Source organism: Mustela nivalis, assembly GCF_964662115.1.
Source record: "Mustela nivalis genome assembly, chromosome: 8".
NCBI lineage: Eukaryota > Metazoa > Chordata > Mammalia > Carnivora > Mustelidae > Mustela > Mustela nivalis.
The window spans coordinates 54,121,146-54,180,949 of NC_139027.1; the positions used below are offsets into that span (position 1 = coordinate 54,121,146).

The 59,804-nt window shown below is 41.8% G+C and overlaps 1 protein-coding gene and 1 long non-coding RNA gene across 3 annotated transcripts; one reads left to right on the forward strand and one right to left on the reverse strand.

Annotated features, from left to right (window-relative positions):
- Positions 1 to 12,265: 12,265 nt before the first annotated feature.
- On the reverse strand, positions 12,266 to 38,552 carry PLEK (pleckstrin). Of its 2 annotated transcripts, none has more exons than XM_082743247.1 (9): positions 38,339 to 38,552; positions 28,368 to 28,523; positions 27,939 to 28,120; positions 26,214 to 26,305; positions 23,023 to 23,207; positions 21,295 to 21,399; positions 16,182 to 16,265; positions 15,259 to 15,328; positions 12,266 to 13,954 (listed from the first exon to the last, which is right to left on the reverse strand). In XM_082743247.1, exons 1-9 carry the CDS (start codon positions 38,378 to 38,380, stop codon positions 13,818 to 13,820), a joined length of 1,053 nt encoding a protein of 350 aa, XP_082599373.1. In that variant the 5' UTR covers positions 38,381 to 38,552; the 3' UTR covers positions 12,266 to 13,817. The 2 variants fall into 2 exon arrangements, with proteins under 2 accessions (XP_082599373.1, XP_082599372.1); XM_082743246.1 differs by having other exon boundaries at positions 12,266 to 13,957; positions 38,339 to 38,536.
- LOC309870797 lies at positions 23,216 to 44,889 on the forward strand. Its single transcript, XR_014314823.1, has 3 exons — positions 23,216 to 23,902; positions 31,551 to 31,648; positions 44,767 to 44,889. It is a non-coding gene; the product is annotated as an uncharacterized lncRNA (long non-coding RNA).
- The last annotated feature ends 14,915 nt before the right edge of the window (positions 44,890 to 59,804 follow it).

A 59,804-nucleotide genomic window follows, 5' to 3' on the forward strand; every position in this document is an offset into this window, starting at 1 on the left:
TTTCACTCCTAATGCTGTCTCAGTGTCTGTTTTCCAGAGAACCCAGCTGACGTGTTCTTCCTTCAGAGGAGTGGTTTTCAGAGGAACAAAGGAGGAAGAACTGTATGCATGTGTGTTTTATATATATATATATGTGTGTGTGTGTGTATATATATGTGTGTATATATAAAAGAACCCTATGTATATATGTATATATATGAAAGAGTTTCATCTATATATATGATATATATATAAAAGAGTGAACAGAAACTGCTTCATGTCAGGGATGGGCAATGACAACTAAGATAGGTGGAAGAATTTAGAATGAGAAGGGAGGAAAGAATGTACGTCTTCTCCTCACCCTTCAGAAGTTTTGGAAAAATTGGTAAGGTGGTCAGATTTCCCAGGTGTACAGGTAGACAGGAATGGAGTCATCTTGTTTGGATGCTAAAAGAAAAGAAAACCGCAGAAGGCTGGAGAATTCTGCTACAGTCTGTGCTAAATGTAGCAATGGATTCAAATGACACCCAGAGGAAGAGCATGAGGAACAGAAGAGAAAACATAACATTGATTAAAATTGCAAAATCAGGGTTTGAATCCCATCTCCAGTGCTCTAGTCATGTAAGCTTGGCTAATTTATTTCACCCTTCTGAGCCTCAATGCCCTCATCTATAAAATGGGGATAATGAAAGGAACTATAGCAGAGGGTTAAGGTGAGGTTGAAAGAAAGCAATGTTTGCTTAGCACAGCATCTGGCCCAGGCTACCAATTCTGTAAATGGTTATTCTTTGATTAAATTCGAGGAAGCACCAATATCACATGTGTCACCCCTCAAGGAATAAATGATAGTGTGCATTTTTCCCCAGAAGAATTGCAAACATATGGCTGAAACTGTGCTACCCAAATTGCACCATCTTTGCCCTTGCAAACAAACCTACTGTTCGTAAAACAACTTGAGTCTCCCACTCATTCCCCAGGAAAGAGAAAAGATGTTAAAGAAGCAAGATTAGGGTTCTTCATGACTCCCTCACACGTAGATACTCAAGCAGAACTTGTAGTTAGAGGAACTTTCGAAAAGAGGGACATACCCAAGACATTAGAAAGTATGTACTCCTTCAACCCTGTACGTGCCACATGGCAAGTTATACATCCCACATACCCCCCCACACACACACATCATTATGCCGAACACTATCATAGCGTCTCATCAGAGCCTATTTAATTATGAGGACAAGTCACAATGAGAAAGTGGAAGGAGCCCCAGGAGAAACATGTATTCCATCCCAGGACCAGGATTTCTGCTCTGATGTTTCTAATTCCCTACATCAGAACCTTCATATCTTGTCCTCCTTTGCACAGACCTGGGTTTCCATTCCCTGACCATTCGCCTCAGACTGGGAGTGTATCTCATCTCCTCAGTCCTGCAGGGTTCTTCTCCTGAACTGTCACACTGGTAAGGATCCTCAAAACTGCAGTGTCTACCTGAAGTGGCCCAAAGACCGCCAAGCAGGAGAACTTTTATATTATATGCATTGAAAGTTGTTTTGCTTCGTGATTTCTCACCCTAGTACAATCTTAATATATAATAATAATCTCTTAAGCTTTTATTATGTGCCAGGAACTGTCCTCAGGTATTTACATGATTTTGAATTTAATCCTCATATTAACCCTACCTAGTAGTATTTTCATACCCATTTTGCTGATAAAGAAACAGAGGCTAAGTTAAGTAACTGGCTGAAGGGCATCTAACCAGGAAGTAAAATGCTCTGCTGCTGGATCATTCCCTGGAGGAAACTGAACTCCAGGAGAGCCTCCTGGACCTTCCTTATTATACTCTTATGGGAGTCCGTTCAGTTCCTTCTATTATTGAAACAGACCCTGAGAATCTGGCTGAACATTAACCTCTTCGAACATGCCTGTATTTCCACTTCTGAAACAAGTGTATATGCATTTTTAAAATTGGGAAAACATAAAAATATATAAAAAGTAAAATGTAGTAAATTTATCAATAAGAAAGATCCTCAGATCTCTGGCAGAACTGCACCATTCTTATTTTTAGAAGTATATAACCTTTGAAAGCCTCATTCTTTAGAACAGCTCATTACAAATTTTAACATACATAGGACATCACCCAGGGATATAGTTAAATTTCACTGTCTGACTTGGGAATCAGCATTGGAACCTTGGCTTTCTGGAACAGACTCCCAGGGGCTACTGACCCTGTGGTCTGGGGACCCCACTTTCAGTTGCACTTCCATACTTTTATGCTGCTACACACACACACAGCCTTCCACCCACACCAGGAACCTAACCACTTAGCCCCACTCAGGACACTGGTGTCCTTCTGTATCCCACGTGTGCCCTGTTCCTACTGCTGGAGCCACTACCCCAGCCTGACTTATTCCCTTCAGGTCCTTTGTCCTCACTTTACGGTCCCTATGGACTCTGACAGATGTCAAGGGCTTTTCTTACTCCTTGCACTACATTGAGACTGTTGTTCTCTACTCTCAACTGAACCTCCAAAATTTCTACTCCAAACCTCCTCTGTCCTCAGGCTCCAACTGTTCCTCTCACTCAAATCCCCCTGTGTGACCTCATCACTCGCTTGAGAGAGAGATGTCAGAAGGTATGCAACCTAAGCTGTCTTCTCTCTCCCATCAACCTCTAAAGGACTCTGTAGCTATATGTGCCTGTATGTCCTTTTCTGCATCTGTGGTGTCCCTCCTGCATTCTATGGCAACCCTCTGTCTGGCCCCATGATCTAAACCATCCCCACCCTCTCTAAAACCCTCCTTCCTCATTTTTCTCCTCTCTTCTCTCTAGCATATTCCTGTCCTCAATCTATGACTTACAAACATACAGTCCTTCGGTAGGAGAAAAATCTTGCCCTTGGTTCTAACCACTCCTCTAAACCCCACCTCCACCTGGATGGCTCTAAACTCATCACATATGAGCACAACAAAACCCCTGACTCCCACCCCGCACCCCACATCTGCACCTCCTCTAACCTTCCCATAACAGCAAGTGGTTTTACTGGTTATGCAGTCACTCAGGCCAAATACCTAGGAGACATCCTGTTGTGATTCTACCACCAACACACGCCCCAAATCTGACCCCTTCTCTCCATTTTCAGGCTTACCAGTCCAGTCTAAGCCATGCTTACCCCTTCCCTAACTTATTCAGCTTCTTCTCCTGTGTCCATGCTTGAACTCTTGCTTTCTTCTGCAGTCCATTCTTCCCAAAGTTGTAAATCTGATCGTGTCGCTTCCTTGTATAAAATCCACAATGGTGTCTGTCTTCTTGCATGTAGAATAAAATCCAAAGTCCTTCCCTATATCTCTTGGATGTCTCCTATCACTTTCCCTGTAACTCATCAAGCACCAAACACATTGTCTTTTTTGTTCCTTGAATATTCACTCAATCTTGCTTCAGGATATATGAACATTTTCTTTCCAAAGATGGGAAAGTGTTTATTTCATGCCTTGTTTTATTTTCATCAACAGCACTTTGAAGATCTGAAGTTGTCTTCATTGCTTAAAGACTGTCCCCTCCACACTAGAAAGCAAGCTCCAGAATACCAGTGATCATGCCCGCCTTATTCACTTAGCAGTGAACAAGCAGGTAGTGGGCTCTAATAAATATGGTCCTGTTGAACAAATAAATGAATGAGTTACCTATTATTCCTGGAAGCTACAAACTGGTTCTTTACTCTATAATTCACTATAATAAACTTCTAGAATGAACAGTGTGCAACTACTGCTTCTCCCTTTCACACCCTTCCTCCCCATTGTCTCTGTGCTGTGACTTTTCCCCTTGACCTCCTTCTGAAACTGTTCCCTTGAAGGTCACCATGGTGCTTTAATCACCAAACCCAACTGCCTTTTTGAGGCCTCAGCCTCCTTAAGCTCTACACATTTGACACTTTTGACCACTTCCTTTTTCTTGTAGAATCACCCTTCTCCCTAGGCTTCTGACAGTCGTCATCTAAAAAGATTGTTCCCAATCTCCACCATGAGATAAGGCTGTATTGTCTTAATTCTACATATTTGCCTTTGGTGAACGTATCTCCTTAGACCTCAGCTCTTACTTCTTTGCTCAGGAGTCTAAGCAGATCCCTGCATCTCACTCCTTTATCTTCAAACTCATGTCCCAAACCTGCCCTTACTATATGACTTTCCTTTTTCTGTTAAGCAACTCCTGTCCTTAGAGGATCAAGACTCTACAGTCCTCCCTGAGTATACATAATGCTCACCATCTTATTCGGTGGGTACAATATGTGGATTCTTCTTTTAAATAACTGTGCTCACCTTATCTCTACTACCTACACAGTATTACCTCTCATACAGATAAACTATAATAGTCCCCAACTGATTACCCTGTCCCTTGAGTCACTGTCCTATAAGCTCCCTCTGTCCTGGCCCCCTTTAATAAATGCCTCCCATTGCCTACAAGGAAAAAGAGAAAGCTTAAATTATTTAGCTTTTTGGCACAAATAGTGCCTCAAGTCAGATTTCTAGACTTTCCTCAACGTTTCCACTTTCTCACTTTTTAAGAGATTTTCTACAAATGGAAGTATAATCTCATCACAGTGATCATCTATGTGGTTCATGGGCATTAATCTTTATAAACAGATGTTAAGTCCCAGGGGCATGATCAAGTCTTGGCTTTTCTGTGCCTGCATAACCCCCGAGGGTATGGTCAATTAAAGTTGGTCCAATCAACTTCTTTTGAAGATTCATTGCTTGCAGTGCAGAAGAATCAGATAACAGGTGGGAGAAGTGAAAGGTTACATTAATAAATATGATTGAAATTTCTGCTAATTTTATTAATATTAACAGCTATGTGTACAATCAACTGAAATTTTTGTTATAGTTCTCTCATTGATGAAAAGCTTTTTTTTCAAACGTAGGTAAGATCCAGCTAAATTTTCCATTCTAGGAAGTCTCATCCTTAAAATGTTCTCTTGGTTTTCTATTCTGTCTAATTATAAGCTATTGATCACTTCCCCTGAACAATCAAGTTTCTTAAAAGAAAAGTACACTCCTGCTCTTTCCAAAAGTATACATCTGTGCAGATTGATCTCACATTTCTTTATTTACCACATTGTGGGGCTTTCAGTAGATACTGAATGTGTGAGTGAATGAATGGATGGACTCTTTCTCCCCTTGGGCATTCTCATCTATTATTACTGTTTCAAATACCCCCAGACAAGCTCTTGACTCTGAAATCTAAAAGCTTTGACCTTTCTTCTTTGCTCCAGTCCTGTAGGTCCCTAAGAACCAGCCAGCAATCACTCCCAGATTCCTAACTAGAACTTTGTTATATATATATACACAATGGAATACTATTTTTGTTTTTTATCTAAGTGCATCCTTTTTTCCCACTAACTAGGCTGTTCTTCTTTTATTCCTTACACTTGTCAATGAAGTGACCATCTTCTCAGTGCTAAGTCATAAACTTGGAATCATCTGAGATTCCTTCTTCTTGTTGACTCTTCTCCTTAAGTATCTTTCAAATCTTTCTCCTACCCTCTTTGCCGGGTAAATCCTATTTGTCCTTCAATATTTCACTCAAAACAAAACAAAACAAACAAACAAAAACGAACCTTTGCTCAGTTGTCAGCATTTCTAGGAAGGCTTCGCGGCACAGGCCATTTCCCCTTCTTTGTGCATCGCAGCACTCAGCAGTCACAGCATGTTGAAGACATCACCCTAAGAGTTCTTTGAGGGCAGAGAGGAAGGCTTAGCCACTTCTTATTCTGGCACAGTTTCTGACATATGATGTACCTTCTGTAAATATTTGTTCGACGGGTGATTGAAATGGACTCTTATCAGCCTCATCCTCACTGGTGTGACTCCGTCGTGTCTTCCCTGCATTTTGACGACAGGCTTGACTGCTGTTGTTCTCCCGCAGATATCTAGCTCTGCATACTCTTCAACACCGTCCCCAGAATGTGCTTGTAAAACCCTAACGTGAACACTTTGTAGAGAGGCCCAGGGAGCAAGAGAAACAGGAAGGGAGGCTTACCTGAGTGGGCTGTTTATTCAAGGGTCACTGTGACAGGAAGCAAATGATCAAACTGGGGCATGAATCTTCTGGCCGTAGGTTAGCCTCATCTGCAAAGACAAGACAACCAGAAAGTTATCTTCCTTGGGTGTCAAGACGTGGACAAAAAAAGAAAAATCCACAGTGATATCTGATTTGTCTTTCTTCTTCTGAATTACTACTAGACCAGAGTCCCTTTAAAAGGATAAGGAAAATCCTAAAAGATTCTGCTATTTCTGGTTATTGGTCATAGAGATGAGGAGTCTAAAGGGGAGGAATAGACATTCATGGAGATTTCAGAGGATAGACTATTCAGAAGGTTCTCTTCTGCTGCCTTTCTTTTTCCACACTGACCCAGTCAGGATAGTGAGGGCATTAATACTGCTACAGTAAACAACCCCAGACCCCAGTGCCTTAAACTGCAAATGTGTATTTCTTGCTCACATTGTACATCCATCATGAATTAACTGTAGGATCTGCTCCATGTTTTTGACATCTTCACTTTAGGAATAATCCAGACTGATAGAAGAACTACTCTCTGGAACAACATTACCCAATAAAAATATAACGTAAGCCACAAATGTGAGCCACATGTATGATTTTAAACTTTCTAGGAGCCATATTTTAAACAGTAGAAAGGAAATAAAGAAATTACTTTAAATAATATCTTTTGCTCTACACTTTTTAAAAAATAGTATCTTTTCAACAAGCAATACATTAAAAAATATATTAATATTTTATCTTAACATCATTATCTTAATTATATTAAGTACTTACAAGCATTTTGGTTTTTGGTATGAAGCCTTTGAAATCCAGTATGTCTTCTCGACTAAAGGCAAATCTCAGTTTGGACTAACCATTTTTAAGCGCTCAGGGACCACAGCGTCGCTGCGGAGAGGATGTTGTGGACATTGACAGAGAAAAGAGAGCTCAGGAGGGTTGTAAAGCTACAGTGAGATGCTCAGCATGGAACCGGTCACAGGGCGACACCCAACCCCACGGGCTGGGAAGTGCAATCCAGCCAGGTTCCTGGGAGCGAGCTGGGACTGTGCCGTGAGCAGCCCCCAGAACTGTCACATAAGCGTCCATGAATAATATCTCTGTTGTAACCATAGCTACTTTAACCCTTGTGCTGAAAAGCCAGCCTTCTAGAAGGCAATCAGAATAAGCCTTAATCCATTCAAATCTGTTCTCAGGATCTAGGTCTTTCCCATGCTGGGATGGGCCCTCAGACAGGTCCCATCATACTTTCCAGTCTCTCTGAGGTAAAAAAAAAAAAAAAAAAAAAAAAAAGTCCTCAGTCATTTCAAATCAACTATCTCAACTGACTAATTAAAATGTAGCATTCCATGCAATACTCTGACCACAGTTAGAGTTAGGGAGTCTGTTTCTCATAGATCAGGCCTGAGAGGCTGGAGACATCTGTAGAGGGAAAGGGCACCCACACGGTAAGAACCTCTCCATTTCCTTGCCCTGTGCCTCTGGCTCCACTTCCTTCAGCTATTCCAGAAGTCGAGTGAGGAGTGGGGAGCCAAGGGGACAAGAAAGTTTTCACTTTACTGGTACCTCGTTGGTCTCCTCTCACCTTGCCCAAGTTCAAAGCTGCCTCTTCAGGGAGGTTCTCGAGGGTTTTCAGAGACACCCTCCCCCCAACAACATTAGGACGCCCTTCCCATGGTGCTGCTGCCTACAATTTCCCCTTTAGCCTCTAGGAATCTGATGGTCCACGTTTGTCAAGCTCATATACCCCCTGTTCAGGCAATCCTTATGGCAGGATTTCTTAAAGCCTACTTGGCCCTCTCCCCTTGGGGCCCTACTGGGAAATACTCAGGCATCCTTTGTCCTGGCAATCTAGGAGCACAGGCCATTTCCAGTGAAGCCCCTTCTCCTTGCCTCTGCCACAAGGGCACCCATGAACCACAGTCTCTGGGTTTTAGGCTTTTTTCCAGCCATGATCTACCACCAGCCTCTGGGTTACACAGATTCCATTAGGTACAGGTCAAGGTCAAAACCTTCTTTGAAGCCCTTCCTACTGTGTTTCGGATGAAGGGAAGTACCCACACCTCGCCCATGGAGTGGAAAGGAAAATTCCATTGCATGGCAACTGCTTTCCCCAAAGAAACAATCTCCCCGATTTCCAACAGATCTCTTCAACTCTTAGACCTTCCAGATGACAGAAGAGTGAAGGGCTGCAGAACTGGCTTTTGGCCACTCCTTTGCAAGTGTTTTTTCCTGTGCATGCATCCAGTGCTACCTATAAAGTTAGGTTTTCTTTCTTTCTTTTTTTTTTTTTTAAGATTTTATTCATTTTATTTGACAGACAGATCACAAGTAGGCAGAGAGGCAGGCAGAGAGAGAGAGGAGGAAGCAGGTTCCCCGCCGAACAGAGAGCCCGATGCGGGGCTTGATCCCAGAACCCTGGGACCATGACTCGAGCCGAAGGCCGAGGTTTTAACCCACTGAGCCACCCAGGTGCCCCGCTTTTTTAAAAAAGATTTATTTATTTATTTTAGAGAGAGACAGATGTGCAGAGAGGAGGAACAGAGGGAAAGGGAGAAATGTAAGCAGATTTCACACTGAGCTTGGAGCCCAATACGGGGCTCAATCTCACAACCCCAGCCAAAGCCAAGAGTCAGACACTTAACCAACTTTGCCGCCCAGGAACCCCAAGGTTTTGAAAGTTATAAGTGCACAAGTGTATATCCGTGTTCATATATACACACATACATATATACATATATATGTGTCAGAGCATAAAATCTTCAGAAAGCTTGAAACCAACGTCAGCAGGGCAGAGATATTTCTATCCCTGTATCTGACCATGGAGGTTTTCCTTTAAACAAAGAAAAGCCTAGAGCCCAGTGCTGTGGCTGTGGCTGTGGCCTGCCCTGACAGGAAATGTGAGTGCGGCTGACAGAGCAGGAGTGGTGGGTGCTGTCAACAGGCTATTCCTGTCTCGATCACACAGGGAGCCAAACAGGGGCAAGAACCAAATAATATCCTCGGTAACAGAGCAAAGCGCTTTAGCACAGGAATTGGGAAGCCATTTGGATCTGGACTTGAATCTTAATTGGCTCCTGGCCCCAGGGTCCTGGGCAATTTGATCAAACTTGTTTTCTTCCTTTGCAAAATGGGGGTGAAGCTGCCTTGCATCATTGTACAGTTAAGTACAATATTGTTGTACAAATTAAGGGAGGAAAATTGTGTGTATGTAGCGAAGTTCCTGGCACTCAGAGTCAGCACTAATTAATTAAAATTAAACTAATTAAGCAAAAGGGAAGTTTACGAGCTTGAACTCTGGGGCCAGCCGAACCGGGCCAGACCATTCCTAGCTGTGTGACCCGGGACAAGTCACTTCACCTCTCTGCGCCACGATTTCTTCTTCCATTAAATGGGAATAATATGGCACACATCTCCTAGGGCTGCGTTAGCTCAGTTCCTATCTGCAAAGTACTTAGAATGGTGGGTGATAGCAGACAGGTGGGAAGAGTTTGTTGTCACAGCTGCAGTGAGGGCTCGAGTCAGCATACAGGAGGCTTCTGACTGTGACTAGCCATAACTTCATCTACGAACCAGCTATTTATAAAGCACCTGTCAGCACGAGCACTGAATGAGATGTCAAGGAGACACTGAAAAAACAAACTCTTTTCTGCCCTCAAAGACCACAAACCCTAAGACAGGAAGAATGGCTAATAATATCAACGAACATGGTATGTGACTAGATGGTACAAATAGATGGGCGAGAAATTCTGAGACACAGGGGCTTCCTGGTAGTGGAGGGAAGTTTAAAGAGAGGCAATAGCAAAAACATTAAGTTGGAGCTTGCTGGAAGAGTAAGACATCGAACAGAATGCCGTAAGCCTTGGACGGGTGCCAACAAAAGGCAGTTACTGCGGTGTGATGGCCACCCCAAGGACCAGGGATAGGACCGTGTGTCTGGAAAGGAAGGCAAAGGAATAATCTGGTATGGGGTAGGTGGGGGCCGGTTTGTGAAGGGCTTCACCCTGGGCTCGTAGCCTCAGTGTCTAAACTGAAGGCAGCAGGGATTCAAATAGCTTTCTGGTAGTTTTAAACCTCAATGTTGACAAAAATTACACATCTACTTAAAAAAAAAGTCGAAGCGCAAACATTGAGCCCATCTGCACACACATGAAGTCAGAAGCCCTGATGCTGAGGCTCAGGCAGTGGAAAAAGCCACCGCCCATCGTGACATTGACCAAAGGCTGAAACTCTCCGCTGCAAAGCCCTCCAAACCTGGACGACCGCAAACAGCTCCCATGGCAGAGGCTTCCGAGGAAATGAGGATTTGGTGAGTGCCCACACATGCCAGGGCACTCACAGCTGTGATTTCAGTTAGTCCCAGCAACAACCCTATGAGAAGGACATCATTATTCTTACCGTAGGCCTAAAAAAGCCGATAACTCAGACATGTTGCAAATGCAGAATGTCCCAGACTGGGCATGCAAACACGGGTCCCAGGCTCCACTACCTTTCCTACCGTATCACACAACCCTCCCAGTAACCACCCGGGTGCATTTTCCCCTGGACACTCCTCGTAAACACTCCCCCCATCCTCATTTCTCTCCTCCAGTGGTGTCTAAATTTTACCTTCCCTGTGTCCTGAAACTGAGTTTGTGTCTTAAAGCAGGCTTCTCCTACCTTTCTCCTCCTCCCAACCTTTTCTCTCCGATGTCCCCTCATCCACCCTACGGAGTTTTGATATTCTTCATTTTCAGAGTAAAACATGAAGTGGAACGTGAAATCTTAAATAATTCCGTTTGTGGTTTTCTTTTACCTTAAAGCTGATGTCGGGTGACAAAGAAGTGGGGAGGAGGGTTGTCCACGATAGATTTCACACAAAATCCAAAGGAAAGGATGTTGATGCTCTCTTTAGCCTTTTCTTTTCCTTGTTTTGTTTTGCTTAAGATTTTATTTATTTATTTAAAGGGGGGAGGGGCAGAGGGAGAGGAAGAGAGAAAATCCCAAGCAGACTGCACCGAGCCCGATGCAAGGCTCAATTTCATGACTCTGAAATCATGACCTGAGCTGAAATCAGGAGTTGGACACTTAACCAAATGAGCCATCCAGGCGCCCCTTAGTTTTTTCTAATGTCTACTATTAGACATTAGAGCACTGGGAAACTGTTCATTATTTTAATCTAAGCAAGTTTCTCATTTGGAAAGCAAGCTTCTGCTGGCAGAACTTTAGCCACTGTGTGTGTATGTGTCTGTGTGTGGCTACAAGAGACACTTCACATCTTAAGTCAGTACTGTATTCTCCTCCTGCATGTAAGATTCTCACCTTACAAAGCATCTTCCTATTTTTTTCCCAAACGGGTGTTGGATTTTTCAGATCCAATGCTTTATTTTTCTGACTTGCTGCTGGTCACATGATGCAAGGAGACATTTCCTTCCCTCCATATATACTTTCTTAACTCTTCTACAATTGATTATGTTACAATTTATATTTCTCCCACTCTAAATTGGAATCCTGGGTAAATGCTGAGCAGCCTTTCTTTCCAGCTTTAAATATTCTTCAAATGGAATTGACAGTTTGTGCGTTCCTTCATCCACATCACTGAGGGAAACGTCCATCAGTCTGGGGCTCAGTCTCATGAGGATTTTCCTATTACTATGCTTGAAAGGACCTGAGCATGATTTCTTAACCAAATAGGGTCAGACATAGCATCTATGCCTAAACTCTAAATATCCACTTTGCCAAGTGACACTTCCATTTCACCAGGAACAATCAATTACCCATGTTAGGAAGCCATAATGACACTTAGAATTCTCTACATACCACTGGGTACACATTTGCAAATGGTATAAAGCAAATCCAAGGAGTGACAGTCACCTAAACTGCAGTGTGAATAGTGCCTTCTGGTGTTGAGCAGTGCACATTCCACTCAACCATACATAGCAGCCCTTCAGTAGGAAACTTATTTTCCCCTAATGTGAATAGTTTTCTGTATCCTTAATAGTTATAGACACTTTTGGTTTATAGACAACTTTGCTTGCCTGAACATTATAATCAAGGTCTTGTGAACTAAAAATTAGTGATACTTATTTTTTATTGTCCCCATATTTGCATTATTCCCTGGAATAAACTGATTTTGTTTTTTAAAAAATGTTCTAAAGTCATTGAGATGACTTGAGAGACAAAAGGTGGTATTATCCTCAGGAAATGAAAATGGGTTGTAGAAAAAGAGTCATCTTTGGCAAGTAAAACGTCACACCAAAAAAACGCTAAACATGGTCATGTTTATTTCAAAACATAAAGTTGACTCCATATTAATAAATACTTGTAACACTGAATGTAGAAAAAACTAATGTGCATGCTCTAAGAAGACAGCTTACAAAATAATTAGAGAAAAGGTAATATTTTGCCCCTAGGCCACTGAGAAAACAATCTGGGTGTAGGAATAGCTTCAAGGATATTGTGTGCAATTGGGGGAGGGAAAGAGAGAAGGTGACAAAATCAGGAAGAATTTTCTGCTCTCCTTTACTCATTGGAGCCTGAAAGTCAGAAATCTGAAATTGGAAAATGTACCTTGACAGGCATACCTGAGGTTTTTCTCAATTTGGGGTTAGAACCACTAGTTGGTGGACAGGGTCAGAAGTTGAAAACAGGCACCCAATTTGAATGTAGCTCATATCACTCTGATTGGTAAGGGGTTCACAGGGCCCTGCAGAGGCCAAGCAGGAACAGCTACCTACAGCTTATGCCTAGAGCTCAAGGACAACCAGAGTACCGTTGACTGGGGAACTGAAGGCGCAGCAGTGTGGATGGCCACCTCCGTGAGTTCCGTCTAGACCTAAGGCATCTCAGTGCTTTGTCTAAGCCCATCAACCAGTCTGCCAACCTTCAGCTCAGCCCCTGCAGCCTCTGGAACTGGGGGTTATACATCAACCTGCCAGTCCCCTGGGCCCTTCATCCATGGAGGGAACCCATCTGACCACTTTTTCCTGCAAACATTCAATCGAAACAGAAGCTCAAAGATTTGGAGTTCCCCCTCCTAATTATAATCAATGGTAGAGAAATGCTCCGGAAAGGGGCAAAGATACGAGCATCTCAGATCAGCCCCAAAGGGGATTGAAAAATGCCTGCTATGGGTAGCTTCAGGGCACGGAGAAGACCCTCGGCTACACCTGGCTTCCTTGGGTCATTTTCCCAGAAGATAGAACTTTCCAGGCTGTAGAAAGTGATGGAAGGTTTCAATCCAAAAGCTGCCACTGGGGCACTCACTTTCCGGAAGTTTCTGGTCCGAGTGAGGAAGAAAGAAGAAAGCTCTCCTTCATGATACATGATCTAATGGCCAAGAGCAAGAGAAGGTGGCAAACAAAAACAAGAGGTTTACACCTAGACCCCTTAGGTGTAAAGACTGGGAACAGATTTAAAGGGAAGAATGCGTCGGGCTCCGAAGGCCAAGATGGAGCCCAGCGATGACACCTACTACTTACTGGGTGACTAGAGACATTTTTACTTCCACCGGTATTAGAATCACAGGGCTTTGGGTTCTGAAGCTCAGGCCTGGAGAGATTAAGCAGAGAAGCCAGGCCACACAGCTTGTTACATCGGCTTGGGGGGAAACAGAGAGGCTTCAGTGAGCAGTGTGGTCGGTGCAGGTGAACAGGACGCAGCATGTGGTTAGTTACATTCAGAACCTCTGCAGACGAAAACTTCCCAACCCTGGGCCCTTTCTCATTGACATGTCACCAGAAGTGGACAGGTCCTGGACCGAGCTTCTCTGTGGGGTTCCCTTCGGAGAGTGACAACAAGTGGCAGAAATGTTTTTACTTCCCAGTCCGGGAGGCCACCTGGATGGCTTTGATCCACTCAGTGCGCTCCTTAGGGGTGGCCGCTTGCAAAAAATAGTGAACTTCATCAGCAGTGATGATCTCAAAGAGGTTCTCTTCTTCACTCTTCCTGACTGCTGAAAAAGAAAGTGAATGACAGCGCGTGTGCTCCGGAAAGGCCACCCGATTCGCCTTCCTTTTGCAAGGAGGGTAATTTTAAGTTTTTTAGTGTTCTAAGAAAATTGAATATGTGGTTTTCAAACTTACCATCATTGTATGATCATATATATTTATTGTATAATTATATATATAGTATTTATATCGATAAGTACATATATGATTCTGTGCATGTGTTTGAGTGTGTATGCTTAAGAAAGAAGCAAAATACTCAGGCACAAACGTTTTCTTTTATAGTTTACAAGCAAACTAGATTTCTCACTTTTGCACACCAATTATGCCTAATGAGTACCTCTAATAGTGCTTACTGAGTACTTTTTCTCTGCTCATAATATGAACCAAGAGCTGCCTCTAATATATTAAAATGAAAAACAAAACCAAAAACCCAAACCTACTTCCATTATCACCACTATAGCCTGGACTTGTTTTTGCACAGGCTAAGTTACAGTCTCTGCCGAAAGAGCAAAAAATAGTAAACTGGCCAATAGTGAGACTTAAAACATTGACATCAAATAAAAAATCATCATTCTATGAGGAGAGGAGGGTGAGCAGATCAAGGAGTAGTAAAAACCTAGTTTTTGCAGCTGTAGCTTTTCCCCATCAGCCTCTATAATCTATAAACTCAAAATGATATGGCAAATCCAGGGCTGGGCTGTCTAAACCACCTCTCCCCTGGGAGCCCTCATTCCGGCACCTGTGAAGTTGGCATACACCTGTATGGTCATTCCATGCAACACATCATCGACTTGTGACCTAGGACACAGAGGTCACTGGTGTGACCCCTCATTCCAGACGAGGCGCTAAGGCCCAACTTCATTAGGTGATTCACCCAAGACTAGCACAGACGTGACTATCAGCCAGGAGCATTTTCCACTCACTGCACAAATGTTCCATTGGCTGTGGGAGATTTTCTGGTCTGGATATGACAAAGGTCCCCTTTAAGGAAAGTCATGGCTCAATGACAGGCCTCAGGAGCTAACAAGTCTCCATTTAAGCCAGTTCCGAGGGGAAGGTTTTCTTCTCAGCATTGCTCCAGGATTTATTTGAGGCATCTAGAAAGCCACTCTTCCTCTCCAAGGCCCAAAGAACCAGGGCAGCATCTGGGAGAAAATATCTTGGCATCTCCAAGATGTGGATGGCAGAAATTCATTCCTGCTTAGGCTGATTGATTAAGTGACCAATAGCTGTTAGCCCTGGATGCCCAGGTGTGAGAAGGAAGCCTGAGCAGACACACCTCTCTCGAACACAAATTCATTCTTACCATCTGAGCTGCTCTCCACGGAAGTCACCACACAGCCTCTCAAGTGGATTGCTCCCAGAGGATCTTCACCCTGGAGAAGAGAGGAGTCCTTAATGATGTTCCCAATAAATGAATATACTTTATCCCGTTGGCACAAAAGCCCCACGAACTCTCTCTGCTATGGAGTAGGGCACCCGAATGGGTAAGAGCGGAAGGAGATGGAAGAAAACCCCTTCCAGAGCATCCACCCCCCACTTTACTCCGGGAGGTTGGACAAGGAGACACATGTCAATCTGGACTCCCGTTCTGGAGTAGAGTGCCAGGGCAGGGGGAAACACTGCCTCACCACACCCCATGAGAGAACCGGTGCATGTTTCTGGAGCTCTTTGGCCCCCCTGCTACTGACACAGGACCATGACCCTCGCAGGACGGAATCAAAGAGCCCAGAGCTGCAAGAGGAAGCTAAGCACCCAGGCCGGACAGAGCTATCTGCACACTGCAGGGCTGGCTGAACAGCCACAGCCCACATGGCTGGACTTCCCCGATGCTCTCATCTGAATTGGCCCAGAGGAGGGATTATCACTTTTTTGTGTGATTTTTAAGATATTAAGCCAAGAACAATGAATCGGACTGGTTGAATTGCTCTGAAACTATCAGATCAGGACAAACAAACAAACAAACAAAAACTACGTTGAGTTGACCAAGTAAATGACAATAGAGTGATATTTTCTTTCATCCCTGAGCTTATGTTGGTCTCAAGGCCTAAGACTTCACATCTTCACAGTGAGAAGAGAAAGGAAGAGGGACCGGAGGGCAGGAGGAAAAGGAGTGGGGGTGGGGGTGAAGAGAAAACGGGGAGAGAAACCAGGCGGAAAGGAGAACAGGAGGCCCAGAGAGCAGTGGAGGCTCCGAGCGCGATGGGTTTGGGGGCCCCAGGCTCTCACCCCAGCGGGGTCGTAGTAGTGCAGGTACGCAGGGTCTTCTCTCAGAATGAACTTCCTCACTTTCCAGTTTTTCCTCCTGTGCCCCTGTATCCAGGATCAACATAAGAAGAGGAATGGTGAGTTCTTGGCATCACTCTGTACACATAGTATCTACCTAGTGAGTCTTTGTTGAATTGAAAAAAGAAGAAGATAAACTATTATCTCCAGGAGAACCAGGACCCAACCCAGGTCTTTGTCAGGGACACAGCACTAGGGCCAGTGAACAATTTGGATGTTATGATATTATGGATTAATTATTACTTTCTGTTTTTAAAGATTTTATTTCTTTATGAGAGAGAGAGAGAGAGAGAGCACAGGCAGGAGGGGGAGCAGAGGGAGAGAGACAAGCAGACTCCATGCTGAGCACAGAGCCCAACTTGGGGCTCAACACGCGGTTGAATCCCAGGACCCAAAGATCATGACTTGAGCGGAAACCAAGAGTCAGGCGCTTAACTGACTAAACCACCCAGATGCCCCATGGATTACTTTATTTCCAAGATTATCTTCCAGCTCTACTATTATACAAGATGGTACTATATACAAGGCACATACATTGCATGTTATTGAGTAACATGGGGATATAAAGAGATTAACACATAGCCCTAGTCTTCAAAGAGTTTATAACCTACATGGAAATATAAAATAGTAAATGTCCAAATCAAGTAATTATTATGGATAATGGATTTCAGGGGAATTATATGTGGGATATGCAATTGCGGGTTTGGGATGTCGAAGAGAGATCCATAAAGATCTTGACTTACCCACAGAGGATACACAGGAGTCAGATGGGTGAGAAAGAGGTGGATAGGAAGACTTGACAACAAAAAAGAGCAGTGGGAACATACCAGGCGTATGCAGACATCGGTGACTAAGACCAGTCTGGCTAGAACACAGAGTTCATGAGCAACAGCAGAGGAAAATTTGGGAGAGTGGAAAGAGACTTCAAATACAAGGTGAGGATCATTGCTGATAGCTTCTGAGTCAGTTTTTGGGAAAAGATCACAATCATGTTTCAGGAAGATGAATGTGGTGACCATATATAGGATGGACTGATCAGCCAGGGGAAAGAAAATAAGGTAAAAAAGAGGTCATTACGGCATGATTTCAACAATCCACACATCGAATTACTAGGAACTAATATCAGGTAGCAGCAATGGAAATGGGAAGGAATTGCCACTGTGTCAGATACGATGAAAGAGGATAGGACTTGGGCTTTCGCAACAGAATGATGTCATTCAGACTGTAAGGTTGGAAGGCAGGATTTGTGTCTTGTTTAACCTTTGTTCCTCCAATCCCCGGCCATGTGCCTGGTATAGAGAATCTCGCCCCAGAAACTGCTTTATATCTGTTTGTGATTGCCTTGAATTACCCAGTTTCTTCAATTAGCTTGTAAGAATTTTTTAAAATGTCATGGTAAATGACATTTCCCATGGAAAGTTCAAATCACTAAAATATCTCTAGTAACAAAAATAGATATATATATAGAGATCTATATATATATTACATTAGAAGATATATAGTTCCAACTTGCCAATATAAATCATAGTATTTGTTAATTCTAAGGCACCAAATATTGACAGGCACATATATAAATTTTCCAATATTTTTCATTGTGCTCATGTAGAAAACAGTGAAACATTTATGGTTTTAGCAAACAGTGCCTTCTTCATAATGTCAAGTTAAAGGAGTTTAAAGAGAGCTTTCAAGAATGGGTCTAAGTTATTTGGCCAAGCATTTGGTCAAGGAGCTCATCTCCAAAGAGGCTTTTACTTGCCTGAAAGATGAAAGCCAGGAACCCTCTAGAGTCATAAGGGAGAACAGAGAATATTTCTATCTGGATATCATATCTAAAATAGCTTTTGCAAAGCATCAATTTCTAAATTCTTTTTATGAATTCTTGCTCTTTGCCTTAGCTAATGTTGCCCACTAGTTGAGAATACTCAAGTTTCTGCCCTACATCATTTCCTCCTGACCTGGGGACACACATCGCAGGACCTCTCATGCAACCACTGGGTGAATAACAAGTTCCCGTGAATTGTGGAAGAGGAAGGTAAGAGGAGGATGTGAAATCAGCCAACCCTAGCCAGCTACCTATTGCCTTTAAGCCCTCACTGACATTAGAATGTGATACGTTGAGAAGTTTAGTGTTCTTAAGTGGGTGTCCGGCCATCCTTCATTTAATGAGGATTCCCTGGGGGATTTTAAGGAATGTGTGCATGCCTGGAATTGTTGCCGATCTGCCAGTTAATTATATTCAATTTCATCTGATCTACAAAGTTTTATTATCTATTGTAGACTAAGGATGCTGATGTGCAACAGATATGAGAAAAACACATATCATATATTGTCCCTCCTCAACAAAAAGCTTACACATGGTAGAAAAATTAGATATTTTATTCATTGTCACAACAGAATGAATTATATTCAAAGGGTTATCTTGAATATAATTCACAATCTTTCATCCTCAAACTTGCTGCATCCCCAAGCAGAATTATTTCTCTGGGATGGGAGAAGTGGGAAGAATAGGGGAGGACTGATCTCCAGGTGGACACAGCTTCTTCCTGCCTGTGAGGTGTGGGACACAGGTATTCTTTTTCATGATAAGCCTCTACTCACATTAACCCTGGCTAAATGCCAATAGCTGACAGAGAATGGTTTAGCTTTGTGACACTTGAAGAAATTTTTGCTAATTCCCTCAGGTGATTCTGATATGAACCAGGTTATAAACAACTAAGGTTGGAAATATTAAAGGGAAGCCATCAATCAAAATAGGAGAAGTTTCTCTTCCCTCTCCCTCCCTCAGAAATTGGAGGAAAGAATATTGTAAGTGAACAACGTTCCTAAGTACACGTAGATTTCTGTTTTCTTTATGTTAAAAGGAGGCTAAGATGGATGACTATTTAAATAGTGGTATTTCGATAATAGGAGAAATTCGCTTTTAAGAAAAAAGCCAGGGGTGCCTGGGTGGCTTCGTTGGTTAAGCCTCTGCCTTCAGCTCAGGTCATGATCTCAGGGTCCTGGGATCGAGCCCCACACTGGGTTCTCTGCTGGGGAGGGAGTCTGCTTCCCCCTGCCTCTCTCTGCCTGCCTGTCTGCCTACTTGTGATTTTTCTCTCTCTCTCTGTCAAATAAATAAACAAAATCTTAGGGAAAAGAAAGAAAGAAAGAAAGAAGGAAAAGAAAAAGGCCAGCTCTGTTTTTCTCAGCCTTGGCTACACATCAGAATCACTTGCAGAGCTGTAAAATTCAGAGACTGATTTAATTGGCGTGGGGTGCAATTTTAACAGATCCTTAGAGGATCTGTTAGATCAGAGAACCACTTATTTGCCTTAGCTAATGTTGATGACCTCATAACCTAATAATGATAACCTCAGCCAATTTTTTGACCATCCAGGACACCCACTGGGAATGCTTGGCCTAGACATGACTTCAGTCCAGCCCAGACTTTGTCTCTCCTTTCAACCTTCATGTTTAGTTTTTTCAGGGATCCACTCTAAACTAACACTTGTCAGATCAACTAAGTCAAGAAAAGTTACAACTGATAACAAGATAGAATAAGACAAAATCAACAACATAAAGAAGTAATGAAATTCTTTCTCAAGTTCCTCTTGTTTGAACATCCACCTTCCAGCCCCTATAATCAAAGAGCCAGGAACACAGTGCAGAACCAGAGCAAGCTGGCAATGGGCAAAACAGAAAACTGCCAGAAGCTTCCCTATCAAAGACTAGCCCCGCTCCTATACTTGGCTTTAATCTGGTTGGTGATCGCTCTGTCATAAAAGTTGTTAGAATCATCTGTGAATTAATTCTTTCTACGTCTTTGCTGTAGTATCTCTTAGCCTGTTTTCTCAAAACCTCATGTTAAGATCAGTTTTTCTGGGACACCTGGGTGGCTCAGTTGGTTAAGCAGCTGCCTTCGGCTCAGGTCATGATCCCAGCGTCCTGGGATGGAGTCCCATGTCGGGCTCCTTGCTCAGCGGGGAGCCTGCTTCTCTCTCTGCCTCTGCCTGCCATTCTGTCTGCCTGTGCTTGCGCTCTCCCCTTCTCTCTCTCTGATAAATAAATAAAATCTTTAAAAAAAAAAAAAAGATCAGTTTTTCACATGAATGCCCCACTTTCCCCAGTGAAACTCAAAATCTGTGTGTATATCTCATCTCAGCTAGTCCAAAGTTCTTTTTAAATATGACTATAGGCTCAGCTTTGGTTCTTTCCTCTTCACCCTGCAAGTTGGAACCCTTTTATGAGGTAAGCTAAATCTCAGTCCCATCCTTTATATACTAAGCAGTGCCTTTAAGACAGCTCACCACACAGCCGGGAAGGTAAAACCCTGGCTTTAGAACACAGCTTTGGTTTCTATGATACCATGTGCTACTATCAGTTTTCTTACCCTGAATATTCCCACGTCTTCCTGTTGCTTTCTCCTCTACCAGGTGCCAGCCCTGGCTTCCCCACCTAGCCCCAGCCCTTGCATTCTCTTACCTCTTGACATCTTGTGCCTTAGCCTCTGGTAAACAGCTAGAACTCTTCAGTCCAACCCAGCCACTGCCTCCCAGACTGACAGTGGCCTGTGCCTGTGGAGACCTGTCCTCTAAACCCATGTCCTACCCACAGTCTGGAATATGACTTTCAGTCGTACATGATCCTCTCCTGAGTGTGGCTTGCTCCTGTTTCCAGGTCACTTTGCAAAAAAGAGGGATAGGCTTTTCCTATCCCCTAAAGGGGAAGTACTTTTTCCATGAAAACTCTAGGTCCTCCGGATGGCTCCTTTTCGCCAATGGATTTCTCCCAGCTCATGAAAAGGTCAGTATTTTTCTTGAAACATCTCTTTTCCCCCACGGTATTGATAAAAGAAGAATGTCCAGATTTGAAGGTGTATCTTGTACTCTACCTGCCCCAGTCCTCCTGTCCTAATGCCACTTGGATCATCTCCTTGGCTTTTTTTGTCTTTCCCTCTGCAGGGTTCATTCTCTCATTGAGTATTGGACAAACAGAACAAATACCATTTGGTAACACAGAAGTTAAAAGAATCTGGTCAGGGGAAAAAGACAAGAAAGGGATAGTGGGAACCACTCACCTGCTTCAGTAAACATCCCTGCTTGATAATGACCCCTCTGAATTCTTCTTTCAGAATCACATCATCATCACTGGAATTCTCTTCACAGAAGAACCCACTGTCTGGCTGTTGGGAAACCAGACAGCAAGTCTGTTTTCTGGTCTAAGGCAGATGGCTACTTAGACCTTTCCCTTTCTCTCTCTCCCTTCCAGCCCCTGGAGTAGGCTCCTTTTCTCCTTTCTACTATGGTTCATACCCCAAACTAAACTTTAAAGGTCTTCCTTGGTGAGCACATCTCCCTCCCCATTTCTTGTCTCTAGCTGCTTATTTCCTGTTGCTAGATGTTCTCCCTCATCTCCACTCAAGTGTCAGCTTGTCAATATCCTTTCATTTTCTTGGGTTCCCCAAGCCATACTCTAAGTCTGGCTCAGCACATTTCTTGCTTGCTCAAAGTCTTCTTTCTCTTGGCCCCTCAAGGTCATGTCCTTGAGAGCAGAGTTGGCTCATTTATAAGACACTGCATGACACAATTTCCATTAGGAGCTTTGCTACTTAGCGCCTTCTACTTTGAGAAGGCCAAGAGCATGATGGGCCATTCAGCCTCATGTTCTAAGGTCAAGAGGGAACTGGGACTCGCTCAACTATACGTAACTAATGAATCATATAGAGGAAGAAGAGCCCACTCTGGGGGGTATTTTTAGAATCCCACATTTAAATGGCTATAAAAACCAGATTGAAGGTCTGGAAGAAAAAAAAAAAAAACCAGAAACTGACAGTGGAACTTCCCCCAAAGTGAAATGAAACTCTCTCGGGGATATTCACTTCATTTTTGTAAGAAGGTGGTTCTCTCAAGTAGCTTCCTAACTTTTGCACTCAGACCCCAAATTGGAACAAAACTGCCAAAATCCCCCTAGAAACCCACGGTTCCTGGCTTTCTCATATGATGCAAGATTAGGTCCTTTGTGCAATGTAGTGTTTCCCAATCTGGGGTAAGCATACATGCGAGATAAACAAGATGACTCGGGAGAGGACGTGGCTGAACACATTCTGTGTTAGTGGTGTATTGTAATACACATTCGGGAAAATACAACTAGCACATTGTGATTTCATAGAGCTCCCTCTAAAAAAAAGCTCCCTGAGGGTCACAATTTTGCCCCCCCTCTTTTTTTTTTTCACTGTTGCATCTCCTTTGTCCAGGAGAGGGCCTGGACTATACTAGGGCCCAATACCATATTATAAATGAATTACTGCTTAGAATAAGAATACAGTTTTAAAAGTCAATTTTTTTAAAAAAAGGCTCAAGTAGAGGCGCCTGGGTGGCTCAGTGGGTTAAGCCTCTGCCTTTAGCTTAGGTCATAACCTCAGGGTCCTGGAATGGAGTCCCACTTTGGGCTCTCTGCTCAGCAGGGAGCCTGCTTCCCCCTCTCTCTCTGCCTGCCTCTCTGCCTGCTTGTGATCTCTGTCAAATAATTTTTTTAATAAATAAATAAAATGTAAATAAATAAACAAATTTATTTTTAAAAACTGAAAAAAAAGAAACAACTATTCAAGTAAATACCATTTTTCTCAAACCTGATTCACTGGATATAGCAGGCACTGCAGAGGAAGACAAATCAGAGACACCTCACTACTCTCCATGGGGCTGGGCCCTGTGCTTAGCCCATTCCAATATAAATTAAAATCAACATAGAATATGCTCGGGGCAGCGCCCACTACAGGACGAATGAATGGGTAGCATTTCTCACTTACAAAGTAGTAGAAGGCATCGGGGTTATCCAGGAAAGGGTTTTCAGAGATGCCGTCTGCTGCATTCTTAGACAGTTCTCCCGCGGGCTGCAGGTACCCTTCACCCAGCAGCGAGGAGGCAATCATGAGGCCTTCCTGGCGATTCCGAACAGAGTTATTGGACACCAGCCAGTCGATGACACAGTTCCCTGGATGGGATCATCAGAAGGAGGTCAGTGCTCCTTACCATAGTACCAAAGAACAAGCCACTGACAGTCACCCCTGAAAAGTTCCAGAGGACCCCCGGGTCTGACTTGTCCCGTGTTCCCTGTTATTCCAAGAAGGAAAGATGAGATCAGTGGGATAAATATTTGGAAACAAAAGGCACCTCGTAGAACGTTTTTAAAAGCATCGACATACTCCTTCAGGAGCAATGCATGCATCAGAGAAATAGGTCTTAGTAATTCCCTCATTTACTCCATTAATGAACAGACACTTATTGAGCGTCTACTAGGTGCAAAGCGCAGTGATGGATACTGGGCACGCTCCTTCGGATGAACTGAAAGGAAGAGATGGGATATACTTAAGGATTGTAAGAAGCCATCTGCCATGGGTCAGTGCAGTGCCATGGAGCTACAGGGTCAAATCTGCAAGGTGTGGAAAGGAGTGGTAGGGTAGGGGAGCTGGTGTGCGCAGCTGGGAAAAGATTCATAGAGGAAGTAGCACAGGGCTCAGGCTTAAAATATGAGTAAATGTTTGCCAAGCACATGAAACAGGCAACCAGCACAGGCTGAGGGAGCAGCAGCGTGGGAACAGAGCTACACAGACATGAAGCAGTCCCTTTTGGGGGGTGGAGGGAAGAGCTGGTGAAAAGAAGACAAAACAAGAGAGAGGAAGGCACAAGGTGAGTGGGAGCACTTTGATGGCATATTAAGAAATTCCGCGATGAAGAACCAGTGACAAGTTTTTAGCAGAAGAGAACATGATCAGACACGCATGGTCCTAAATTAAAACTTGATCACGTCACTTGCAGGGTCTCACCAAACTTCTGCCTCAAGCGAGGACTGCAAAGGATTAAAGGGAATTGACCCAGCAATTGGATTATTAGCAGGCTACAGGGAAGCTTTATATTAAAAATGGCATATTCTGGGGGCGCCTGGGTGGCTCAGTGGGCCTTAGGCTCGGGTCATGATCTCAGGGTCCTGGGATCGAGCCCCGCATCGGGCTCTCTGCTCGGCAGGAGACCTGCTTCTCCCCTCTCTGCCTGCCTCTCTGCCTACTTGTGGTCTCTCTGTGAAATGAATAGATAAAATCTTTAAAAAGATAAATAAACATATTCTGTACAAATGTACCCAACCAGGGCATCAGGGTAACTGGCAACAAAGTTCCAGGTCATCAAAACAAGAGTAATAGGATATACTATCTTTGAAACAGGAGTTGGTTAGTAAGCCTTTCATGAATTTCATCTATGAAAGGTTTTTTACTGACTTTTCTTTTGTTGAAGGATAAACTAATAAATACTGCCTTTCTGCTCTTAATCCTCATAGCAACCCTATGAAAGAGTTAAGGCAGTAGTTATAGACCCCACTTAAGAATGAGGAAATTAAGGCCTAGAGAGTTTAAGTGACCTTAGGCCTGAGTTATACCAGTAATGGCCCTTTACTCAAGTGTTCTAACCCTAGAGTTCATATTTGCTCAGTCAGGCATGCTGAAACCTGGAAAGAAAATTTCCATCTCCCTAACACCCAACATTCAAGATTTTCCTTATTTGTCAGCAGTGCCTGAGTCCCAGTCTCTTCCATAGTCTTGTTTCTCCACTGAAACCACCAGGCCCCCACATGAAAACTTGACTCCACAGAAATTTCTAGAACCTACTCTGACCTTTGGTGAACAGGACTTCAGAAGTTCTAGTCCTATACTCTAGGACTCAGTAACACATTACACAGGGAATAAGTATGGCTTGGACCTTGTGCCCAGAACCTCTATTTCAGAACCTCTTCCTTATTCCCTTCCTTTGCTAGAGGGTCTGTCTTAGTGACATTATTCCTGCTCCAGTTAGGGCCCTGCCTTGCTTTTGTCAGTTTCCCTTACTACTGTCCACAACTTGGTCTCTTGATCCCAAATTTCAGCCCTGACTTTTCTGGTGCTATTAAGGTGTAACCTTAACTCTCTGAGACTGATTTCCATGGGATACACTATCCTCCTGCAGATCACACCTCCACCTTCCTGACTTGGACCTGAACCATTTTCATGAATTATCTGTTGATTGCACATCCCCTCAGATTCTACGTCTATTCTATCTTCTCAGAGTTTTCCTCTCTTGATCTCTTCTGTCATAAGTAAGGCATGCCCAGCTTCTAACAACCTGGTCCCAAACTGAAATTCCCATTTAGCCCCCCAGTGAACCATGAGCTCTACCAACCTGGTCATTTTTCTTCTTCTGGATGTGTATTCTGGATATCTCTGCCCCATAACTTTGTCCTTACCAGATGAAATGCGACCATCTCTTTGTGTAAAATTTAGGCTTGTACTTCTGTTGATCCCAACAAACCCCTGAGTTCTTTTTCTTCTCTGAACTCAGAATTGTCTGTGCAGACATGTGACCTCTTAACACCATATAGTATTTAGTGTGACCAGGCACTGTCCTAAACACATTATTTGTTTAGCAGACCTATAAAGTAGATGCACTATGATTACCCCATTTTATAGCCAAGGGAAGTGAAGCCCAGGAAGGTTAAGTTATTGGTCTAAGGTTTTACGCCAAGTGAGTGGCTGAGCCAGGATTTGAACTAAGGCAGTCTGGCTCCAAAGAACATCTTTTAATGTCTATGCCATCTACCTAAACTCTTGCCACTTAGTACCTGACCCTGCGTAGCCTCAGGCATCTCTAGTATTGCCACTTAAATATTACATTGTGTGCCTGTTTATTATCTTGTTCAATTCAGTGTCTATTTCAACATAATGTCAATTTTTTGGGGTGTGGGAGTGAGTCAGAGTTAGCTTGAACTCAAAAACTTTAGCTTAAACAACAGAGTTCTTTTCCACCTCTCTTTTGGTTTCTACCCTGAGGAAGATCAAGTCTCATGTTCATCTATCTGTGTTCTATGATCCCACTCACTCACCAGGCTTCACACCCACTCCCACACACAAGGCTGAGTGAGAAATACATATTGCCTTCCCCGGGTACCCCGTTTCAGACTTGCAAGGCCTTTTACCTGTGAAGCAGTGATTAAAAATCTTCTTGTCCTTCTCTAGATTCAGTTCTTTTATTCCTTTCTCTGTATCTTTCATGGACAGGTACAAGGCACTGTGCAGAGATAAAAGACAGGTGAGTGAGGAGCCTTTCAGAGTGGTGAGTCCTCTCTGGGGGTCGCCATCTTGGAGAGGCTGACCATGACCACAGGCTTCCCCCATACTCAGGTGGTTCCTGAGCCTAGTCTTTCCAATGGGGGGATCATAAGTAAGGGGTTGGGTTCATATTTGGGTGACTCCATGACTTACAACAGTGAGCAAAATACACAGGAAGATCTAAGTCTCTTACATTCATTAAGCTCTTTGGTGATTTAATTCCTAGTGCCCGAGGTAGAGAATTATCCCAGTTAGGTGCCAAGATGAGAGGTTCTCAGGGCCAATTGTCCATATACATTCTAGGTGTTTGATTGCCCTCAGTCCTCATGTCTCAATTCTTTCAGTGTCTTTCAAGAGACCATCTGTTGTTGATAATGGTCTCCAGGAAAGTGAATGTTTTGACTAAGCTTTTTTCTTATTCTAAAAATTATGAGAGATGGCAAGTTCTCATTTTTATACCTGAGGTAATAAATTAAAGATAGCCTTATCAGAGAAATTGCGGACTACAAAATAGAAGGCCACTTTCATGGATCCCGTAGGTCCAAGGAGCACAGGCATCATTCCCACTTAGCACTGACAGCTGTGGCCAGAAACAGGGTCACCTGACGACGCCCCCCAGCAGCTACATCTGAACGGGGCACTGGCTCTTGGGTCTTTACCAAAAAGCTTTCTTGATGAGGGGAAGTGCTTATTGTCCCCTAGCTCAAAGCGCAAACTTTATTAAATCCCTATGATATATTTTATTTGTTTATGTCTTATGATTAAGACCTGTGTTGGACTTGCAGAAGGGGTTTCTTCACTCCCATCCCAGAACCCCTCCCCATTTTGTAAACAGAGTCCTTGTTGGACATGTTAACATGGAACTCCTCCAGGCAGGGCTCCTGTTTCAGGATATGTTCAACATAAAAACAAAACTAGCAAGGAGTGAAGAGACTCTGGGGAAACAGTCTCATGTGGTAGGAGATGTAAAACATGCAGGAAGGAAGAAACCCTCTTCCTAACCCCTGGCAGGTGCTGAATTTACCTGTGAGTCTCTGAAAACCTTTAGGCTACACTATCTAAATTGCAACTACCACTTGCAATTCCAAATCAGCCAACATATAAGACCATTAAACCGAGTCAGGACATCACGGGCTTCTGCCCAGAATGGGTGTTCGCCTTGACTGGCTCTTGTTGGCTGTGTAAGTGCATGAACTTGAACTTGAAACCTTACCTGCTTCGACACATAGTCCCTGCCTTTTCCTACCTATCTAGAAATTCTGAACTTTACTTTCAAGACTAAGCAATATATTATGGCCATTTCATAAATACAATTATACATTCTCTCTCTCTCTCTCTCTCACTCCCCCTCTGTCAAGGTTACCCAAAATGAGGGAGTTCATACTCCATTAGCCTCCTCTCCTCAGCTGCTAGGTCTTGGAGAGGTTACGATCACTGCTTCAGACTGTATCAACTTGGAATAGTGGTTTCAGCCTTCAGAGATAACCAAAGCAAGCCATGCAACAGGATCTGTTGTGAGATTTCCACAATGGGGAGGTGGGGGCATGGGTGTGTTGTGGAAGGGGTGGAGGGAAGCAAACACAGAAAATTACCCTAAGTCAACAGTTTCTGGCAATCGAATGGACCTCCTGGTGGATTTCCTTGCAAACTTTTGACCTCCTTCAATGCATTTAATGGCTTTCTTGATGTCCCGAACCCAGGCATCTCTCTCCTCCAGGAAGGCTGCCTGGAAGAAGTGGTCCTGCTGTTTGGTCGTAGTGATCTTAAACACAAACTAAAAATCAAAACACATCCCATTAGGAATGATCCCTTTCAAAGGCTCAGTCCCTTATGAAGCACAGCAGTTCAGCCAACTCCATTCTGGAAGTGCTTGGCCAACGGAAACCGAAATGCCCGGGTTGGAGTGTGGGTGGTGGTGAGAAGGACAGACCCAGGGAGCACCATTCACATGGTAGGCTGTGCATAGGCTTAAAGGTCAGTGCGTGACAGGGTGTCTACCATGGCTAGTGATGTTGACTCACCATCCTTTTGCCAAAGTCTTGACAAGGGCTAGTCAGTGTGCTTCCTTTCAGGGGAATCATTCCTTTGGGGCTGTTGTCACTTTTCTTCTTATAGAACTCAATTCCATCTTCTAATAGTACAACCCACATAGGTTTCCAGGTGTTGAACATACTTCCCTGTAATGACAACAAAAGGAGCTGTGCAACAATGACTTCTAAAACTTTTCTTTCTTTTTTTTTTTTTTTTTGGAAGATTTTATTTATTTGACAAAGAGAGATCACAAGTAGGCAGAGAGGCAGGCAGAGAGAGAGGAGCTGAGCAGAGAGCCCAATGTAGAGCTCGATCCCAGGACCCTGGGTTCATGACCTGAGCCGAAGGCAGAGGCTTTAACCCACTAAGCCACCCAGGCGCCCCTTCTAAAACTCTTCTATAGATGGAGTATAACTTGATAAACAGCCTAGCTTTAGCCAGTGTGGATGCAAGTGATGCACATTGGTGTGACCAGGCTGGTAGGAAAGCAGCCCTCAGGAGAGAAGAGGATGGCCATTCAGATGGAAATTTAAAAAGAAAAAAATTTTTAAGATAAAATGTATATACAGCCATAAGCAGGTCTTGAGCTTCCCATAGGCCATTATTGAAGGAATACGGTATGGCTCTCTATTCTCTTTCTTGGACAGTTCAGGCTGGCTTTCTACAGCTTCTTTTCTGCTCCAACTCCGCCCACTGTGTTCATTCCCCTTAGGGATTGCAAATAGATCTCAAGTGCCAATTCAGACTGAATAGTAGCCGATGTCTGAGGCCAGACTCACTGGAAAAGTGTCAGAGTCGAATAGCTGTTTTGACCAAGGGCGTGGAAGCCGTAAGTGGTGGCATGGTAGCTGCAGTTATTCCCGTCCTTTGGCCTAATCAGATTTTATCTGAATACAAACATCAAGAAGAAACTCAGAGATCGGCCTTGTGTATGAGCATGGAGAAGCTGTATGAAAATCACTTGCAAAGTGCCCTATAAAGACAGAGTGAATGAGGAAAATCCTTACTGAGAATGTTTTCAGTTGGGATTAATGCCAACCACACTTAGAGCAATCAATTAACTGTTCTGACTACATCAAGAAGGTCTCTTTCTTCTCTATATTTTGGGAGGACTTTGGAAAAGGAAGAGGTTCTTTGCTTCTCATCTTTGAACCCACGATGTCACCTTGTCATGACTACCACAAAACAGGATTATCATCCAGTTCCCAGCAGATCCTGCTGCTTATCTTAAAATACAAAGAGCTTCTATATAAAGGTCCAGTTGCCCAAAAGGAAGACTATTTATGCCATGAAGATAAATACTTGCGGGACTAATCGTTTTGCTTGTCCAAGTGTTTCCTTTGTTTTAGTTACTGAAAAAGTAATTTTAAATTAGAACACACTATCTCTTTTCTGCACAGGCAGAAGAACTATTCGTATTACCACTGGATTATTTCCCTGTTTAAAAAATAGGCAATGTCAGTGGCAGGGTGGGGGTGGCCTGGGTGGGTCAGCCAGGTCATGATCTCCAGGTCTTGGGATCAATCTCCATGTTGGGCTCCCAGCTCAGCGAGGAGTCTGATTCTCCCTCTGCCTCTGCTTCTCCCCCACTGCTCTGTCTGAATCTCTCTCAAATGAATAAATTTTTTTAAAAAATCTTTGTAAAAAGTAGGCAATGTCAGACCCCATGCCAACACATGAAATCATAATACTTCTCTGTTTTACATCTATCTGAGAGAAACTCCTATTCAGAATATAAAGAGCTGGGGCACCTGGGTGGCTCAGTGGGTTAGGCCACTGCCTTCGGCTCAGGTCATGATCTCAGGGTCTTGGGATCGAGTCCCGCATCGGGCTCTCTGCTCAGCAGGGAGCCTGCTTCCCTTCCTCTCTCTTTGCCTGCCTCTCCATATACTTGTGATTTCTCTCTGTCAAATAAATAAATAAATAATCTTAAAAAAAAAAAAAAAAAGAAAAGAAATACAGAATATAAAGAGCTCCTGCAAATCAGTAAGAAAAACACAATCTATTTTAAATGGGCAAAAACCTGAAAGAGACTTCTTATTAAAGAGGATATCCAAAAAGCCTCTGAGGTATCCAAAATCATTTTTCACCAGGAAAATGCAGATTAAAACCAAATGAGATACCTCTACACACCCACGAAAGTATCTAAAATTAAAAAGATTAAGAAAAGCAAGATTTGGCAAGGATGGTAACTGGAACCCCCATACATGGCTGACAGGAGTGCAAAATGGCCCATCCAGTTTAGAAACTGTGTAGAATGTCTTAATTCTTAGGAGATATATGTTGAAGTACTTAGGTGTGAGGTAGCATGATGTCTTCAACTTATTCCCAAAGACCTCAGCATAAAAATATGAGTAAGTGAGTGAGTGAGTGAGTGAGTGAGTGTGTGTGTGTGTGTGGTGTGTCTATATATAGAGATATAGAGGTAAAGAGAGAGAAAGCAAATGCACCCCGGTGTTAACAGTTGGTAAATCCAGGCAATGTGCTATTTTTCCTATTTCTCTGTGGGCTTGGAATTTTTTGAAGTAATTGGGCAAAATTAATAAATAAATGAACAACCCGTGACACTACTATATAATAAAATTTGGGATGTAATTTTAGAAAAATATGGTACGTCTTAATAAAAAAACAAAATATCTAAAAATAATCAAAGACATATTCACCGAAGTAGGAGTAAGAAGTTGGGCTAGATGACTGCAAAAGTGCCTTTCAAGTCCAGAATTTTATATCCTACCTCAAGCCTAGCAAAGACTTATCATGGCCATAGTCACTCAGAGCTTTTGACCTTGGAACCGAGAGAAACTGGGAGAGGTCAGCCTGCACAGCATTCCTTCTTTGACAATTAAAACAAAGCTACTCCAGAGCCATTGGGTTTTCCTAATTCAAGCATAGTAGCCTTAGGGACTGGGTCAGGCAGGTCCCTCAGAGGAGATCGTGTCCCCTGGGATTCAGGCTCCTGCTCAGCGAGGAGGCCGAAGTTCCACAAAACAAAAGAAATCTGACCATTTATAAAGTCGAAACTTTTCTTCCAGGCTTGGTAGTGGTGAGTTAGGTTAGGGTGGCGAAACTGTGTGGGCCCTCTCTCCCCTCAGCTATTTCTGCCGCTGCTCGCTGGAGTAACCTGACAGCACTTCTCCCTGACCACCCCCGTATTTACCCCTTCTGTCCCCAAGCTTCCTGGTGCCCATTCAGTAGCACACCTGGGAGTGTGATCCTGGAGCGCCTGTGCCAGAAAGGCATTTAGGATCATCTACCAATGCTCATCATACAGGTAAGAACATGGAGGCCCAGTGAAGTGACTGGGCCTAGTTCATCTGCTCAATCCATGTGGACTGTGATCTGAATCCAGGTCTGAGTCTCAATTTTATGCTCTTTCCATTTTCCCTCAGATGCCATCTTCATTACTCTTCTTACATAACTGTGAGCAATTCCAGAATCTAAATGAAAATGTTCATCATCCTGGGACTGGTGTAGTTTTGTGCACAAGAGTCTGACAATACATGACATCAAAGGAAGAAATCTTAAAGGACAAGATATTTGGCCATATAAAAACTATACTTTTATACTTAAAAAAAAGGGGGGGGTGCCTGGGTGGCTCAGTGGGTTAAAGCCTCTGCCTTCAGCTCTGGTCATGATCTCAGGGTCCTGGGATCGAGCCCCGCATCGGGCTTTCTGCTCAGCAGGGAGCCTGCTTCCCCCTCTCTCTCTGACTGCCTCTCTGCCTACTTGTGATCTCTGTCTGTCAAATAGATAAAATTTTTCAAAAGAGTTATAAAATGTATTGGTGAAGATGTGGGGAAAGGGGCATGTAAAAAAAAAAAAAGGAGCTCTGTGAGTCAGCAGTTTGATGTGGGCTGTCAAAAAAATCCAAGTCATTTTAGGCTCTATAAATAGAAGCATAGGATCTAAAGTGATGAAAGTATTATTCTAAGTTTAAATGGAGTATAACCAGTAGGTGACTGGATCTGGAGCTGACTAGGCGAGGCTCAAATCCCAGTTCTGCTACATTCTAGTAATGTAACCTTTAGCAAGTTTTTAAACCTCAGTTTCTACATCTGGCTAATGGGAATAATGCTACTATCTATTTCTTAACGTTATTGGGATATTAAACAAAATAGTCCATGTAAATTGTGTAGGGGAATATCTAGAACATAATAAGCACCCAATAAATACTCCTTATTCCCTGTTATTCTGCGCTTATTAGTGTACCTGGAGAATGATCCTGAGTTCAGGAAATCTCAAAGCTGCAGCTAACCGGGGCCTGTTCAAAAGAGCGTGACAAGCTGGCATCTCTCTCTTGGGGGAAGAAGCAAGGTTTGGGCACAAAAGGGGACAGGCAGAGCAGATGAGGACTGTCTTCAAAGGTGTGAAACATTATCATAGACTGTTTGGAAGCCTAACAGGTAGAGATTTCAGGGGAAGGAAAAAAAAAAAAAAAACAGTTTGCATCTGGCTAATGGGAATAATGCTATTATCTAGCCAGTTGCATCCTTAAGTTATGCAACTTAAGGGAGAAATTTAAATTAGTGAGTTCCCCATCACAAGAGGTATTCCAGCATGCTTGTTAGTGAATTGGTAAAAGAAATATAAACCATAGATGGGAAAGGTCAATGAAATACTTATTTAAGTATTCAATATGCCTTTCAACCCTCAGGTTCTACACACTATTCCAAAAAAACCTATTGTCTGTTCTGTCCTTGAGTCTTCTATTTACAATGCCCTGCCAAACCTTGGGTGTCACCTACAAGCTAAAAACAAACACATGTTAAAAACATTTAACACGATCATCTAAAACTGAATCCTCCACTGGAAATGTTTTCTAATACTTTAAAAGTTACTATAATATGGGGCCCTGATTTCTTGGGTCTATTTCTGGCAAATTTCTTTCTTCGAGACACATTCATTCAACACATTATGATAAAACAGCTCCTGTGCTTCAGACCCTGGCCTGGGAGTTGGGGTATAAAATTGACCAAGAGGCTGTCTGTCCCCACCCTAAGGCGGGGAGGAGGGGGAAGGACCTTGACCAACACAGAAAGTGAAGCATGCTTTGTATAGCTTCGCAGAAAGCAGCCACCACTCACTGCTGCGGGTTGGGGCAATTTGAATTTGGTGTTGCGAACCCCTCCCAGACACCTCCCACAGAGTGCAAACACCTCCTTTAACTTCCTTCCCCTTCCCCTCAGACTTCTCTTTTCATATGTTGCGGCTTCGCTGGAATTCAAAGGCAATCCTATTATGAGCCAAACTATGTATCCAACTAAAACAGAACCGTGAGTAAGTATCATCTATCCTTCCAGACGCATGGGACGTGTCATTTTAAGTTGCTGTTGTATTAAAGTCCCGATTTCTGCTACCTCATCAATTGTATCATCTAATTCCAGTCTGATCTGTGAAATCACTTGTATAACATGTTGATTTTGTACCGGATAAATGGTCCATTTGTACCTATCTAAATTCTTCCAAGGCAAGGAAACTAATCTGTTCAGGAGCATATTTTTTTACGTAAGTAACCTTCCTAAATTGGACAATTTCTCAATAAAAACATGAGGTGAGCAATAGAAGAATGGCACCAAGTGTTCAACAGAATGATTTCTGGAGTCTCAGGGCTTCACATTCAAATCTCAACTTTGCTTCTTCCAAGCTGTGTGGCATTAGCCAAGTTATTTAATTTTTCCAAATGCTTTTGTCTCCTCACCTGTAAAATGAAAGTAATTAAACACCTACTCCCCATTGTTGCAAAGATTAAAGGCGATACTATATTTAAGGGAGATACATATTTAAGCTAAAGGGCTTAGCACAGAGGCTAGCTTAGAGGAGCTACTCAAAAAAATGGTAACCACATAGATAGGTAAGATTTCAGTTTATAGGCAATAGTGTGAAGGCTGTCCTGGGCACCACCCATCATCACAGCAACAGAGCTCCAGAGAAGAAAATCACTGCAAAATGAGCCCATGAGGGCCACAAGTAACACACGCATGGCTCATGACCTTGAGGCCGCACTGCTGAGTTGCAGAATAGCTCTGCTACTTAAGAGCTGTGTGACCTTGGGCAAGGAGGCCCTTTGCCTCTCTTGTACCTCAGTTTCCTCTTCTGAAAAGTAAGGATAATAGTTGCACCCACTTTGTGGTGTTGTTATAAATATCAAATGTCTTAACACATTCAATGCTTCCATCTGTCTTTTGCTGCAGGATAAGGACCACCTGGGTGAGCTATTACAAATGGTGACGAATCAACAAATGCAAATTGCTGGGATTTATTTTGTGGTAGCGTATCTGGAAGACAAACAAGGTTGCTGTGCGAAAGAATTCCTGGGCTGGGACTCCTGACTCTCCTGTTCTTTCACCCCCTCAGCTTTCTTCCTTCCACCTCAGTTTTCTGCAGTCCTTCTCTCTGCTGCCCAAGCACCCCCATCCTTCTCTTTCCCACCACCCCAACTCCTGAGCTTTCGCCCAGCCTCACAGACCACCCTAAGCTCGAAGTCACTCTTGGGATCTGCCCTGCTGCACAAAGTGCCTGCTGGTTGTTTGTCCATCTGTCAACAGCAGTTTGCTCCAGAAACCACTAGGAATGACGTTGGTTTGGAACATGACTTAGTGGAGTCTAGCTTATTCATTGCATGAAAACTGCTCCTCTCTCTCTCTCTCTCTCTCTTTAAAGTTATGATTGATTATAAACATACCCAGATTATTAGTATGGTTTCAAGGACATTCAAAAGATGTCTGGGTTTATTGGATGGAATCAACTCCTCATCAGAGAAAAAGGGAGGTAGAGGTTACTAACCCCACTCTTGCCCCCAGTGCAATATGTCCAGGCCCCACTCTAGCTCTGGTAAGTTTGTCCAACCTCCCTTTTGCTGGCTTGGGTAAGCCTGCCTTTTAGAATGCTACGTGGATTGATGAGATGGTGGGGTTTGCTGTTAGGAAGCCTGGATTTGAATCTCAGGTCATCCTCTTAGCAGTGGTTTAGTTGTGGGCAAGTCACACAGTGTCTCCAAGCCTCAGCTTTCTCATCTGTAAGATGGAGATAAGGATACTATCACAGAGGATGATTAGGATTGAATTAGATCACGGTCATACAGTCGTTAACGGCTATATGGTCAGCTCAAAGGGTTCTTTTTTTTTCCCTTAAAGTAAAAAATGACAAGACCCTGGGGCAAGGAAATCTAGGTCTTATTAAGAATGAAAAATTGCAAAGTGACAGAATCATGTATTTTCCCTCCTTCTCTAGTCATCATTTCTATTTAAAGACCTTAGGCAGGAGGCAAAGCAGGAAACCAGAATTGTAGACTGTGTATGGTTATCTTGCACTGAAGAAAAGCAGGAACCTTTCATAGTCGATGCCATTGACTGTTGACCCCAAGACTTCTGGCTTGACAAAATCCTTCCACCAGCATTTCTAATATTGTATTTTGCCAACCAAAACATCTTATCTCCAATAAAGTTATTTCACAAGACAAGACAGGGAAAAAGATACTCTTTATCACTACCCAAGTATTTTAAACTGCATAAGAGAAAAAAGTAAATGAAGGGAGATTCATTGCTTGTCATGCTCTAACATCAACAACTATAATCAAACCATCTAATAGCCTTGCCACAGAAAAATTTCCATGGTCCTTTCTTCACTATTAAGTTGACAACCAACCCAGGCATCAGTACATATATCCCTGCTAGCATCTAGAAAAGGAGCCTTACCCACTGAAGTATATGTCAATACTGATATAAATAATCATTGCCACATATATAGCACCTACTGTGTGCCAGGTTCCTGACATACATAGTTTTTAATCCATATATATGAGGCAACTGGAAGAAACTTAGTGTCTAAAAACATTACTAGGAAATTCTGCTTCAGGTGTAGTTCCCAATGAAGGGAATATTTCTGAATCAGACATTTCTTCAAAATGATAAATTAGAGAGTCTTAACACATTACAACAAAGACTGTTCAAGAGTTTCCAGAGAAAAATGCAAAAATTACATTATGTTACATTACATTTCATTGTAAATTACAGACGTGAGAATCAGGAAGATGGAAATTGTGGAAATATCAATATGAAATTTCACTATGCTTTTTTTCTAGGTACATTTTCTAAATTGGCTTTTATAAGCCATAATCTGAGAGAATTACTCACACTGATTAAAAACTATTAATATAAATCTGTAAGCTTGACAAACCTAACTCATTCATCCCCATTTTCTAGTGGGGCAGCCTCACTTATCTCACTTAGTCTTCTATATTTTTTATCATTTATGGAGTTTAAAATGTGAACACACAAACTAAACAACAGCAATTTTCACAGCAAAATGTTTCCATTCACTTGCTCTTCTCCAGATACTAGCCCAAGCAATCAGGAAAGAAATGCCACCATTAATTATTACTCAACATTTAAAGAGAATGTTGGTATCTATTGCAAAGAATCCGCATACACCTGTCTGTGTGTATATGTGCGTCTTTTTCAAAGCATGTTTCAAAATAGCTAATGATGCTATGCTAGCTAAAGAGCAAATGAGCTGTGGGCTCCTTTATTCTCCAGCACCCACTTAAAACTCTCGCTGCCACAAATACTTTACAAACCCTAACCCACATTACACTGACTCTAAGAAAATCTTGGTGTATTGGACAGAGTTCAGCACCATGAGTCAGAAACCAAAGCCAGCGAGTGGGCTTCTGGTGTCAACTGTCACAGCCATGTGACCTTGGACAGTCACCCAGCTTCCTGGTCTCAGTTTCTTCTCCTGGAAATGGGAGAATGGGGCCAGGTGGTCTAAGGTCCCTTCTAGCTTTAATTCATTTTTCAAGGTTTATTTGTTTTTTTGAGAGAGACAGAGAAAGCACAAGCTGGAGGAGAGGCAGAGGGAGAGGGAGAATCAGGCTCCCCACTGAGCAGTGACCCTGACTTAAGACTTGATCCCAGGACCCCAAGATCACAACCAGAGCCAAAGGCAGACACCCAACCAACTGAGCCAGCCAGGTGCACTCCCCTTCCAGCTTTAAACCAAAACAGAATCAGGCAACAATGTGTGCTGCTTAACCCCCTCTTAAGTAGAACATTTTAGGCCAAAATGTTAAGCCAACAGATGACCTAAAACAGTGACATGAGGTGCTCATTCAGTTGAAAAGCTCGGCATCTGAACGAATGTCCTGAATTCAGTTCACTTCCGACAAGCTGAGCTCACATGGCTCATTGTGAGAATATCTGTTCACAGAGGTGTTGCCCACAGGATGCCAACCAGCCCTGTGTGTGAATTCACACAATGATATGACATACACCCAGCATTAGGGGAAAAACAAGCAGTGCTAAGAAAATTCAATTTTTTGATCATACAAGTGAGACTTAGCATTTTTGAGTAAGCTTGCATCCCCATTCCCTAATCTTTAAAATTATTACCTTAGTAGTACATTATACAAATTCACTCAGAATAGTGAATGAAGAGATTTGAGCCCAATTTAAGAAAAAGATAAGGTTTTTCATGCATTTTTAGATGACCCAAGAAACAAGATACAGTTACTGTGTCATATCAGCTTCCATTTAATCCTTTTCTTTTTCCTCTCCTCAATAAATACATGGTAAGAGGAGGAATAAGGAATAATCTCATTGAGTAACTTCTACAGCAGAAGGGTGTGAGTCTTCTAGCATAATAAACACACACAGCTAGCGACAAAAATGCTCTAAATCATGATTTAGATTTTGCTGAGGTCCCCACCTTCTGAATCAGTCCCAGAAGATCAGGCTGTGTTGATGCCTGAGCTGAACTAGATTACCTTTAAGAAACAGAACGCAATAGAATGTGTGCTGGCTTCCCTCCCAACACTCTACAGGCTGTCGTGCTCTCCTGGGTCACCCCAATAGGTTCAGCATAAAACATTCTTGAAGAGAGTGGGTAGAGAATCCAAAGCTGGGCACCAATCCTCCCCAACCCTATCTTCAGTGATACCCTTGTAGGTGGTAGTTCTGCTTACCCTCTTCACAAGGTAGCCCTCTCTGATCCGTTTTGGTTCCATGTCGGTTGGACAATCAGACAGCCAAGTCCACCGTCAGACAAGTCCTGTTAGAAGCCCAGCCTCCTCTGAGAGCTGAGGCAGTTGTGGGCTGCTTTTCTACAGTGAGGTCCCTTTCACAATTTCCCATCTGCTGGCGATCGCATGATCACATCCTCTTCCCCTCACTGGGTGGAAGACAGAATGAGGAACTGCAGACAGAAAAAAAACCCATTCTTTACTAAGATGGGAGGCTTACTAAGAAGGCAGATGGGTTGAATATTTACCCCATGTAAATTTTATTATCATATACAAAAACATTCTCCTAAAAGGGTAGAAAAACAGAACAGTGAAAGGAAGAGGAAAATGAGCAAGAAAACCTCATTTTGTTTAGTTCTTAGAAGAAATATAATTTCCGTAGGGAAATTATATTACTGTCTTTTTCTTAGTTATAGGGAAACTCAGGCTCAGAGAAGAAGGCAATTGACTCAAGGTCATACAGCAGGTTAAGAGGAGGATCCAGAAGAGTAGGGAGGGACCTCACCAGGTCTGCTACCTCACATCTGGCCTGAGAACTGGGCATCACACAGAATGGTAGCCCACAGTAGACCTATAAAAGGAAGTCCACAAGCAAACATATTTGAGAAATAGTCCATAATAGTACCAGCTTTGTGACTCCCCTTCAGGTGAACAAATTAAAGACCCTCCCAAAATATTACAGCAAAGAATCCTACTGAAATGGTGTTCAATCCTGTGTTTCCCAAACTTACTTGGTTACAGAATTCCTTTCTGAATAATGTCTATTACCATTCATGTTATGTGTTAAATTGTGTTCCCCCAAAAGAAGTCCTAACCCCCTGTACCTTAGAATGTTACCCTAATTTGTAAATAAAAGTAATTAGTTAAGATGACGTAATCCTGGAGTAGATGGATCCTTGATCCAATATGACTAGTGTTCTTATAAGAAGAGTGAAGACAGCCACGTGACAACAGAGGCAGAGACCGGAGTGACAGGTCTATAAGCCAGGGAATGCCAGCAATTGCTGGCAAACATGGCAAACACCAGAAGCTAGAAGAAGCAAGCATGGATTCTCCCTTAGAGTAGTCACAGACAGCTGGTCCAACTGGCATCCGACACCTTGATTTCAGACTTCTGGTCTACAGAACTGTGAGATAATACATTTCTGCTGTTTTAAGTGTTGTTTGCTGTACTTTGTGAGAGCAGCCCCAGGACATTAATACAATTCTCAAAAACTGGTATTCTATAGAAGTTAATTTGGCCATGTGAAAACGGGCAAGTTATTTAATCACTCTATGCCTCAGTTTTCTCATCTACAAAATGGGCATAGTAACATCTATTCAACTGAGTCATTTTGAAAATTAAATAAGATAATACCTGTAAGTGTTTTTAAACGTGTCCAGAAAAAAAATAAATGTTCATAAATGTCATATTCCGCATTTTCGGGAAGTATCCATTACCTTAGGGCTGATCTTTTTCAGTAAATTCAGCAGAAGTTACAGAAGTAATCACCGCACTAGGTTCTTTTACTAGCTCCCTTTCTTCATTCCACCTGTCACCACTCTTTGCTGTCAACAGAAACCAACTTTAGCTAATTTGATAGAAGAATATGGGGCGGCTCATAGACTTGAAGATAAAATGAAAACTAGGTCTTTGGAAAAACAGAAACCAGGACAACTGTGAGGTTCCAGGAAATGAAAACTAATGAATGAATGGTTTCTTTGAGACACCAAGCTAAAAGAATTCCAATGGATTTCAGGCTGGTCATTTCCCAGGAATGGAGCCTTTGATTGGCCTCCCTTGGCTTCGTGCTTACCTCTCCGCCACCTGAAGGGGGAGCCTGCGAACTGACCGCCCTTCGGGACAGCATCCAATTGTGCAGGGGCTCATTTCTGGGCGCTATTAACAGTAGAAGGGTGAAAGGTCCTTCGGCAGGCAACACCAACTGATGTCCACAAAAGGCATCTGAGGAACAAGGGAGTTGGAAAGAGAAGAAGATCTGCTCTTGAGGTTTTCTAAGAGCCTCCTGATTCACTCTCCTCCTTCCTTCCAGCTCCTTATATAGTCAGTGTTTGCTGCCTCTCTGTTTCTCACTTTTCGCTAATACAGATTATGGAGAATCATAGATGGCTTGCCATCCATTTGTCATTGCACCAAAATTACTCAAAAACTGGGGGGAGGCGGAGTGGAAGAATCAACATATGATGGCACTGGAGTGAAACAGAAACAATAAAGTGATGATTTGCCACATCTGCATTTCAACAAGTATTTTGGTACAGTTGTGTTTGTACAAGCGATGGAAATAGTTCATGGATTTACCAAGTCTGATGTCATGGCTATATTGATCTCCTTTTGTTTAATTCATCAAGTGACTTCTAATTTATGATGCTTTCTCCATTTGCCTAGTATGGTGAGAGGCCTTGAAGAACGCTTACATAGGAAATGTCCTATCATTCAGATGCTTACAATGTAAAATCACCTCTGCATCTTGAACAATTCATTTCAAGAAATATGTGTTTAATGGTTACCATGTGCCAAGTGCTGGATTAGGTAAAAATGTCTTGCCACCAAGGGCACCCCAAATTTGTTGATCAGTTGAGTGTACCTCGGATGGGTTGGAGGCTCCCTCTCCTGCTTCTCCTCCTCCTGCTGCAGATCATCATGCCTGGTTAGCAACACCTAGTGGTCAGTTGAGGAACTGTCGGAATCAATGACATTTTATTTAGGACTTTCTTCGCCTACCAGTTGGAGCAAATGCTCTTCAGTTGTCAGATTTCATTCCCAGATCAAATAATTACAACCTCTTCCAATATCTTTTACATGTATGTGTGTCTAAGCTAACTTTTAAAAATCACTTTCTTTCCTCCTTTTAATTCTCACATGTGACTAATACCTTGGAAACATACTTAGAGGACATTGTATCTGTGTAAGGAAAATTTAAGTCTTTGGAATAAGCAAAAAAAGACTACTGCATGTCTCCAGTGGAAAACTATGCATCATTTACAGCACACCATTCCAGGTTATCTGATTCTATGGAATTTGTGCTTTTCCTTGTATCTGAATTATTTTACAACTCTATAAATTGTGGATAATTGATAGCAATACAAATAACTCTTGTCCATAAATATACAAATACATTCTATTTTATATATATTTTTTTTCTATTTTCTTCTTCAATAAACTCTATTCCACTCCACCACCCCATCCTAGCCCCAACAAAACAAAACATTTATCATGATCACTATGATAAATTCAGTTAGTATTTGTCACCTTACATAGTAACAAACTTTTTCCTTTTGACAAAAATTTTCAAGATCCACTCTCCCAACTACTTTCAAATATGCAGTACAGTATTATCAACTATAATCACCATTTATCAACTATAAATCACCTTGCGTGATTTACTCATTTTATAACTAGAAATTTGTACCTTTTGAGCCTTTCACCAATTTCACCTACCCCTAACCCTGCTCCAGGCAACCACCAATTTGTTCTCTATATCCATGAGCTCTGTCTCTTTGTTTTGTCTTGTGAGGGATTTTTTTAGGTTGGTAGTTAGATTTTTTTTTTTTTTTTAGATTGGCATTTATCATTTTCTGCCTCATTTACTTCACTTAGCATACCGTTGTGGCAAATAGCAAGAATTTCATTTTTTTAATGACTGAATAATATTCCACTCTACCTGTATATTGTATTTTCTTTATTCTTTCATCCATCAGTGAGCATTTAGGTTGTTCCTATGTTTAGGTTATTATAAATAATGCTACATCACTGTAGCATCACCTCATGTATATATATGTCTCTCTCAAGGTATAAAATAGGTAAGTAAATGAATAAATAAATAAATGAGGGAGAATAGATTAATCTATTCCAAGAATTCCAAATAATTTACATAAATACTATCTCCTCAAAGAGATGGAGCGTATTTCTCTACTCCTTAATTGTGAGCTGCTTACAGTGACTTCTTTTCAAAGAGTACAGTATGAAAAGAGGGAAAAAGAGTAATTTTATGGTGGAGAGATGATCAAAGTCAAAATCAACAGTGATAAGTCATGTTCTATGTACCCGTGATACCTAATCATGGGAAAAACATTAGACAACCCTCAGTTGTGGGACATTCTACTAAACTTGGCCAGCACTCTTTAAAACTGTCAAGGTCATCAAAAACAAGGAAAGTCTGAGCAACTATCACAGCTAAGAGACATGACAAGTAAATGTAATGTGAGCTGCTGGCTGGGATCCCAGAACAGAGAAAGCACATTATGAAAAGCCTGAGTAAATCTTAAGAAGTATGAACTTTAGTTGATAATAATGTACAGGTATTGGTTCATTCATCTCCATCTTCTTCATTTCCATAATGTGCAGATGGAGATTCCAGTGCAACAATTTCCATATAGTTATGTCCACATTCCATTTGTGCAGAACAATTCACTAACTTGAAAAGGTATTTGCATCCTGTATTCACTCCAGAATTGTTTACAATAGCTAAAATATGGAAACAACCTAAGTGTCTGTCAACAGATGAACGGATAAAGAGGGTATGGTGTACATATACATATACAGTGAAAAACTATTCAGCCATAAAAAAGAAAGAAAAGTTGCTATTTCTGACTATATGAATAGACTTCGAGGGTATTACGCTAAGTGAAATAAATCAGAGAAAGACAAGTGCCATATGATCTCACTTACACAATCTAAGAAGACAAAACAAAAGCCAAGCTCATAGATACAGAAAACACACTGATGGTTGCCAGAAGTGTGAGTGCTGGGTGGTGTGAAATGGGGGAAAGAAATCAAAAGACACAAACTTCCAGGTATTAAAAAATAATAATAATAAGTCCTGGGGATTTAATACACAGCATGGAGACTATACTACTGTATTGCGCAGTTGAAAGTTGTTAAGAGAATAAATGTTCAAAGTTCTCATGATGAGGAAAAAAAAGGTTTTGTAACTACATATGGTAATGGATGTTACTAGACTTACCGTGGTGATCATTTCTCAAACTGTACAAATATTGAATCATGTTGTACTCCTGAAACTAATCTAATGTTATATGTCAATTATACCTCTATATAAAAAAGGAAAGGCTTTAAATCAATAAGAACTGTTTTTGTGGTGGGAACTGGTTTTGGGTTTTTGGGTTTTTTTTAAGTTTTGTTTTGTTAAGCCACTGAGCCACTCTGGTGGTTACTACTGCAGGTGTACTGTTTTGCCGGTTCTTCCTCCCCCTCTGAGGATTATGGAGTTAGAGAAGACCTCTTTTTAAAGAGTGTACCTTGGTTAAATTTAAGATTTTAATGCAGTGCATAATTCTTTGCAATATGGTTTATAATAATGAGAAGTTAGGGGTATCTAAATATGCAAGAATAAAAACTTGGTTAACTGATTTATGAAGCATATGTAGAATTAAATGAATGGGATTCAATAGGAATAAGTGGAAAAAGCAGGACACAAACAAGTTGGAGACTTTATGTGCTAATTTTTATATAGCAAACATGGAACTTTTATTAAGCTCAAAAGGGGTGAAGTCCTATGATGATCTAGGTGCTGAGGAATATACTATCAAAGGGTTAACAAGGGCTTGTCTAATAACGGCCATAAATGTCTCAGTAGTTATAGGGAAAGCATGTTGGAGATTTTATGGTATAGCTTTGGTGTCCAAATAACAGAGGAATGGCATTAAAATATGCCAGAGTACCCACTGCTTTGGTGTAGCTTTAGCACACAGAAGGTTCCAGAAGACCAAGTACAGCTGTTCAGGAGTTTGGGCGACAGCACCACTCTCAGCTGGGCTCTGCCACAGGCGACATGCTCACAGAGCAGACGGCAGCGTCCTTGATGTCAGGCATCCCCAGCCCTGATGCAGCAGACAGACCGGGCTGCTGCGGTGGCCTCAGGGGTTGCAGGAGAGACTCGAAGAAGACCAACAGGGGAAGCCCACAGTAATTGACAGGCCGTTTCCATGAGTCCACGTGAGTCATCTCCTGCAGCATCTTCAAAGTACACAGGGGCCCAGAGAAGAGGACCAGAGCTCCCATCCTGGAAGTTCTGTGCACAGCTGAAAAGTACCAAGTGCAACTGAGGCTGTGAACCAGACTTTCCCCCAGACTTGCGGGGCTGGGGACACGCAGTTTCTATATCTGCATCCCAGTCATTGACCCCAAGGGTATCTTCAATCTTCAGCTTGTTCCAACAAGTTCTTTCCTAAAACAGCCTTCTGAAGATACAGCTGCTGCTTGGAGTTCCAGTTGTCACCCCTCCTTCTAACATTTCCTGCCTACGTTCAGATGAGCTAAGTGGCATTAAGTGTAGCTGAGGTCACTGAAGAGATGTTTAAATAAGCTATTTTAAAAGTTACTGACATCATCGGCTCTGAGCTGTTATTTCTAGGTCAGCACAACGTCTTGCCTGCAGCAGCGACACTCATGGCTGATGACCGCCTGACTGCAAGGGACACAGCGGGGGACCGAGGCGGGTGAAGCACCGGCAGCCAGGTGAAACCGCGCACCCTCTAGCAGCCAACTTCCCATAAAAGATGGGGGAAACTCTTTTCCCAGCGGAATTTAAACCAAATGACATATCTGATCATGAATTGGTTCTGAAAATATTTTGACACTTAAAGTTCTAGAAATAATAGGTATATATTTCATCCTGATTCAAACAGACTTCCCATTTCCTTCAAAGATTACTTAGTCTCACTTATAGGGAAGAAAAAGTAAAATCTGGGTTTACTTAAATATTTACCAAGTGACCCCAGGAAGAGAAGCCAGATTAGACAACACCTAAGTTCTTTTCCAACACCTAGATTCTATAATTCTATGAAATAAGTAAGATTCACCCTATTTAGTTGGTTGGTTTTAGGTAGTTTGATCTTTTTTCAAGTTCAGAGTTTCTAGAATGTGGTTTCTGGATATTAAGAACAATAACAAATACATGTGTTTCACCTCTTTATGAGAGGACAAATGTCCGTGCATCTAAGGCTTGTGTAAATTTTCTAAATGCTGTAGATTATTTTAAAAATGGCATTCTTTTTACATAACACTTCAATCAGTGTGAGTCCACAGTAATAAGAGCTTACATTTACCGAATGTTTACCATGTCTTGGCACTGTGCTAAATCCTTCATTTTGAACTCATTTAATCCTCCCACTTTACCCAGTTAGGGATTATTATATTATTATTACCCCTGTCTTCAAGATGAGGCAGCAAGCAAGGAGACATTGAATGACTTCCCCACGTCAGCTGAGTTCATAAGGACAATGGGCTGGGATTTGTCCGGGTCTGTCTCATTCCAGAACCTGCAATCTCCATACGATAGTGTAATATGGTCATCTCTAGTCTGGGGTTCCTGGCAGCCAAGATAAATCAATTAAATTCACATCAACCCCAAAGGGAGCCACCATTTCCACAATGAAACAAAGCTTCCTTGATTTTTCATTCTAAAAATACAATCAAACAAACAAAAACAAAAAACAAAAAACTCACTGTGTATTTTTTTTAAGATTTTATTTATTTATTTGACAGAGAGAGAAATCACAAGTAGGCAGAGCAGCGGAGCAGCAGGCTCCCTGCTGAGCAAAGAGCCCGATGTGGGGCTCTATCTCAGGACCCTGAGATCATGACTTGAGCCAAAGGCAGAGGCTTAACCCACTGAGCCATCCAGGTGCCCCTCTCACTCTGTATTTTTATATAGGCACCAATAAATATCCAATATCCAATATCCCTACAGTAAATGCAATTTCTTAAAAATCTCTTGACAAATCTGAGGTGAGGAAATAAATAGTTTCAAAAAGTTGTCTCTTCTGAAGGGAGTTTAAAACAATAGGAATCAGGGACGCCTGGGTGGCTCAGTTGGTTAAGCAGCTGCCTTTGGCTCAGGTCATGATCCCAGGGTTCTGGGATCGAGTCCCACATCGGGCTCCTTGCTCGGCAGGGAGCCTGCTTCTCCCTCTGCCTCTGCCTGCCTCTCTGTCTGCCTGTGCTCACTCGCTCTCTCTCCCTCTGTCTCTGACAAATTAAAAAAAAAAAAAAATAGGAATCATACGTAAAACTTTCTAATCATCTGTCTTAATTCAGAAATAAAACCTGGGATAAATAAATAAATAGACAAATAAACATAAGCATGTACACACACATAAAATCTTAGATGAATATTCATTTTATTTAAGATTTTTTATTCATTTGGGACGCCTGGGTGGCTCAGTTGGTTAAGCAGCTGCCTCCGGCTCGGGTCATGATCTCAGCGTCCTGGGATTGAGTCCCACATCGGGCTCCTTGCTCAGCAGGGAGCCTGCTTCTCCCTCTGCCTCTGCTGCCTCTCTGCCTGCCTGTGCTCGCTCTCTCCCTCTCTCTCTCTGATAAATAAATAAAATTTAAAAAAAAAAGATTTTTTATTCATTTGAGAGAGCCCACATGAGCAAGAGTGAAAACATGAACAAAGGGAGGGTCAGAAGGAGAGGGAGAAGCATACTTCCCGCTGAGCAGGGAGCCCAACAGGGGGCTTGATCCCAGCACCCTGAGATCATGACCTGAGCAGAAGGCAGACGCTTACCCAAATGAGCCACCCAGGCGTCCCTCAGATGAATATCCTTTGAACAGTCCTCCCTATAGATCATTTCTCATCACAGTGCTCAAAATAAAAGTTCAGCAGCAAAAAGTTTGAGGTTATGGTCTTTGGCAAAGGCCTGAAATGTGTATATTCTAGGCGGTTATTTATTTTTTTTTTTTCAAGATTTTACTTATTTGGGCGCCTGGGTGGCTCAGAGGGTTAAGCCTCTGCCTTTGGCTCAGGTCATGATCTCAGGGTCCTGGGATCGAGTCCCACATCGGGCTCTCTGCTCAGCAGGGAGCCTGCTTCGTCCTCCTCTCTCTCTCTGCCTGCTTGTGATCTCTGCCAAATAAATAAATAAAATTTTTAAAAAAATATTTTACTTATTTATTTGAGAGAGAGAGAGAAAGCATAAGAGGGGAGAGGTCAGAGGGAAAAGCAGTCTCCCCACTGAGCATGGAGCCCAATGTGGGGCTCGATCCCAGGACTCCAGCATCATGACCTGAGACAAAGGCAGTTGCTTAACCAACTGAGCCACCCAGGCACCCCATCTAATGGCTAATTATTAGCAGATATATACTCTGAAATATTATCATGTTGTTATTCAATAAATGGTGGTGTAATGCATATCCTATGAGAAAGAAAACAGATAAATTTGGATTCTACATCTCACACTTTATATCAAAATAAGTTTCAGATGGACCAAAAATGTAAATATTAAAAATATTGGGAAAGCTCTATCAGAAAACAGAAAATAAAATTATTTTTATAATTCCAGAATGGGAATGCCACAAGAGATTGATAGATTAAATTACATAGAAGTTTAAAATTACATATAAGAAAAACACCACAAACAAATAAAAAAAAATGTCAAATTGAAAATAAATGACGATATAACCACACACACACACACACACACACACACAAATCACACACACATAAAAAATAAGATAAAGACAGAAAATGCGTAAAAAATACGAACCAACACTCATAGAAAAGGGAGGCCAAATGATTCCTAAGCATATGAAAAATGTGTGAACCCATTCATAATAATAAGGAATGCACAAAAGAATGAGATGATATGCCTTATCTATCAGATGGCTCAGATTCAAAACTCTGATCACACTCTGTGGACGAAGGTGCAGGAAAATAGACATATGGCTGGTGGGAGTATTAAGTAGAACAAACTCGACAGGAGAAAATTTGGCAATGGTTATCAAAATTACAGAGAAAACACATATCTTTGACCCAGAAAATCTGCTTCTGTGCAAAAATCCTTGGATATATTTACCTGCTTGCAAATAACAAGATACAAGGATTCCCCTCACTAAGGTACAAAGTACCTCTGTGTCTTTCTCCTTTCTTGGTCATGATAACACCCAGACTGTCCTTAGGACCCACTTATTGGTCTTGACCATCTCCCCAACAAGAGTGTGTCTGTGCATTAAGGATGAGCAGCAGACCTGCTTGGGGAGGTGATCCCAGTTTACCTTCTCACAGCACCCCTTCCTTGTGTAAATGCGGATACCATGAGTTCGTTATCCGTCCCGTTTACTGGGAGAGCGGCAAATTGACTCTCAAGCTTTGAGTCTATGTAAATGGAATTACATAGGCAGGTGGGGAACTAGGGCAGTACATTCTCTCTTTCAGAATGAATCACACATACCTTGACCTCGTTCACAGAAACTATGTTTGTATTCCCCACTTGCAGCTGCTGGACCACTGCGAACACCAAATGGGCTTCGCATGCTGTTTTCCCTGACCTGTTTCCATCTGTGGCGTAAACTTCATGCTAGATTTGGTCCAACTGAGTCCTACTAGCTGCCTTGCTAGTCTGAACCTGGAATTACTCCTGGTGGCAGGACAGTGCACCAGAAGGCAGGCTGCATCCCCAGCATTGGGACAGGACCTGATACAGAGGAGCAACTCTGTAGGCAAAAGTCAAATGATAAATGAATGGATGAATGAATAGTGTTAAATGAAAAAGATCAAGGTACACAACAGTAACACTGCATGCTACCATTTGTGTAAAAAGTTAACATTGCTTCCATTGGCACAGGCTGTCTGGTCAAGGGTGCAAGTAATTCGCACCTCCATAAATGAATGCACTTCTATGTTTGGTGGTTACAGGATTTCTATAAAGGTTTTTATTGGGGGGCACCTGAGTGGCTCAGTCAGTTCAGCGTCTGCCTTCATCTTGAGTCATGATCTCAGGGTCCTGGGATCGAGCCCTGTGTCGGGCTCCCTGCTCAGCTGCAAGTCTGCTTCTCCCTCTCCCTCTGTGATTGCTCTCACTCTCTTTCAAATAAATCAGAAATTTTTTTTTAATTTTTAAAAAAGAAAGGTTTTTAATTGGAAAACAGTTGTTGGTCTGCTTTATCATATATATAAAGGAATAAATGATTAATTGAGATTGTATTTCATAGGCAATAATGCTTTTGAACTGAAATATCATCAAGCAGACATTATCGAAGAGCTGGAAGTGGTATGCAGTAGATTGGCAGATGTCGCGTGTGGATCCCTACTCATCCCATCAGGAAAGAGAGGCTGGAAAATAATAAAGCCTAAAGATATTGGTCACATTCATTTTCCCGATGAAGTTGCTGAAAATCAATCAATAGGTGTTGAGGCTAAGGGCTGCTAAAAAAATAACAGCTTGCATTATAAGGAGTTTATATTAAGCTTTCTGATCACAGTTAAATATCTGTAAACATTCCTATTTCACAACAACTGAAATAATCATATAAGAATAAAGAAAAATACATTTTCATTCCTTACATAACAAATGGAATAAATAGGAGAAGCTTACAGAGAATCCAAGAACTGTTAAAAATTATTAAGAAATAAAGATGGATAGTGCTGCTTATCTTTATACCACTCAGAATTATCATATGATTTAATAGTTTCCTATTCCTGCTAACTGGTTTTTATGCATGGGTTCTGTATCAGGCATATTTATCAAAACAATATTTATCAACATATGTCTTCTATATATTTTAGCCCATTAAAGTCCAACAAACAAGCTGCAAATACTGTAAATCTTTCCACTCTGGCTGGTAGCAATGTAAACTGTTCCCAGCCCTACTACTGGGAATGATTCAACCCATTGCTTTCTTTCCTGGCCTTATAGAATTTTGCCGCATACCTGCACAGACAAGCGGACTGCTCTGCAGATACCTAGAGCATTCTCAATCTCTCCGTTCCACATCTCCCCACTCACAAACTTCCCTACAAATTCTAGCCAGTCTCCCCTCCTTCTCATCTCTGCTCCTCAGTTCAGTGGGGCTACTGGGCTCTGTTTCAGTTCTCCTTCCCGCTCCGTGGCCTGGAAATGGCTTCAGACAGTGGAGAAAATCAGAGGGCTCCTCTTAATTATTTCTCTTCTCTCATGTTCACAGTCTATGCTACCTGCTGTCCACTGTCTGAAAATAGTTGTTCCTGCTGTTTGAATTTCTAGCTTTTATTACAAGGGGGAAATTCTTGTTGCAGTTAAACCTTCATGGGAAGAGGTATAAGTCAATAATTTTATCCTTCGTACTTCCCCAAGAAGGATAAAAACTATCTCCAAGGTCAATTTAAATGATGTTGTGGTCATGTTAAAGACACACACACACCAGAAACAACAATAATCCTTGTCTTTTAGAAATTCTATTAAAATATTCATGGACTAAGTGATATAATTTCTGAAATTTGTTTCAGAAGTATGGGTGAGGGTGAAATTCCATGAGAATAGACACTGGTCATGAATTGATAATTATTGAAATTGGGTGAGGAATACTACCTACTTTTTATGTTTGAAATTTCCCATAATAAATGTTTTCTGAAATCAATGATAAGAAACTCTGTTTAATGCCCACTAAATCACTTCTGTGTCAAGTTCCTAACAATGAATGATCTGAGAACAGAGGTTTGGTGGCCGAATATGAAAGCAGGCAGTGTAAAAAGAGAAACTTCAGGGAAGGGAAACTGAAGAGTGAAGGACAGTTCTCAAACACCGTATCTTAATCAGTTCAAGTACGGGCCCTCCCTGATAACCCCAACAACCAGACTAGCAGGCTCTCCCCCTACTGTGAGAGGGTCCAGAAGCTCTGCCCCACACCACGTAGTTACTGCTTCTGTGACTGCTTCGTCCCTATTTTAGAGAGTGAAATTTCACAAATCACTAAACCAATCTGTCCTGCCACAAACTCTGACTAGATAGAACCTGGGTTCTATTGCTGCTATGGTAACAGCAAAGACAGGCAGTGAGGGGGGGATGCATGCTTTGTCACAGGGATAAAAAAAAGTAGGTGAAAAACAAAAGTCAGAGAAAGCAGTCTATTCATCTCTCAGGACCCAGCCCGAAGCCCTCTTAAGTCAATGCTCTGGAGAATGTAAATTCTGCCTCCTCTCGAACCTCAGTGGCCTCCTCTATAGGGCTGTGTTTTTAAAGCACAGAATCTGTGCATCCAAGGAAGGTACCATCATGTCCATTTTGCAGAAGGGAAAACTAGGCTCAGAGAGACTAGGAAACTCTCTGAAGTCTAGACAGTGCCGAAGCTTGGATCAAAACCCAGATCTACCTAGTGCCAAAGCCTACATTCTCCCATCTCTGATACAGGAACATTGAGCATTTATGAGTTCTCATACAGAGAGTATCCATGTTAACCTATATGTCCATTATAAAATAAACAGAATAAACAACAGCATAAAGGCAAACACAGAAATCATGATTAAGCATTTAAAGGTCCAGAGTGTTTTAAAGACTCATATGCCCTCCCCGTCCTCTCCCAAATTTCAACCAAATAGAAACATATTATTAGACTATACTAGTAAAGGGGAAATCTCTTTCCCTTATGGGAACCTGAGAAGAGACATGTAATTACAGGTCTGCTTTCAGAGATGGGCTAAACAAGCAATATTTTAGGACATAAATCTATATGCCAATCTAAATATCATTGGGATACATAAGAATTATACTGTTCTGTTCAGGTTTCCTCACATAACTTCTTAAACAGTGCAGTGTAAATCAGTCTTATTCTTGTTCAGTCCCTATAATAAATTCTCTATTTGAACATTTTTTAATGTGGTAGATAAAAGGGTATTTATTAATTCAAACTGGTTTTTAAGGAAGGTGTTTTTGTTTGGTGTTGATGTTATTTGGGGATATTGTTCATGTTTTGTTGAACACAAATACAACTTTTATCTACAGGCATGCTTACCTTGTCATACTTCAGGAGAGAAATCAAGGGTACTCTGGAAGGAACACAGCCAAGAGGCTGCTATTGCTACAGAACATACCCCATGAGCCACCACTTCCACCAGTGAATTCTAACTATATTTTAGTCTTTGCATTATTCATTCAAGATTTAACATCCCGTTTAGGTGGGCTCCAAGATGGCAGAGGGGTAGGAGACGTAAATTTCAGCTGGTCTCAGGAATTCAACTAAATAATTGTCAAACCATTCTGAACACCTACAAACTCAACAGGAGATTGAAGAAAAGAGTAACAGCAACTATATGAATGGAAAAGTGACCACTTTCTGGGAGGTAGGATATATGGAGACATGAATCCGAGGTGATATACAGGAAGATAGACCACAGGGGGAGAGGCTAGCTCCCAACAAGTGATAGAGTGGCAGAGCACAAAACTGGAAATTTTGTAAGTCTACTCCACTGAGGGACACCACTACAGTGGCTAAGCTGGGGGGTGGGGGAGCCCTTGCTGGGATTGTGTAGTCTCAGGACTCTTAGGGTCACAGAAAGACAAGGAAGCCCGGGAGTGACAGAGCTCCCAGGTATCAAAGCAGGGAAGCCAGCTGCAAAGATGGAGCTGAGGAGGTGGCTCTCAGCTCAGAGTTGTCATAAACAATGATCTGCAGCACAGTTGGGCCACTACCCTTCGAGTGGGACCCCATAAGTGGCAGATCTGGGGAGACTCCTCTTCCTCCCCCAAAAGGAGCTGCACAGGAGCACACTGCAGGAATCTGCTGGGTTTGGAGACTCCAAATGGGGCCATGCACCAGAGATAGAAACACTCGGTCACAGGCCGGGTCAGCATGGAGTGTGACTGGAGACCAATGAGACGGGAAGGATTGGCTGCTTTTCTCTCAGGGCGCACTGAGTAGAGGGGCCCCGAGCTCTCAGCTCCTCCAGGCCAGAGATTAGGAGGCTTCCATTATCATTCTCACCCTCCAAAGCTGTACAGAAATCTTTCGGGGAACAAAAGCTTCTGAGAGCGAACCCCAGCAGATTGTTTAGCTTGGCCCCTGGCAAGGGTGGTGCAACTCCTCCTGGGCAAAGACATTTGAGAATCACAGCAACAGGCTCCTCCCCCAGAAGATCAGCAAGAACATCCAGTGAAGACAAAGTTTACTGATCAATGAGAACTGCAAAGCTCCAGTGCCAGGAGAATATAACCCATAGAATTCATGGCTTTTCCCCTCGTGATTCTTTAGTCTTTCAAAGTTAATTTTTTTTCTTTTAAAATATTTTATTTATTTATTTGAGAGAGAGAGAGCAAGCATGAGAGGGGAGAAGATCAGAGGGAGAAGCAGACTCCCCACGGAGCTGGAAGCCCAATGTGGGACTCGATCCTGGGACTTTGGGATCATGACCTGACCCAAAGGCAGTGGCTCAACCAACTGAGCCACCCAGGCACCCCCAAAGTTAATTTTTTAAATTTTCTTTATTTCTTTATTTTTCTATTTATTCTTTCAATTTTTCTTCTTTTGTTTTTCAACCAACTTCTTACCAATTCCTTTTTTAAAATCTTAGATTCTTCTAACAGAGCAAAATATGCCCTAAATCTAGTGTATGCCTTTGTTCTATTCACCCACCTGATCATATTCTCTCCTCTTTTCTTAAATTTTTCTTCTTTCTTTTTTCAACCAACTTCTTATCTTTTCAATTCCTTTTTTAAATTTTCATTTTTACAGTCATATTCCATCCCTTCATTGTATTTACCCTTATTTTTGTATATATATGTTTTTCTTTCTTTAAAATTTTGGGAGGCAGTTTCTTCTAACAGACCAAATACACCCAAAATCTAGTGTGTGTCTCTATTCTATTCTATTCTATTCTATTCACCAATCTAATCATATTCTTCTTCTCCCCTCCCCCATGAGACACACACCAGTTTGGGGTCTCTTTTGATTTGTTTAGTGTATATTTTTCTGGGGCCATTGTTATCCTTGTAGCATTTTGTTCTCTTGTTCACCTATTCTTCTCTGGACAAAATGACAAAATAGAAAAACACCTCAAAAGAAAAGAACAAGAGGCAATACCAACTGCCAGGGAGCTAATAAACATGGACATTAGTAAGATGTCAAAACTAGAATTCAGAATAATGATTATAAAGATATTAACTAGGCTTGTAAAAAGCATAGAAGATAATAGAGAATCCTTTTTTTGAGAAATAAAATCTAATCAAGTCAAAATAAAAAGGTTATCAATGAGGTGCAATAAAAAATGGAGGCTCTAACTGCTAGGATGAATGAGGCAGAAGAGAGAATTACAGGGGCACCTGGATGGCTCAGTTGTTAAGTGTCTGCCTTTGGCTCAGGTCATGATCCATGGTCCTGGGATCAAGCCCTGTGTCAGGCTCCCTGCCCAGCAGGAAGCCTACTTCTCCCTCTTCCATTCCCCCTGCTTGTGTTCCCTATCTCACTGTGTCTCTCTCTGTCAAACATAAATAAAACCTTTAAAAAGAAGAAGAGAGAATTAGTGATATAGAACACCAAATAATGGAGAATAGAGAAGTTGAGAAAAAGAGAGATAAACAGCTATTGGATCATGACAGGAGGATTTGAGAGATAAGCGGTACCATAAAGTGAACAATATTAGAATAATTGGCATCCCAGAAGAAGAAGAAAGCGAGAGGGGGCAGAAGGTGTATTAGAGCAAATCATAGCAGAGATCCCCTAATCTGGGAAAGGAAACAGGCATCAATATCCAGGAGGCACAGAGAATCCCCTTCAAACTCAATAAAAATAGGTCAGCACCCCAACATCTAATAGTAAAACTTATAAATCTCAGAGACAAAGAGAAAATACTAAAAGCACCTCAGTACAAGTGGTCTGTAACCTACAATGACAGAAACATTAGATTGGCAACAGACCTGTCCACAGAGACCTATCAGGCCAGAAAGGACTGGCATGATATATTCAGGGTTCTAACTGAGAAAAATATGCAGCCGAGAATACTATATCGAGCTAGGCTGTCATTGAAAATAGAAGGACAGATAAAAAGCTTCCAGATAAAACAAACTAAAAGAATATGCAATCACCAAACCAGCCCTACAAAAAATATTGAAAAGGGTCCTCTAAGCAAAGAGAGAGCCTAAAAGCAACATAGACAGGGAAGAAACAGAGACAATATACAGTAACAGTCACTTTAAAGGCCATACAATGGCACTAAATTCGTATCTTTCAATAGTTACCCTGAATGTAAAAAGGCTAAATGCCTCAATCAAAAGACACAGAGAATCAAACTGGATAAAAAAAAAAAAAAACAAGACCCATCAATATGCTGTCTGAAAGAGACTCATTTTAGACCCAAAGACACCTCCAAATTTAAAGTGATGGAGTAGAAAACCATTTACCACGCTAATGGACATCAAAAGAAAGTTGGGGTGGCAATCCTTTTATCAGAAAAATTAGATTTTAAACCAAAGACTCTAATAAGAGATGAGGAAGGACTATATAGTACTTAAAGGTTCTCTCCAACAAGAAGATCTAACAATTTTAAATATCTATGCCCCTAATAAGGGAGCAGCTAATTATATAAATCAATTAATAACAAAATCAAAGAAACACAAAAACAATAATACAATATTAGCAGGGAATTATACTATCCCCCTCACTGAAATGGAAAGATCATCTAAGCAAAAGATCAACAAGGAAATAAAGGCTTTAAATGACACACTGGACCAGATGGACATCACAGATATATTCAGAACATTTCATCCCAAGGCAACAGGAACACATTCTTCTCTAGTGCACATGGAACATTCTCCAGAATAGATCACATCCTGGGTCACAAATCAGTTCTCAACCAGTACCAAAACATTGGCATCATTCTCTACATATTTTCAGACCACAGTGCTTTGAAACTAGAACTCAACAACAAGAGGAAAGTTGGAAAGAACTCAAATACATGGATCCTAAAGAGCATCCTACTAAAGAATGAATGGATCAACCAAAAACCTAAAGAAGAATGAAAAAATTCATGGAAACAAATGAAAATGAAAACACAACTGTTCAAAATCTTTGGGACACAGCAAAGGTGGTCCTGAGAGGAAAGTATATAGCAATACAAGCCTTTCTCAAGAAACAAGATAGGCCTCAAGTACACAACCTAACCGTACACCTAAAGGAGCTGAAGAAAGAACAGCAAAGAAAGCCTAAACCCATCAGGAGAAGGGAAATCGTAAAGATCAGAGCAGAAATCAATGAAATAGAAACCAAAAGAACAGTAGAACAAATCAATGAAACTAGGAGCTGGTTCTTTGAAAGAATTAATAAGATTGATGAACCCCTGGCCAGACTTATCAAAAAGAAAAGAGAAAGGACCCAAATTAATAAAATCATGAATAAGAGAGATCACAACCAACACCAAAGAAATACAAACAATTATAAGGCCATATTATGAGCAATTATATGTCAACAAAATTAGGCAACCTGGAAGAAATGGATGCATTCCTAGAAACGTATAAACTACCAAAATGAATGAGCAAGAAATAGAAAGACCCGTAACCAGCAAGGATATTGAAACAGTAATCAAAAATCTCCCAAAAAACAGGAGTCCAAGGCCACATGGTTTCCCACAGGAATTCTACCAAACATTTAAAGAAGAATTAATACCTATTCTTCTGAAACTTTTCCAAAAAATAGAAATGGAAGGAAAACTTCCAAACTCATTTTATTAGGCCCCATTACTTTGATCCCCAAACCAAAGACCCCATCAAAAGGGAGAATTACAGAATAATATCCCTGATGAACACAAATCCAAAAATTCTCACCAAAATACTAACCAATAGGATCTAAGAGTACATGAAAAGGATTATTCACCACAACCAAGTGGAATTTATTCCTGGGCTACAAGGTTGATTCAATATCTGCAAATCAATCAGTGTTATATACTACATTAATCAAAGAAAAGATAAGAACCATACAATATTCTCAATAGATGCAGAAAAAGCATTTGACAAAGTATGGAATTTTTCTTAATTAAAACTCTTCAAGTGTAGGGATAAAGGGCATATACCTCAATATCATCAAAGCCATCTGTGAAAAACCCACAACAAATATCACTCTCAATGGGGAAAAACTGAGAGATTTTTCCCCTAAGGTCGGGAACATGGCAGGGATGTCCACTATCACCACTGCTAGTCAACATAGTACTGGAAGTCCTAACTCTGCAATCAGACAACAAAAAGAAATAAAAGGCATCTGAAACAGCAAAGAAGAAGCCAAACTCTCACTCTTTGCAGATGATATGATGCTCTATGTGGAAAACCCAAAAGACTCCACTCCAAAACTGCTAGAACTCATACAAGACTTCAGCAAAGTGGCAGATTACAAAATCAATGCAGAGAAATCAGCTGCATTTCTATACACCAACAACGTGCCTGAAGAAAGAGAAATTAAGGAGTCAATGCCATTTAAAATTGCATCCCAAGCCATAAGATACATAGAAATAAATCTAATCAAAGAGACAAAGAATCTTTACTCAGAAAACAATAGAATACTCATGAAAGAAATTGAGGAAGACCCAAAGAAATGGAGAAACATTCCATGCTCATGGATTGGAAAAACAAATATTGTGAAAATGTCTATGCTACCTAGAGTGATCTACACATTTAATGAAATCCCTATCAAGATACCATCAATTTTTTTTTCAAAGAAATAGGGCAAATAATCCTAAAATTTATATGGAGCTAGAAAAGATCCCAAATAGCCAGAGGAATGTTGACATAGAAAACCAAAGTTGGCAGCATCACAATTCCAGATTTCAAGTTCTATTACAAAGCTATAATCATCAAGACAGTATGGTACTGCCACAAAAACAGACACATAAATCAATGGAAGAGGAGAGCCCAGAAATGTACCCTCAATTCTATTGGTTAACTAATCTTCAACAAAGCAGGGAAGAATGTCCAATGGAAAAAAGAGAGCCTCTTCAACAAATGGTGTTGGGAAAATTGGACAGCCACATGCAGAAGAATGAAACTGGGTCATTTCCTTACACCACATACAAAAATAGACTCAAAATGGATGAAAGACCTGAATGTGAGACTGGGATCTATCAAAATCCTTGAGAAGAACACAGGCAGCAACCTCTCCGACCTCAGCCACAGCAACTTCTCCTTAGATACATCACCAAAGGCAATGAAAGACAAAAATGAACTATTGGGACTTCATCAAAATCAAATGCTTTGCACAGTAAAGCAAACAATCAACAAAATCAAAAGACAACCAACAGAATGGGAGAATATATTTGCCAATGTCTTAATCAGATAAAGAGCTAGTACCCAAAATCTATAAAGAACCATAAAGATCTATAAAGAACAAACTCAACATCCAAAGAACAAATAATCTAATCAAGAAATGAGCAGAAGACATGAACAAACATTTCTGCAAAGAAGACATCCAAGTGGACAACAGACACATGGAAAAGTGCTCCACATTACTCAGCTTCAGGGAAATCAAAATCAAAATCACAGTGAGATACCACCTCACACCAGTCAGAATTGTTAAAATTAACAAGTCAGGAAACGACAGATGTTGCAAGAATGTGGATAAAGAATGTGGATAAACCCTCCTACACTGTTGGTGGGAATGCAAGTTGGTGCAGCTACTCTGGAAAATAGCATGGAGATTCTTCAAAAAGTTGAAAATAGAACTACCCTATTGCCGCGGCCGGTGCGACAAATCGACCAGGAACATGAGGATAAGAGGATGGTGAAAAGAAATTAAGAGGGGCACCTGGGTGGCTCAGTGGGTTAAAGCCTCTGCCTTCGGCTCAGGTCATGATTCCAGGGTCCTGGGATCGAGCCCCACATCAGGCTCTCTGCTCAGCCGGGAGCCTGCTTCCCTCTCTCTCTCTCTGCCTGCCTCTCTGTCTGCTTGTGATCTCTGTCTGTCAAATAAAAAAGTAATAATAATTAAAAAAAAAAAAAAGAAATTAAGAGACAAAGAGATGGGGGCAGGAGGAGCACCAAGAAGGATGCCCAATAGTGCCAATTTTATTTAAGGCTGTGAGGCATTATATAGTTAACAGAAACAATCATAAGAAAAGTATCTAAATTTAGTTGATTACTAAAGAGTTTGCAATATGTACAGAAAATCCTTCAAGCTTTCCCATTATCAATTTCCCAAGCACCAATAGCAGACCCTCTAGCGCCAGATGCACTGACCTCAAGGCCACTCAAGACATAGTTTATGGGGGCACCTGGGTGGCTCAGTGGGTTAAAGCCTCTGCCTTCAGCTCAGGTCATGATCCCAGGGTCCTGGGATCAAGCCCCGCATCGGGCTCTCTGCTCCACAGGAAGCCTGCTTCCCCCTCTGTCTCTGCCTGCCTCTCTGCCTACTTGTGATCCCTCTCTCTCTATCAAATAAATAAAATCTAAAAAAAAAAAAAAAAAAGGCATAGTTTATGTAAGGACAGCACAGTCTTACAGTGGTGTAGTCTATAGCCCATGCAAGGACAGCAAGTGCCAGCCAAGAATTTCTGACCCCAACCAAATCGTCTCTATCTGACTAACAAACATGTGGGAAGTCACGTAGGTGAGTGCACAACACGTAGCACAGGCCCTTTCTCAGTGCTACTCGACTTTATTGACCTAAGCCTTTTGTTCAGCTATTCATCCTTTAAAGGAGGCACAAGTCAGGGCCTGGTTC

Bases quoted from the DNA above. Each gene is read 5' to 3' on its own strand.
- PLEK (XM_082743246.1), bottom strand. From the start codon at position 38,380: ATGGAACCAAAACGGATCAGAGAGGGCTACCTTGTGAAGAGG. The intron at 21,400-23,022 runs GTAAGTGAGAAA...GTTTCCCAACAG, and splicing joins CCGATGCCTTCTACTACTTT to CCAGACAGTGGGTTCTTCTG. The intron at 13,958-15,258 runs GTAAGAATGAAT...TTTCTTTTTCAG, and splicing joins CGTGGAGAGCAGCTCAGATG to CAGTCAGGAAGAGTGAAGAA.